The 55049-nt window shown below is 34.7% G+C and overlaps 4 protein-coding genes and 1 pseudogene across 4 annotated transcripts; all 5 read right to left on the reverse strand.

Annotated features, from left to right (window-relative positions):
- Positions 1 to 7508: 7508 nt before the first annotated feature.
- On the reverse strand, positions 7509 to 14533 carry LOC125421411 (ABC transporter C family member 10-like). The gene is made up of 12 exons (XM_048470388.2): positions 14231 to 14533; positions 12015 to 14069; positions 11566 to 11886; positions 11400 to 11486; positions 10321 to 10917; positions 10059 to 10223; positions 9627 to 9921; positions 9300 to 9514; positions 8905 to 9210; positions 8760 to 8823; positions 8432 to 8671; positions 7509 to 7954 (listed from the first exon to the last, which is right to left on the reverse strand). Exons 2-12 carry the CDS (start codon positions 14022 to 14024, stop codon positions 7827 to 7829), a joined length of 4428 nt encoding a protein of 1475 aa, XP_048326345.2. The 5' UTR covers positions 14025 to 14069; positions 14231 to 14533; the 3' UTR covers positions 7509 to 7826.
- Positions 14534 to 15740: 1207 nt separating this feature from the next.
- LOC107414545 (ABC transporter C family member 10-like) lies at positions 15741 to 22329 on the reverse strand. The gene is made up of 12 exons (XM_016022682.4): positions 22145 to 22329; positions 19986 to 22018; positions 19501 to 19821; positions 19326 to 19412; positions 18374 to 18970; positions 17991 to 18155; positions 17458 to 17752; positions 17160 to 17374; positions 16774 to 17079; positions 16607 to 16670; positions 16284 to 16523; positions 15741 to 16140 (listed from the first exon to the last, which is right to left on the reverse strand). The coding sequence occupies exons 2-12, from the start codon at positions 21990 to 21992 to the stop codon at positions 16028 to 16030; spliced, it is 4410 nt and encodes a 1469-aa protein (XP_015878168.4). The 5' UTR covers positions 21993 to 22018; positions 22145 to 22329; the 3' UTR covers positions 15741 to 16027.
- A 5574-nt stretch (positions 22330 to 27903) lies between these two features.
- LOC107414524 (ABC transporter C family member 10) lies at positions 27904 to 40087 on the reverse strand. Its single transcript, XM_060819596.1, is given in 13 exon segments — positions 27904 to 28072; positions 28256 to 28495; positions 28584 to 28647; positions 28744 to 29049; positions 29145 to 29359; positions 29450 to 29744; positions 30188 to 30352; positions 30456 to 31046; positions 31242 to 31328; positions 31433 to 31753; positions 35153 to 35671; positions 38599 to 39262; positions 39264 to 40087. Coding segments are annotated over 13 exon segments (4404 nt in total). The 3' UTR covers positions 27904 to 27959.
- A 1413-nt stretch (positions 40088 to 41500) lies between these two features.
- Positions 41501 to 47617, reverse strand: LOC132799108 (ABC transporter C family member 10-like). Its single transcript, XM_048470482.2, has 11 exons — positions 45605 to 47617; positions 45106 to 45426; positions 44931 to 45017; positions 43836 to 44426; positions 43562 to 43726; positions 42925 to 43219; positions 42614 to 42828; positions 42205 to 42510; positions 42036 to 42099; positions 41708 to 41947; positions 41501 to 41502 (listed from the first exon to the last, which is right to left on the reverse strand). Coding segments are annotated over exons 1-11 (4299 nt in total).
- A 1122-nt stretch (positions 47618 to 48739) lies between these two features.
- LOC125421621 (ABC transporter C family member 10-like) lies at positions 48740 to 54456 on the reverse strand (annotated as a pseudogene).
- Positions 54457 to 55049: the final 593 nt, after the last annotated feature.

Here is a 55049-nt window from a genome sequence, read left to right on the forward strand (position 1 = left end):
TTTTTATTTCAATGAATTTCAGTTTTTAGCCAAAAAAAAAAGGGGAAAAGAGACTTCTCTGATAATGTGTAGTGGTTTACTGCTGTGTTTTTGTATGCATATGTTTGGCCTGAGGTTTTCCGAAGTGACACGGTTCGAATATTCAATTAAAGTTCTTATAACTCCTCCACCTCCACAAATTTTAATTTATTTTGGAACATCCATTTATGAGGTTATATTTGGTTTGGTGGAAAAATTGAACCATGGAATTGGAAAACAAGGAATGACAAAGTGGAGGAAAAGAAAATATTAAAGTTGTTGGATTTAAAAGGAAAATGAAATGATAGAAAGTTGGAAAACTTTCTATTAAAACCAATCCTTCCTACATTCAAATTGAAAGTATTTGAGGGAAAAAAGTTTCTCTTTCCCTGTCTATATATATATGTATATATATATATTTGTTTTCATTCATGTTCTTTATTTTTGACTTTTTTTTGTACAAATGCATTTTTAATTTTTAGTAAGTATTTTTATTCTGATTTTCTTTTCTTATTTTTTTTAACTGTTTTTTTTTTTTTTTCCTTTTCATTCTTTATTATATCTTGTGTGGCTTTTTACTTTCTTTTTGTATATAGAAGAGATCAGTCAAACAAAACTAAAATCCAGGAACGTTCAAATGAGATGGTGACCATGTATTTCTTGTATGGGTATGGAATGCAGGACAGGTTGGATGGGTTTGAGATCGAGGATAAACCAAACAAGATTGGTAAAAACGACCGAGGGACTAGGATTCGGGATCAGCCAAACAAGTCTAGTTATCAAGATTGGCCAAATAGGTAATTAAACAAAATGGAATAAAAAAAATGATTAAAAACAATGAATTAAAAATCTACGAAGACTTGTTTTGTAAAGAAATGAGTGAAAAAGTGTAATTCAAGTATTTAAACTTAGAAAAAGTGTTATATATGCCACCTGAACTTTTGTTTTTATATCATTTTAGAGTGATTTTTTTAATAAATTTGGTAAAATTAAACTATAAATATATTTAAAAACGAAATAAAACATAATTACATTAGCTGTATATATATGATTAATTTAATGAATATTTATCTATGAAAAATACATAATCAAGCTAAATGACATAAAAGTAATAGTCAGATCGTGATATAATACTTTTTGAAATTGAGATAATAAAATGCAAAAAATATAATAATTAAGAGGACTAAGTAGATTTAACCTAAAAATGTATTAAAAAAAAAAAATCACATATTGATAGATATGGGTGACTGCAGTTGTGTTATTATTCTTGTATAATTTAGCTTGAGGCCTTACATCATTTATAATAGACCTTGTATATATATATATATATATATATGTAAAAATATATAGTTTGGGTGGAAAATTGACCATGTATATGTAATATAGTGCTGAACATTAAACAAACATGAAAAAGACAAACAAACTGAGACAGACTTAATTAAACACATATACCATGAGTGGCCTGTCTTTTTTTGTTTTTTATTTTTTGGGTAATTCATGAGAGATATCTCTTGCTAAAGCGACCTTTTACCCACTCATCAATTAGATTAGGGCTTGATTAACTTAATTTTCAATTAATTATACATATAGTTATTATCAACTTTGATTAGGTACTGGAATAACCCAGTGTGCAAGCGGATTGGGTACTTAGCATCAAATGAGGGATTATGTGCCACATATGGACAATTTTGATGCCATCATCGCTTGCGCAATTTGAAGAATACGGAAATTTTTTTTTTTTAATGTTATAATTTTTTTTTTTTTTTTTTTTTGGGTGAATAAGAAAACACAAAGTTTTATTGTCGATGTCAACCACGAATTCTGTCTATCTACTGTCTACCTCTTTTTATCTGCCACATAAAAAAATAAAATAAAATAATAAAAAAAAAATCAAGAATAATTCTTATACCCGCTAATTGGATTCTCTCTCCATTATTGTTTATTTCCCCATTGGCTTTTCTATTTGTCCGCTTGTCCTAAATTTATGACGACGTCCCAGAATCCCACTTCATTCATTCTTGGAGTTTACCGAGACAATGCCAAGACTTTGTTCCGCTATGATATTCCATCCACCTGTCAAATAACAACAGTTTTCAAATATAAAGTTTATTTATTGAAGATGCATTTATATTTTAGAGCACTGAAAAAAAAAAAATGGAAAAAGACGTAACATTTTCAGCCAAATAAAAAGAAGAAGAAGAAGAAGAAGAAGAAGAAGATATAGTATACACGACAATTTAATTTTATCTACTTTTAGCTGTATAAGTAGTCTAACATCGCAAAATTCTACTAGTTCAACATCGCAAAATTCTACACGTACAGTGATCTCTTTTCGCTTTCAACTGTGGAAAACAAAGCGAACTTCCCTTTGTCCTCCTCGATTTATTTTTCATTATTGTCTGTTTGATTTTCCTTATTTATTTTTCTTAATTTAATTTGGTGACGAATATGTGAATAATGACTTTTTTATTTTTTCCATGATGGTAGGGTAGTGCATGCAAAAAACGAAAGGAAAATTAGCATAAACAACACGACGCGCGGCCATTACAGTTTCCCCTTCCATTATCAACTTCTAGCCGCTCAGAAAATGGCACGTGAAGCGAGAAAAAAGGTAATTTTGTTTGGTAGAAAATAAAATTAACACCAATGTGGTACAATTATCAAATGTCTCATCGAGAGCAAAATTAGGGATGGTAATTTGCCCCGCACGGCCATACCTGCAGTGCAATATTTCTAATAGGATGGTTTTTTTTCGAAAATTCAGGAATACGGGACAAATTTGGAGCAAATGCCTAAAAACTAAATCAGGAATGGGCCGAGGACAGGGAATAATAACCCCGTCCCGAATCCGTCCTGATATATATATATATTTATTTTTTATTATTTTTTTTTACAAAATTTTATTTATATAAAATTATTTTTTATTTATTTATTTTTTTAAATATATATTTTATTATAATTGTAAATTTATTTTTTGATATATTTTATTATATTTTTATTGCATTGTAGTCATTTTTTTTATATTTTAATCATAAAATAATTTTTTTATATAAATTTCTAAAAAAAATATCAATTAAAAAATAAAATAGGAAAAATCATCCCACCTAATAAAATCTTCGATCCCGCCCCGCACTTAAAAAAACAGAAAAAATCACGGAGATAGAATGTAAAATTTTCTACGACGATGGAGATAGAATTTTAAAAATCGGTCCCTTCCGCTCCGCCGCGTTGACATTCCTAAGCAAAATGTTAGAAGTCACTCTGATTTCAACTTTTTTTAAGTACTCTTGTTCTAAATAGGCTAGTCTTTACTACCTTGAAGCTGTCAATATCGCAAACCCCAAAAGCATGAAAAAAAGTTGAAATGCTAAATTTTGTTGTGCTCAATTTAATGATTAATATATAAACAAGAAGATAATTATCAACATAGGTCCGCGCAAGGTAAAAATAGGATCATCAATTTCCAGCGATACAAACAAAAAGGTCACGTTTTCATCAACAAAAAAGTAAAAGGAAACAAAAAACAAAAAGGATGGGTCAAGTTTGGCCAGAAAAGACAAAATGACGAATATCCCCAAGCCATCAAAATTGTACAAAATTTCAACACCCGTATGAGAATTTATCCCATGATTATCATGTGTTGTGCCATTCATTATTATTTTAACTTTTGACTAACTCTTTTTTTGGTAAATTAATTTTGACTAACTCATAGCACTGGTTCTTGGAACTTGGTATTGGGATTTCGCAGCATATGCAATAACCTCGGTGCAAATTAGTAAACAAAATCATGTAATGATTACGTGACCTGAGAGTTAAAAAATAATGTATTTGGTGTATTTTCAAATTAAAAAATAATTATTTAAAAAATTAGCCAAACTAATTGTCTTTACAATTTAAAAGTCATGAATTTAAAATATAAAATAAAATTATTGTGAATGATAAAAAAAAAAAATTTCTTTTGAAAAAAACAACTATTCCTTTAATTTTAATATAAATATGTTTTAGATATATTCTTATAATATTTATAATTGAGATAGTTACCATATGATAAAAATACATAAATAGATATAAAATTTGACTTTTCATTAATTTTAATCAAATTTGAAAATTTTTGAAAACAAAAATATTTATAAAGATTAAATTTTGAATCTAATTCTTATTACAAAATATATAAATAAAAATAATAATAATAATTTTTTTTTTATAAATAGTTATTTCCATTATGATAGAAAGTGATCCTAATTTACTTTAAAATAATTAGATGCAATATGCTTGTAATCAACACGACACTCATTTTTATTTGAGGTTGAGGTCAGAATCGGACAGACGATCTCACGGTATTATTACGAGCACATTTTCTAAGTGCTACTTAATAATAATCATAGGTTCAGAAAGCACTAGTGTTTTAGAACTGAAATTTGTTAAGAAAGTTGATTGTATTCTTTTTTCCAATTTATTTAATTAATGATTTTCAGCCTTTTTCACATTTCAGGTGATAATTTATGAAATGTTCTTACATCATCGTCATCTTCATCATCATCATCTTTTTTCTTTTTCTTTTTCTTGTTCTTTTTATTTTTATTTTTCAATCAATGTTCTTGCATCTTTGAATCTTGGAAAAATACCACCTTACGTCCTCTAAAAATTGATTATATTTCAATCGGAGCTCTCATTAGTTTAAGAAACATTTACTAGCATCATTAATTTAAGAAACATTCATTAACATCCTTGCAAGGAATATGTGAATGATGGTAACATTAAATGGTTTTAAGGTGATAAAGAAAAGATAAATAATAATTAATCATTTGAATTAAGCCATGATAGAGATGGATGACGGTAATTTTTAAAATCAGTAGGATTCATTGAATATAGAAAAAGGAAAGGTAAATGATAATTTCCCTCAAATTTTTTTTTTTTTTAAATATCCTTTCATCCCAGGATATTTTTCTCTTTAATCAAACATGAAAAAACAAAATATTTTTTTTCCACTTTCTTTTCTTTCCATCTTTTTTCCTCAAATTTTTCACAGATCCAAACATATCCTGACTTGGATCACCACTAGCTTGTCACTGTTGGGACCCCAATCTTATTTTTTGGTAAATGTCGGGACGTCAATCTTGAATCCCATATATGTAACTTCAATCAATTCTCCAACAATTCAATAGTGCTGGCAGAAAGGTAAAGTTGAAAATGAACTATGGTCCTTAAATTCGGTGGTTTTGATCCATTATTCTCAAGAGTTTAATTTTTCTGAAAAAGAGCCTAGACAGAGATGTCAGAGATTTGAGAAAAATGTATAATATATATATTGAAGAAGAAGCAAAAGCCTAGTTGATATTGCCCCTACAACATGCAAATTGATATTAGACAATTTTTTTTTTTTAATGCTTTACAGCCTTTACTTTGCAATTCCATCGTTCACCAAAAAAGGGCCAAAAAAAAAAAAAAAAAGAAAAAAAAAGAGCACGACATGAGGATTAAATAAAGGTTGGCCCATCTTTATTGTTATTATTATTATTGTTATTTATTATTGCAATTATTATTATTGTCTTTTTTGAAACATGCTAATGGATGTTTTGCGACTCCGCTTCTATTAATTGACAACGTACAGTTTGCTTTCGCTTTTCATTGGCTTTGTACCTGGCGACCCACTTAGTACTGCAATCTCTTTCTCCAATTTTATCAATGCCCAGCAAAACAGCGCATATTTTCACCAAAAAACGAAAAAGCAAAATAGTACATATAATTAAATAATTGAAGAAAGGCCCCTTGGGGACCGATTGGATCAAAATAAAGCCACAAAGATGATGAAAAGGAAAATCTAGGAGAATAAAAAGTTGCTCAATTTGACTAAAATATTATGATGGCTCGCTCAACCACAAAAAGTCACTAAGCTTCTCCAAAAAAAGGAGAAAAAAAAAGAAGTCACTAATAAGCATTCTTAATTAAGCCTTTTTTAGTTTGTTTTGAAGTTGTATCAAATTTCTCTTCAGTCAATATTACTTGTAATGAAAATTCTGATTCCTGGAAAATTTGAAAACCGCAGGAATTGCTAAATTACCACCAAAAAAAAAAAAAAAATTGATAAATGTCATTTGCCTCTTGGATTTGTTTTCTTCAACAAATGGTTTGCGTACAATTAATACTCACCTTAAAAAAAAAAAAAATGTGGTTTTGCTGACAAAGATGGATTTGTAATCAATATTCTGGCTTCAAAGTGGATATTTGGTCATAAAATGCAATCTCGATGCTATATATCTTCATAATGATTTTATTTATAGTAGAAAGTGTAAAGCATTGGGTATTTTTTTAATAATTTCCGCTACGTCGAATTGATTTCAATTAACAAAATAATTAAATGATTAACTTCACTTTATGTGTTTTAGAGAGGAAGGAAATGAATTTTTTAATAAATTGAGATTGGGAGTAGAACTGGCCAAGCATGTAGTGAGTAGATCAAAAAGAAAAAGAAACCTGTGATAGAGGTTGTTGATGGAGAAGATGAACACCACGCCAGAGCAAAGAGGAAAAGAAAAGCAATGGAAGGGAAGGCGTTAAAAGACCAAAGCGTTAATTGTAGGAAAAGATTTAGGTTTTTTAATCCAACATGTAATTAATGGTACACATGGGCCATGACTCTTCTGCAGCGACAGTTTGTAGCACATCAGAAATTCAGAATCCACCTTACCATACACTGTGCACTGAAAATTTCCCCATGTTCAATTCTATATGTATTGTTGTTTTTGGTGTCCAGATGCACGTAGAATCTCACACTATTTTAAGTCAACCTCATGTAAAAAAATATTGCAATTAATATGAAAGCTTTTCCATTAATAGCTTTCTTCTGATCTTTTTTGTTTTTTGTAAAACAAGGCCAATGAGTCATATAACATGTTAGGAAATTTAATAAATATCAATTTCTTTTACAGCTCCCAAAAAAAAAAAGAAAAAAGAAAAAAGAAAAAAGAGGTCATTCTTTTTTTGCTTTCCCTTTACTTAAGGATTTTAGATTATTAATTTTAAGTTTGAAAAATCTGAATCAGATACTCATCTTCTTCGTCCTTTTTCTTGTTTTTGATAAAAGGTAACGTTCATTCCAAGAAAAACACAAAAAAACTTGGAGGAAAGCTTTTACAAGCCTAAACTGCAACTGAGAAAGTCAGAAGCTAAAACATCATGGACATCCTATGTACGCTGTAATTTGGGCTTGTATACCTCAAATACGAGGGTAGAGTGGTGTAATTTAGTGGCCCCATAATCTCAATGCAGGCCCTTCAACTCTGCTTGATATTTTCTATTTCATTTTTTTTTTTTTTTTTTGGCTACGAAAATGGGGGTTATATTAACCAAAAAAAGAGGCAACATACAGCAAACAAGCACGAACAGTTGGAGGGAAATTAACCCCTCTCCTTGTTCAACTCCTCAACAAAATCTCTGGGAAGCAGAGAAAGGGGCACTTCCCCAGCCCAACTATTGGCCAGACCCCATCGAGACACAATATGAGCTAGCTTATTATTATTTCTTGGAACCCAAGCAAAAGACAGACTGAAAAAATGAACAAAAGCCTAGAGTTTCCTTAATATAACCTTCAGACGACCAGTGACCAGCTAAGGAACCTGGATTATTGAGAAAGAGTTGCAACATTAGGAATATAGATTGGAAATGGAAACGTTATCTTTTGCTCAATTTGAAAGGAAATAACTTCATTAGTTGATCCTCTAATTTATATCAACTATCATTAGTTGGTTCTCTAATTGCTACATAACAGGGAAAATATTACTTTGGTCTTCCTCGTTGCTTCACAATCATCAGATCGATGAATTTATATTGATTTCTGCGGACTGGAAATGGGACCAATATTCCTTCACCAGCTTCCCAAAAAGTGAGCCTTCTCTCTTCATCAACATCGCTGGTTCATCATACTCCACAAGTTTTCCTGGAAACAAAATTCAAATATTTTCTTCTAAATTCTTGACCAAAAACATTTCAAAATACTACCTCCTATTGACTATCTGTTCTGCATATGCTTAAGCAACGGCCTCATAAAAAATAACTACCACTCTTCCGTTTCAGACAACATCCTATATAAAGCTATCTTCTAAGACAAAAGATTATTTTAGTACTTCATTTCCATTACTTCTATCGTTTTCTTGTCTTAAATATTGTGAAAAATTATATCTAAAAGTTTCATTTGATTTTTCCATTCGGTTTTAAAATTTTAAAAAAAAAAAAAAAATTGTTTTGGAGTGTCTTTTAACCATTCACCCTCTAAAAATAAGGAGTTCTAAGAAGAATTAAACTCTTTATCATTAGAAACTTTAACCTCAACATACGGTAAAGGCATAAACTGTTAGATAAAGGTGCAAACGTTGGATTTTTTTCTTGAGGTTATAACTAAAGCAAGCATACCCACCATCGTTGATGCCAAGAACCATAGCGCAATCCATTACGGTTGGTATTCTGTGAGCTACTGTGATCACAGTGCAATCTGCGAATTCATTTCGAATGGTTGTCTGAAGAATCATATCGGTTGCATTGTCAATGGAAGCAGTTGCTTCATCAAGCACCAGTATTCGACTTCTCCTCAAAAGGGCACGTCCCAAACAGAATAGTTGCTTTTGTCCCAAACTCCAATTTGATCCATCATCCACAACTTATCACAAACAAAGTCATGATGATGGGTTAGCAATATCAAGTGGACAAAACATCACAAGCATAAAATTTTCAATAACATTGATTACCTAAGGAGTCTAGTCCATCTTTTTTTTCCTGAACAGCCTCTTGAAGCTGACACTTTCCAAGAACCTTTAACATCACAAACAAATTGTTACCCATTAGTCCACTTGAACAAAAAAATGAAGAAATAACTTGTGTTTAAAGAATTACCTCCCATATTTCCTCGTCGGAATGTTGAGACAAGGGATCCAAATTGTATCTCACAGTCCCATTGAAAAGAGTAGGATCTTGAGGTATTATTCCGAAACGTGACCTCAGGTCATGAAGTCCAATTGTACAGATGTCTATGCCATCTACTATGATCTTCCCTCCAGCAGGCTCTACCAGACGAAACAGGGCTCCAATTAGAGTAGTCTTCCCGCTGCCGGTCCGACCAACTATACCAATCTTGTTTCCTCCTACAAATGTGCAACTGATACCGTGAAGAACAAGTGGAGCATTTGGCCTATATCTGATCTGTTTTGCGACATCAATTCAATTTTTCTCAGTTCTGAGTAGAATTCAACTTCTTCATTTTTATTGAAAAGTGTTGTAACAAAGTTTACCTGCAAATCATGTAACTCTACTTTGCCCACAGCGGGCCAATTTGCTGGAGGACGATTTTGTTCAATGACATGAGGTGCTTCACTTGGTATGTACATGTATTGGTTTAGCCTTTCTACTGAAATTATATAATTTGCAAGAATGCACTGATTCTGAATTGAAAAGACAAGGGACCCATTTAATGAAATACCATATGAAATTGCCATTCCGATAAATCCTGCAGTAAATTCAAATAATTGTCATTAAAAACCCCAAAAGTAGCAGGATGGCACTAAAAATAAATATGTTAAAGACCAAAAAAAAAAAAAAAAAAAAAAAAAAACACTAACCGGAGCTATAAGTTTCAGGTGGAAGCAGGGCAATGCAGAGTGCTGAAGATGCCAGAACTATTGCACAGAGTATTTCTAGCCTCTGAATCAACCACTCATTTGCTGCAAAATTGTGAAAAAATGGGCTGGTATTTATGTCAATGAGGTCTAGATTCTTTCTGAAGAACCGTTCTTCCTCTTCAAAGGCTCTAATCGTGACAACTCCAGCCAAAGACTCAGCAAGATGGTTTGCTACCAAGGACTTAGTTGTGCCATTGATCCGCATCAACTCTTTTGCAGCAGAAAAATAATACCCCTGTAGATTTTAAGGATGTTATCTATGAAATAATATGTTAAAATAACGCTATCTATTATTATATTGCAAAGAAATTTCAATATATATTTAAACAAGTTACATAATATTAATGTCCAACAGGTAGGAAATTTTTTCACCTGTAATCGTAGTGCCAGAAAAATTGTTGGTACTGATACAAACAAAACTTGCCAGGTGACAACACCTACCACTCCGAGATTGCCAACAGCAACCATGAAGGCCCCAACAGCAAAGGTTAAGCTAAATGGGATATCAATATCAACAATACTTAAATCTAAAGAAACCTACACAAGATCAAACAAATACACTAAAATGTTAAGTTTAATTGTGCTAATCAATATTCTATCTGTAATGTAACAAACGTGAGTTTTTGATACATACCCTGCTAAGTATCCTTCCCAAAGGCGTAGAGTCGTAAAAGGACATCGGTGCATTGAAAAGGGAATTTTGTAGCTGTGAAAATAAGGACTTGGATGATTGAACACCCAACACAACCACGTAAAGAGATCTAAGAACTACAAAAATTATTGAAGCGAATCCAATCACCAAATAAACCATGATCAACATTAATGAGCTAACATGAGGATTATCAACATTAGCAGCCATCCAGGAGCTCTGAGCTATCTGACAGGCCACAAAGATAAGGTGGCTAAGCATGGAGACAGAGAAGTACAGGAACCCTTTGTTCTGTTTTAGATATTGTTTGTAAGGCTTTAATCCAATATCTCCTACTTCTCTTTCTTCATGCTTTATCAATTGATCACCTTTTAATGGTTTAAATTGGTTCTCTGCAAAACTTTTCTGGATCTCAGTAGCTGAAAGTGTTCCATGATTTTTGGCAAGACTAGGAGTGATGTCTTCGAGCCTTTCAGAACCAGCTGTGTTTTTGTGTGCATTGACAAGGTCTTGAAATTCCAGGCTTAACGACAATAACTGATGGTAAGGAGCTGCTCTTAGGATTTCCCCATCAGACATTAACTGCCAACAAAACCAAACACTCAGTAGTAACCATCTATAAATAATGAACCTCACAAAGTGAGTTCAACCTCAATCAACATATCTAGCTTTCTAATTGGCTAACTAGTATTGTTTTGAACTTTTCTTAGTGCAAGTAGCATAATGTGGGAATTCCAGCACCATTGGCAACAAATGACATTAACATAAATGTCTTTCTGTTTTAAGACGTGAGACACTGCAACATTTCAGAAGCTTTCAAAAATTCATAGTAATCCTTATTGTTTTATACGAAGTTTTCACGCAGGTATTTATATTATCAAAGTAAGTAGACCAAACCTAAAGTTTCATATAAGAAACCAACTCGAAAAACGTAGGCAGACATGATAGAGTGTCATCCTTTATTTCATGTCTAGGTTGATCAAAATTTGAAGTTCTTTAAATTTGATAGATTATGCGAAAGCGGATAATAAAGAGCATCTGCCTCGAATCGAAATTAGACTAACCAAAACGGAATCAAATGCAGGAAGGAAATCAACTTGATGGGTCACAAGTACGACTGTCTTCCCCGAAAGTGCCTCCATAACGTATTCCTGCAAAGGTTTAAGAAAAAGCTTCAGCTGAAAGGTACAAAAATGGCTATTACTCCTAATGTTAGGAAATTTTGGTTACATTAAATAAGCTTTTTGCAGTATGTGCATCAACAGCACTGAAGGGATCATCCAAGAGATATAGATCAGCATTCTGATAAAGTGCACGGGCTAATTGGATTCGTTGCTTTTGACCACCACTAAAATTGACTCCTCTCTCCCCTATTTCAGTAAGGTCACCATAGGGAAGCAAGTCAAGGTCCTTTACCAGTGAACATCTTTCAAGTGTTTCATGGTATCTTTGACCATCCATGGCGGAGCCAAATAAAATATTGTCTTGTACTGTTCCTGTTTGGATCCACGCTGTTTGTGAAACATAGGCAATCTTCCCATAAACTTGAATCTGAAAAGTCAATATTTAAAACTAAATTAGCTTATGCTGATAAATCCAAATTCTTTAAAATTGAAGGTGCAAAATAGAATATACTGGATTTTGCAATTATAAGAAATCAAATATATGTAACAATTTACATGTCCTCGAACATTTGGAACTTCTCCAAGAATTGATGCTAGAAGGGTTGATTTTCCTGAGCCAACTTCTCCACATACAGCCACCTTATCACCACATGCAATCTGTAAATCAATGTTTCTGAGAGAGGGCTTTGCTAAATTCTCTTCCCATGAAAAATCTGCCGAGTTGATAATGACGTTGTGATTCACATTCTCCAAGTTGCACTTGATCCGGACACTTTGGGATTGTAGCTCTGGTTCCTCAAGGAAATTCACAATACGTGCAAGCGAAACTTTTGCTTGAATGATCGCTGCAAGAACATCAGGGATAGCTGAAATGGGGTCCTGAACAAGGCGCAAAGTTGCCACAAAAGTGAAAACATTATTTGCATGCAAGGGAACGTTGAGGAAGTAACATGTGCTAAAAGTTACAGCTGAGACTAAAACAGGGGATAACCAAAAGAGAATGATATTATATGCTCTTCTTAACTGAAACGATGATAACCACTTGTATTCCTCATTCCTTAATTTTTCAATCACACCCTTGATATGGGTTTCCCAAGCATATAATTTCAAGACCTTCATGTTCACAAGAGCCTCGGAACTAGCCTTCAGTCTATCATCTTGTGCCACCATAAGCTTAGTCTGAAACTTATGCTGTAGCTTAGCAAGAGGTGCATTGCAAATTACAGTAAGAATTATGCACACCAGGGCTGCAATTGTAGCGAGCCCAACTGCTTGATAAAGAATTACTAATGAGATACAGAGCTGAAGGCTAGTCGTCCAAATCTGATGGAACCAGAATGGGAATTCTCCAATCCTATAGGCATCCACAGTTACATAATTCATGATCTCACCACTGGAGTGCATCAACCTGGCAGCATTAGATAATCTCATTTGCTTCTTAAAAATGGCCGCTGTGAGCAAAGACTTCACCTTCATACCAATAAGTCTGGTTCTGAAGTACCACTGCCTTTGTGATAAAGATTCAATGCATTTAGTAAGGAAAAGTGATATGGCCAATACATAACCTTCATACTTGAAACTCTCTTTTCCTTCAGCAACCAAAATGAAGGCATTAAGTAGCAGAGGACCAGCTGAGGTAGCGATTGTCTTTACCAAGGCAAAGAATCCAGAAACAAAAATCTCTTTCAGGTGGCACAAAATTATAGTCTTCAAAACAGATGGCTGAGAAGAAGGATCAGCTCGTTTTTGTTTGTCCAACTGCTCCAAGAACAACAAGTAACAACTCTCTGCTGTATCTGCTTCACTCAACTTGGGAATATGTTCGTCCTCGAGAGTCTTTTCCCTTCCCCTTTTCATCAGTGAATTCAACCACCAGAATGAAAATCTACTCAGAGTTCCAGCTTTGGCAAATGGAGTAACTGGATCAATTTCAATGACACCATTAGCTTCACCATTCAAAGACGTAAAAAGACCATTCTGAATGCCACGTTGTTCATTCTCTTCATTTTTACAACCCCTATAAGCACATAACAACAACAGTATTGCTCCTGGAAAAGATAAAACATCTAAAGCTATCTTTAACGATACATCTTTGCTTAAAATGGCGGTAAACACTGATAGAACACAGACAAATCCAGAAAACAAGAAGGCGAGAATAGACAAGAGCCGTACTGGTAACTTTGGAAGGTGTTTGATCCGGATACTCACTGTTAAACCAACCAACAACCATGTGAAGCCTTGAAATATAGTTTGAAACCACAAGCTAATTAAAAACAAAGCAGTCTGGGTTTTCCTCAACTTCTCTTCCAAAATCCAGATGCCAAGGAACAAGTAAACCAGTCCAATACAGGTGTTTAAAGTGGCAGAGACAATCTGCAGATTGGAAAGGCCTCGAAACCTGGCTGGAATGCGAACTTTTTTGGATGATGATGAATTTTGAATAAGTAGTGTGAAGATGAGCACGACCAAAAGCAAAGCATCGAAGCAAATGATCAATGCATGGTTGATGCATGCATTGGTTTCTGAGCAACCAGATTCTGCACAAATGGCAGTCCATTCCACCATCTTTTTTTAGTTATCTTTGTTCTTCAAGCTCGGGACTTGCAAACTCTACATTCAAAACAATGAAGAAGATGATGACATTAATAAATAAATAAATGAGACCCACCTGGAATTTCCTAATCATATGACCGAGATACTTGTCAGTTTCCAAGCTTGAGTATGTACTTAAAAAATAAAAAATTAAAAAAGTAATAAAAAATAAAAACAACCTTAAACGGCCTAAGAACAGAACGTCCTACACTTAGGCCTTAGCCAACGCAGAGCACCAAAACAAATGTTTGTTTGCAGAATCCATTTAATCTGTCACTTGGCTCATTAACACAACTTGGGATGGCAAGGGATAAATTAGAGTTGGACTAGAATATTTCATCAAGATACCACATTTACATTAGAAAAAGACAACAAAAGAAAAAAACCAAAAATCTCAAATGGATTCAAGCACTTAAAAATAATTATAGATGAGTACGTGGTACCGTTTCTGGTAACAGCAATAATGTGTTTCATTGGAGATAGTCCAAATGTTCATTATCATTTGTGTTGAAATATCATACATTGAGTTCAAATTTAATACGTCTGTGCAAAATATTTTCAAAATTATCTGAAAAGAAAAAAACTCTCCACATAAAATAATAATAATAATAATAATAACAACAACAACAATAATAATAATAATAATAATAATAAAATCAAAAAAACCCACCCTCACAGTCATATTGGGTGTGCTAAATCGTTTTCTGTTGACCAAGTGTATAATTATACGTGCACTTAGCTATCAAGATTTGCCTCAACATCATTTTCTTGTGAATACAATTAATTAAAACTCCAATTGACATTTGCACAATTTCACCTACTCAATTTTTATATGGAAATTTTAAAAGATTATATACAAAAGAGGTGATATTGCAACATAAAATAAAATATATGAGGGATGCTTTTATGATTTTTAAAATAGAAAGCATTTCTGTAAAATGGACAAAACAATGGGTGTAATTGGTTTGTAATTAACTACTCTGATTAATATAGGTTCCAAGTTCGAGTTTGACGTTGGAAGCGATAGAGAAATCACGCACGGTCGTAGTTGAGAACTATATAATATATGGAATTGGAAATTGTTAAATGATTAAAAAAAAAAAAAATTTTGAAAACTTACCACTCTTGAGTGTTTTTTTGGTTCCATTTTCTACTTTGAGATCCTTGTTTTATATATTGTGTTTATAAAGTCTAGTGGTGGATAACGAGGGTATTTTATTTTTCAATATATCTATAGTTTACAAAAGAAAAATTACATCCATATCATGCATAGGATGATAGATATGTGAGGTTTATTAAATAGAAACACTATATCAACTTATTATTATTATTATTATTATTATTATTGTTTAAAGAGAAACACTATATTAAATAAATTGGTTTTTATTTTATTTTATTTTATTTATGTTTTGTTTTGTTTTGTTTTTGATTTTTTCTTTTCTTATTTTTATTTATTTATTTTTATCAGTGCAACAATTGGTTTATCATTGAAAACTTGGCAGCTTTACTTGACAATTAAATTGGTTTAATACCATGGATTGTGCGACAAATATATTCTAACAATACTTACTTGAGTTTGACTTGTATATTGCTTTACGTGTTCTTTTTTGGTCCTCATAATACTTGCATCTCATCGACCCCCCCCCCCCCCCCCCCCCAAAAAAAAAAAAAAAAAAAAAAAAAGCAAGATTAGCCCATCTAAAAAGCAACTCTGTTTTTTTCTTCTTTTTCTACATATAATTGGAAAACTTTTTGAACATTATCATCTTAGTGTCTGTCTTTTTATAATCTGAGTGTCTGTCTTTTTCCTTTTTGAACTCATTTATATATAGTCATTATCGTAGTAAGCGACATAACATGGCCAATCTGCATAATCTGGTCCTTCTCAGTTGAGCCTAATCAAATTTGTTGGAACTGATTTCAACCAATGAAGGAAAAAAAAAAAAAAAAAAAAATTGCTTCTACAGTTTTCAGTATCAATGTGATTCAGCAGACTGGCAATGAGACCAGTATTCCTTCACCAGCTTTCCAAAAAGCGAGCCTTCTGTCTTCATTAACTTCATTGGCCCATCATACTCCACTAATTTTCCTTCAAAACAAAATTAACATATTTGCTTCAAAATTCTTCACCAAAAACATTTCAAAATACTATAATAAAGTCTGCATTAAAGGAGCTTTTAATATTAGCATGATAGGAAAGGCATAAAATGATATTAAAGCAAGCATACCCACCATCGCTGATGCCAAGAACCATAGTGCAATCCATCACAGTTGGTATTCTGTGAGCTACTGTGATTACAGTACAATCTTTGAATTCCGTTCGAATGGTTTTCTGAAGAATCATATCGGTAGCATTGTCAATGGAAGCAGTTGCTTCATCAAGCACCAGTATCCGACTTCTCCTCAAAAGGGCACGTCCCAAACAGAATAATTGCTTTTGTCCCATACTCCAATTTGATCCATCATCCACAACTTATTACAAACAAAGTCATGATTAAACTAAGTTAGTATCAATTTGGCATCACAGGCATAAGAGTGTCACTAACATTCATTACCTAAGGAGTCTAGCCCATCTTTTTTTTCCTGAACAGCCTCTTGAAGCTGACACTTCCCAAGAACCTTGAGCATCCCAAACAAATTATTATCGATCAGTCCACTCGGACAAAAAAAAAAGAAGAAGAAGAAATAACCCAAGAAGGCCACCTTGTATTTAAAGTATTACCTCCCATATTTCCTTGTCAGAATGTTGAGACAAGGGATCCAAATTGTATCTCACAGTCCCATTGAAAAGAGTAGGATCTTGAGGTATTATTCCGAAACGTGACCTCAGGTCATGAAGTCCAATTGTACAGATGTCAATGCCATCTACTATAATCTTCCCTCCAGCAGGCTCTACCAGACGAAACAGGGCTCCAACGAGAGTAGTCTTCCCACTGCCAGTCCGACCAACTATGCCAATCTTGTCGCCTCCTACGAATGTGCAGGTGATACCGCAAAGAACAAGTGGTGCATTGGGTCTATACCTGATCTGTTTTGTGACATCACTTTTTTTTTTTCAGTTTGGAGTAGAGTTCAACTTCTGTAAAGTTTTTAAATTTATTAGTTTACCTGCAAATCATGCAACTCTACTTTGCCCAATGCTGGCCAATTTGCTGGAGGGCAATTTTGTTCAATGACTAGAGGTGCTTCGCTTGGTATGTGCATGTACTGATTTAGCCTTTCTACTGAAATTACATAATTTGCAAGAGTGCACTGATTCTGAATTGAAGCGACAAGGGACCCGTTTAATGAAATACCATATGAAATTGCCATTCCGATAAATCCTACAGTAATTCAAATAATTGTCATTAGAAACCCAAAAAAAGTAGAAGTATGGCGCTAAAAATAAATATGTTAAGAGACTAACCGGGGCTGTAAGTTTGAGGAGGAAGCAGGGCAATGCAGAGTGCCGCAGATGCCAGAACTATTGCACAGAGTATTTCTAGCCTCTGAATCAACCACTCATTTGCTGCGAAATTGTGGAAAAATGGGCTTGCATTTATGTCAATGAGGTGTAGATTCTTTCTGAAGAACCGTTCTTCCTCTTCAAAGGCTCTAATCGTTACAACTCCTGCCATAGACTCAGCAAGATGGTTTGCTACCAAAGACTTGGTTGTGCCGTTGATCCGCATTAACTCTTTTGCAGAGGATAAATAATATCTCTGTAGATTTTAAGGATGTTATCCATCGAAAATTTCCATGTTCCAAGTCATTTTATCCAAACACTCAGCAGGGAGTCAAAAGTATTAAATCTTGCACGAAGTTTCTATATTTTTCCCTCAACGACATCCCTTATGTTCTTCCTCAAAATAAATTGTGGCATGGCTTTGCAGATTTCTTATTTTATTTCAATATATATTCAAACAATTTACATAATATTTATGTTCAATGTATAATTACCTGTAATCGCAGAGCGAGAAAAATTGTTGGTGCTGAGACAAACAAGACTTGCCAGGTGATAACAGCTACTACCCCGAGATTGGCAGCAGCAACCATGGAGGTCCCAAAAGCAAAGCTTAAGCTAAATGGGATATCAATGTCAACAATACTTAAATCTAATGAAACCTACACAGGATAAAAAATACACAAGTGTTAAGTCTGGTTGTACTAATCAATATTCTGTCTGTAATGTAACCAATAATGAACTTTTGAGTTTCTGATACTTAAATCTAATGAAACCTATACAGGATCAAAAAATACACGAGCGTTAAGTCTGGTTGTACTAATCAATATTCTGTCTGTAATGTAACCAATAATCAAACTTTTGAGTTTCTGATACATACCCTACTAAGTATCCTTCCCAAAGGTGTGGAGTCGTAGAAGGACATGGGTGCACTGAAAAGGGAGTTTTGCAGTTGCGAAAATAAAGACTTGGATGATTGAATACCCAACACAACCACGTAAAGAGATCTAAAAACTAAAAAAATTGTTGAAGCAAATCCAATCAGCAAATAAACCATGATCAACATTAATGAGCTAACATGAGGATTATCAACATTAGCAGCCATCCAAGAGCTCTGAGCTATCTGACCAATCACAAAGATAAGGTGGCAAAGCATGGAGGCAGAGAAATACAAGAACCCTTTGTTCTGATTTAGATATTGTTTGTAAGGCTTTAAACCCATGTCTCCTTCTTCTCTTTCTTCTTGTTTTATCAGTTGATCGCTTTTTGATGGTTTAAATTGATTCTTTGCATAACTTTTCTGAATCTCCGTCGCTGAAAATGTTCCATGATTTTGGACAAGACTAGAAGTGATGTCTTCAAGCCTTTTAGAACCAGCAGTCTTTTTGTGAGCATTGACAAGGTCTTGAAATTCTTGGCTTAATGACAATAACTGATGGTAAGGAGCTGCCCTTAGGATTTCTCCACCTGACATCAACTGCCAATTACAAAACCAAATAGACCTCATCAGGTGAGTTCAGCCTCAGTCACCTGCTTTCTAATTTACTAACTAGTTTCATTCTGGACATTCTTACTAGTGTCATTCTACCAACCGAGCTTAAGTTTCATATAAGATAGTTTCATTCTGGACATTCTTACTAGTGTCATTCTACCAACCGAGCTTAAGTTTCATATAAGAAACCAACTTCATAAACATAGGCAGACATGGTAGAGTGTTATCCTTTCTTTCAACTTAGTTGATCAAATTTGAAGTTATTTGAATTTTATAGGAAATGCAAAAGAAGATAATAAATAATGCAAGAGCATTTGCCAGGAATTGAAAGTAGACTAACCAAAACAGAATTAAATGCAGGCAGGAAATCAACTTGATGGGTCACAAGTATGACAGTCTTCCCCGAAAGTGCTTCCATAACATATTCCTGAAAAGGTGTAAAAGTAAGCTTCAGCTGAAAGGTATAAAGCAAACAAAAAAGGCTATTACTTCTAATGTGAGGAAATTTTAACTACATTGAACAGGCTTTTTGCAGTATGTGCATCAACAGCACTGAAGGGATCATCCAAGAGATATAGATCCGCATTCTGATAAAGAGCACGGGCTAGTTGGATTCGTTGCTTTTGACCACCACTCAAATTGACTCCTCTCTCCCCTATTTCAGTTAGATCACCATAGGGAAGCAAGTCAAGGTCCTTTAGTAGTGAACATCTTTCAAGTGTGTCATGATATCTTTGACCATCCATGACAGAACCAAATAAAATATTGTCTCGTACTGTTCCTGTTTGGATCCACGCTGTTTGTGAAACATAGGCAATCTTCCCATAAACTTGAATCTGAAAAGTCAATATTTAAAACTAAATTAGCTTATGCTGATAAATCCAACTTCTTTGAAAAAACCAAGATGAGAATAGAGTAAGCTGGCAGAAACTGAAGGCGCAACTTAGAATATATTGGATTTTGCAATTATAAGAAACCAAGGTATATGATAACAACTTACACTTCCTTGAACTTTTGGAACATCTCCTAGAATTGCGGCTAGAAGGGTTGATTTGCCTGAGCCAACTTCTCCGCAGACAGCCACCTTTTCGCCACATCCAACCTGTAAATCAATATTTCTGAGAGAGGGCTTTGCTAAATTCTCTTCCCATGAAAAATCTGCCGTGTTGATAATGACGTTGTGATTCACACTCTCCAAGTTGCATTTGATCCGGACACTTTGTGATTGTAGCTCTGGCTCTTCAAGGAAATTCAAAATTCGTGCAAACGAAACCTTTGATTGAATGACCGCAGCAAAAACATCAGGAATGGAGGAAATAGGGTCCTGAACAAGGCGTAAAGTTGCCAGAAAAGTGAAAACATTATTTGCATGCAAGGGAACATTGAGGAAGTAACATGTGACAAAAGTTACAGCTGAGACTAAAACAGGGGATGTCCAAAAGAGAATGAGATGATATGCTCTTCTTAATTGCACCGATGATAAACATTTGTACTCCACATTCCTTAATTTTTCTATCACACCCTTGAAATGGGTTTCCCAAGCATATAATTTCAACACCTTCATGTTCACAAGAGCCTCGGAACTAGCCTTCAGTCTATCATCTTGTGCCACCATAAGTTTAGTCTGAAACTTATGTTGTAGCTTTGCAAGAGGTGCATTGCAAATCACAGTGAGAATTATCACCACCAGGGCTGCAATTGTAGCGAGCCCAACTGCTTGAGAAAGAATCACTAATGAGATACAGAGCTGAAGGCTTGTTGTCCAAATCTGATGGAACCAGAATGGGAATTCTCCAATCCTATAGGTATCCACGGTTACATAATTCATAATCTCACCGTTGGAGTGCATCAACCTGGCAGCATTAGTTAATCTCATTTGCTTCTTATATGTGGCTGCTGTGAGCAAAGACTTCACCTTCATACCAATAAGTCTGGTTCTGAAGTACCACTGCCTTTGCGATAAAGATTCAGTGCATTTAGCAAGGAAAAGTGATATGGCCAATACATAACCTTCATACTTGAAACTCTCTTTTCCCTCAGCAACCAAAATGAAGGCATTAAGTAGCAGAGGACCCGCTGAGGTAGCGATTATCTTGAGCAAGGCAAAGAATCCGGACAGGCAAATCTCTTTCAAGTGGCACAAGATTATAGTCTTCAAAATTGATGGCTGGAAAAATGGATCAGTTTGCTTTTGTTTGTCCAACTGCTCCAAGAACGACAAGTAACAACTCTCTGCTGTATCTGCTTCACTCAACTTGGGTATATCGTCATCCTCAAGAGTCTTTTCCCTTCCCCTTTTCATCAATGAATTCAACCACCAGAATGAAAATCTACTGAGGGATCTAGCTTTGGCAAATGGAGTAACTGGATCACCTTCACTGACTCCATTAGACTCATCCTTCAAAGGTGTATAAAGATCATTCTGTATGCCACTTTCATCACTCCCTTCACATTTATAATCCCTACAAGAACACAACAGCAATAATATTGCTCCTGGAAAAGCCAAAACATCCAGAGCTATTTTTAAAGTTATTTGTTTGCTTAAGAAGGCAGCATACAGAGATAGTAAACACACAAACCCAGAAGACAAGAATGCCAGTACAGATAAAAGTTGCATCGGTGCCTTTGAAAGGTGCTTGACCCGGATACTCACTGTTAAACCAACCAACAAACATGTGAAACCTTGAAATAAAGCTTGAAACCACAAACTCAAAGGCAAAGCTGTCTGTGTTTCCTTCAACTTCTCTTCCAGAATCCAGATGCCCAGGAACAAGTACACCATTCCAACACAGCTGTTGAAAATGGCAGAAGTAATCTGCAGACTGGAAAAGCCTTGAATCCTTGCTGGAATGTGAACATTTTTGGATGAGGATGAGTTTGTGAAGATGACCATGACCAAAAGCAAAGCATTTAAGCAAATGATCAATCCGAGGTTGATGCATGCATATGGCTCTCCACTAGTGTCTGAGTAACCGGGTTTTTCACAAAACGCAGTCCATTCCACCATCTTTATTCTTCAAGCCCTGCACTGCACTGCAATTCAAAAGATAGAGGAAGAAGATGATATTAAGTACTAGTTCAAATCAGACTGACATGGAACTTTATAATAATAATGAGAAATCGAGGAGGAGTATGATTTAAAAATAAAAAGATTGTGACCTTAAATGCGCCTCAGAACAGAACGTGCTCCACTTAGGAAAAAGCCGACTTAGAGCACCAAAACTAATCTTTAAAATAATTATCGATTTTTAGGTGCTACTGTTTCTGGTAATATAAAATTAAACAATAATGTGTTTCATAGGAGACAGTCCTAATGTCAATTATCATTTGTGCTGTATATCATACTATGAGTTCAAATTTAATACGTCTTTCTTACTTGGGCATTGAGCATTTATCTTTAAGAATTGAATTCCCTACAATGAATGGCTGTCAAAACTCTGAAAAAGAAAATTGGGTAATTTTTTCTTACTCTTCCATAGAATCATTCATATGGGATCATTATCCCCATGAGTACAATCAATCTAAGTGATAAATTCATTTGGCCTAATCATTGCATAGAAATGTCAGGATTGAGTTGATCGAAGTTCATATAATTTATTATTTGTTAATTTTTTTGGTCGATCGGTGAATTGAATGAACAAAACAATATTAATAGAAAGGGAGTATTCATTGGAGGGTGTACAAATTGACCAAACAGGAATCTGAGGAAAATGATGCTTATAGTTTGGTATCATATTTTGTCGTTTTATTTTCAACTCTTTCCAAGTTGTCTGTATCATATTTTGTTGTTTTATATTCAACTGCTTCCAATTTGTCACAGACAAATTAAGGACAAAGCCAAGAAAAAAAAGAATAAAAATAAAATAAAAAATAAACCTCTTTTCATATTTGTGTGTACAAAATCGTTTTCTACTGACCCATGACTTAAAAGTTGCCTCAACATTATTTTCTTGTCGATACAATTAATTAAACTGTAATTGACATTTGCACGTCTTCACCTACCCAATTTTAAAAGACTACAATACAAAGGAGGAGATATTGCAATATAAAAATAAAATATGAGGGATGTTTTCATGATTTCTAGGGCTAATTACACTTTGGAACATTTTAAATAGTTTTAAGGAAAATGATCTAAAAGATTAGAGGCTTATAGTTTGGTATCATATTTGTTGTTTTATTTTCAACTCTTTCCAATTTGTCCCAGACAACGTAAGGACAAAGCCAAGAAAAAAAAATTAAAAAAAAAAAAACCCTCTTTCATAGTCATATTTGGGTGTACAAAATCATTTTCTATTGACCCGCGACTTAAGTTGCCTCAACATTATTTTCTTGTGAATACAATTAATTCAACTGTAATTGACATTTGCACGTCTTCACCTACTCAATTTTAAAAGACTATAATACAAAAGAGGTGGTATCCCAACATAAAAATAAAATATGAGGGATGTTTTCATGATTTTTAGGGTTAATTACACTTTGATACATTTAACTTGTAGGGTTTTGTGATTTACACATTTGACTTTTAAACATAGTAATTTAATCCTCAATTTTTAAATTTATTGTAGAATAATTCAATTTCCAATTTTGACAAAACAAATTGATAATAATTCTGCTCAAAAACTTGCAAGAGGAAAAATCTATCATTGTAGGAAATTTCTAGAGTTTGTAAGGAAAGAGATTATGGTGTTGATCGATGGAGAGAAAGGAACAGTGTTACCAACTTATTTGATCAAAATTGGGGATTAAATCAATTATAATAAATTTAAAAATTGAAGGTCTATATTGCGACGATCCAAAGCTAAATGTCTAACTTGCAAAACTCTACATGTTAAAGATAATAAAATGCAATTAACCATAATTTTTAAAACAAAAACTATTTCTATAAAATGGACCAAAAAATGGGTGTAATTGTAATTTCTCTAATTAATATTGGTTCCAAGTTCGAGTTTCACCTTCTCTTTTTTTTTTCATCTACACCTGACGTTTGATGAAAATTCTTTTAACATGGTTGAGGTTTGAAAAATCATCACTTCCACCTCCGAAGTTTGGAAAAATCATCTTTTACTACTATTGGAGTTGATTTTTGAGTAAATTGATTAATTAAACTCTATTTTACCCCTTAATAATTATATATCAAAACTTTGTTTTATAATATTTTTATAATAATACATATTAAAAATTGAAATTTATTTATCATATCTTAGTTATGTTATTTATCCTTATATAAATGAAATTCATAGTAAATGTAATATACGGTATATTATATACATATAATATTTTTGTTTTTTTTTTTAAGTTTTATAATTTTTTTATTAAAAAAAAGAAAAGAGAAAAGTGCTTTTATCCTAATAGGTTTGGTTATAAGTATATTTCAATTTTATTAGGAAATTGAAAAAAAAAAAAAAGAAGAAGAGGATATTTGCTCTATTTTTTGTTTTATAAAAAGGAAGGAAAAATACGTTTATTTTATTTTTATGTTGTTTTCAACTTTGCGACGCTAGGGTACTGGGTAAGTCATCTTCTTCTTCTTTTTATTTTCTTCTAACCCTAAAAGCTATTAGGGTTAATATTAAGGGCTTCCGATCTTAATTTAGAATTTTGGTATCCATTTAAAATTATTAGGGATAAAGTATCTTTAGAAATTTCGATTTCTGATCAAGTTTCAGAGTATAGAAAAGAAGATCCTGAATCTTTGAAGTGGTTCAAGGTTGATTTTTCTGATCTTTTTATGTTATAAGATATTATGTGAGATATTTTGGAGTTATAGAAGTATTGATTAAGGTTGAATTGAAGAGTTATTGTTGAAACCCTAATCTGGAATTTATTTGGGATCTGCACAGAGTGACTATTCGAATTTATTTAAAATATTTAAAGGTTGCTTTTGGCACTAAAATTTTTATGGATGAAAATAGACGTGTTTATAAATCAATAGAAATTTATTTGGGGTGATTTGTATTTGTTTTCAATTTATTATGAAATTTTGAATTTATGCTTTCTGTTTGGTTTTTCTATGCGACTGCAATATGGATTGTATGTAAAAATTCAAAACAGATCCAAACAAAATTATTTTTATCTGAAAATTTGTATACTATACCCTCTATATGTCTATGTCTAATATTAGTATTAAAAAAATTTAGCTTCAAATTCTTTATATTTTGGCCGTGGTGATTTTCTAAATTACCTATATCTAGCTGTCTGAATTTATTTCTGGTCCATTTAGTAAAGAATAAAATTTGATTTAAAATAGATTTGATCTCTATTTGACCTAATAATTTTTATATAGCATTATTACTATATATAGTTAAAAGTTTTAAAATATTACTGCTTTTGGAAATGTATTTTATTTTTAATGAATTTTTGTATAGCCTGTGAAATGATAATTTCCAGTTTTTGTCAATTAGTTATTAAATTTAATTTGACCATATTTTCGACCTTTGTTTGGCTTTTAAAATTTTATAGTAGTATACATAGTGTCTAGTTTTAATTTCAAATAAATACAAACTTTCATGAAAGAGAAACAATTTGAGCATTAAATGAAGGTTTCTGAAAATCTAATAGTTTCAGTATTTTCTTTATTAATTTTTCAATGAGTTTTGAATGGTGTTTCATTATTATTTTATGAAATTGTTTTAATCACAGTTACTTATGTATGTGTACAATATCCTCATAATTTTTTAGATTTAGATGATATCGTTTGAATAAGGAATTAATTTCTTGTTTAGAAATTGTTTATAGATTAATAAGTTTTTATTTGGCTTTTGGTGATTTGATCTTGTTTTAAGCTTATGATTTTAAGATTTGGGGATTAGGCTATGATGATCTTATGGTATTAACTCTTATTCATTTAGTTTGAATTTAAGAGCTTGATTATGAAATTTATACATAAGATGATTATGGTATAAGATGATTATGCTTTTTACTTATGAGAGATTGTTGGTTTTATCCATAGGTTGTTTAACTTTTGTGGATTGTGCTGATCAAGGTAAGTTATTGGACTTTTAAAAAACTAAAACCATAGCAAATATGTACTTATGTTATTGATTTTTTTTATGTTTTATGAAATATATATGTATTGTACAAATCAAATGTTGGATAATTGATATATATATTTTTTGCTCTAGTTGTTGGTATTTAGTAGGCATTTATGGATATGTTATGATATGTTTTCGGGTGTTGAGATTAATCATGTAAGGGTATTTCTTAGTGATTTATGGTTCTTTACCTTCGTGTTTAGATGTATTGTTTCATGTGGGAGGACCTACTGATGATCATAGTAGGGGTATGGCTCATACCTTCGAATGTGAGTGTTTGTTTTTAAAATTTATGTTTACTAACTTGTTACATGCCTCACACACGAGTTGATTCAGATTTTAGATTACCGACGGGTAATATTATGTTATGTAAAATCTTAATAAGTATTTAACAATTAGAATTTATATTAAAATTATGTTTATATTGTTAAAGATTATTTTCGGATATTTATTTGTTATAATTTTAAGTATTTTCTTATTTTATATTTATGAAAAATCCAGTAGCTTGCTGAGTTTTATACTCATTAAATATTGTTATGGTTTCAAGTTCACCATAGTTACGAGGTAGCTGGATTTGGCATATGTTGATGGTGTTTTAGTTGTTTTAATTTTTTCATTGTAGTTGGTTGGGAGGACCTTTTGAGTGTAGAAGTTTGTATTTTGTTCTTTTTTTTTGGGAGAAGTTTTAAGATATTATTTATTAATGATGTTTGGAGACTTTTTATGTTCTGCATTATAAATTTTATTAAGTGTTATAAGTATGACTTTTATTACATTTCGAGTATATAGACTTGGGGTGTGATAATAAATGATATCTTTTATTATATATTATTATAAAGTAATTAAGTGTTATAAGTATGACTTTTATTACATTTCAAGTATATAGACTTGGGGTGTGATAGTAAATGATATCTTTTATTATATATTATTATAAAGTAATGATAGAATAATATTAATGTAAATTTGGCACGTAGGGGTAAAATAGGACTATTTTACCTGCATAAATCATTTTTATCAAAAATCAACTTGAAAGTTAGTAAATGATAATTATCCAAATTTTAAAGGGTTAAATGATGATTTTTTACTCCTCAAACTATAAGAAAGTTTCTGTCAAACTTCAAAGGTGTATATAAAATTTTTCTAATAAAAAATTGAAAACCTGGAACTCTGAGTGTTCAAAATACTTGTTATTGTTCCATTTTCCAATTTGAGATCTTTATTTATTTATTTATTTATTTTTTTGTATATTGTGATTAGGAAGGCTAGTGATGCATAACTGGGATGTTTTATTTTTTAATTTATCTATAGTTTACATAACAAAAAAATACATCCAATTCATATATAGGATGATAGATATGTGAAGGTCATTAAATTGAAACACTATATTATTATTATTATTATTATTTTGAAAGAGAAACATTATATTAATTAAATTGGTTTAATGCCATGCATTCTAAGATAAACAGATTCCAAACATATTTGCCTTGAGTTTGACTTGTATATTGGTCGTCATAATACTAGCATCTCATTGAACCCAAAAAAATAAAAAATAAAAAAAATTACTTGCATCTCATTAATTAATCGTAAGTAATTTGTTCATGAAATAAAATAATCATAAATAATAATGTAGAATTTATCCTGGCGGGAGCTAATTCATGGTAGCCCTTCTCATAAGTAACTGTATATGTATATTTTTTTTTAAATACTTCTTTTTCAACATATAATTAAAAAACTATTTGAACTATATAGTCTTTTTATTTTTATTTTTTTAACTCCATTTTATATACATATAGTCACTGTAGTTAAGTAATAAGGAACATAAACATGGCCAATTTGCTTAATTTGGTCCTTCTCATTTTGGTCTAATCAAATTTGTTGGACTAATTTCAACCCAAAAAAAAAACCAAAAAAAAAAAAAATATGTGCTTCTACAGTTTTCAGTATCAATGCGATCCAGCAGACTGGAAATGAGACCAGTGTTCCTTCACCAGCTTCCCAAAAAGCGAGCCTTCTGTCTTCATTAACTTCATCGGCTCATCATACTCCACAAGTTGTCCTTTAAACAAAATGGGCATATTTGCTTCAGAATTCTTGACCAAACACATTTCAAAATATTATGATAAAGTCTGCACTAGAGAAGCTTTTAACATTAACATTATAGTAAAGGCATAAGATGTTAGATAATGGTGCCAAGATAGGAATTTTCTTTAGATACAATTATTAAAGCAAGCATACCCACCATCATTGATTCCAAGAACCATAGTGCAATCCATCACAGTTGGTATTCTGTGAGCTACTGTGATTACAGTGCAATCTTTGAATTCAGTTCGAATGGTTTTCTGCAGAATCATATCGGTTGCATTGTCAATGGAAGCAGTTGCTTCATCAAGCACCAGTATCCTACTTCTCCTCAAAAGGGCACGTCCCAAACAGAATAATTGCTTTTGTCCCATACTCCAATTTGATCCATCATCCACAACTGATCACAAACAAACTCATGATGATGGGTTGGTAATATCAATTGGACATCACATCACAAGCATAAAAGTGTTAATAACATTGATTACCTAAGGAGTCTAGCCCATTTTCTTTATCCTGAACAGCCTCCCGAAGCTGACACTTTCTAAGAACCTTAAGCCCACAGACAAATTATTAACAATCAGTAAACTTGTACAACAAAAGAAAAGAAATAAACCAAGAAAGGCCATCGTGTATTTAAAGAATTACCTCCCATATCTCCTGGTCAGAATGTTGAGATAAGGGATCCAAATTGTACCTCACAGTGCCATTGAAAAGAGTTGGATCTTGAGGTATTATTCCAAAATGAGACCTCAGATCGTGAAGGTCAATAGTAGAAATGTCAATCCCATCTACTACAATCTTCCCTCCAGCAGGCTCAACCAGACGAAACAGAGCACCTATTAGGGTACTCTTCCCACTGCCTGTTCGACCAACTATACCAATCTTGTGCCCTCCTACAAATGTGCAACTGATACCTCGGAGAACAAGAGGAGTATTTGGCCTATATCTGATCTGTTTTGAGACATCAATTCAATTTTTCTCAGTTATGAGTAGAATTCAACTGCTTTATTTTTATTAAATAAACAGTTTTTTTTAACATTGTTTACCTGCAAATCACGTAACTCTACTTTGCCCACAGCTGGCCAATTTGCTGGAGGACGATTTTGTTCAATGACTTGAGGTTCTTCACTTGGTATGTGCATGTATTGATTTAGCCTCTCTACTGAAATTATATAATTTGCAAGAGTGCACAGATTTTGAATTGAAAAAACAAGGTAACCGTTTATTGAAAGACCATACGAAATTGCCATTCCTATTAATCCTGCAGTTTAACACAAATGCTAGTCATTGATAACCTCACGCAGGTGGAAAGTACCAGATGGTACCAAAAATAAATATGTCATAAACTAACCAGAGCTGTAAGTTTCAGTAGGAAGCAGGACAATGAAGAGTGCCGCAGATACTAGAACTATTGCACAGAGTATTTCTAGCCTCTGAATCAACCACTCATTTGCTGCAAAATTGTGAAAAAATGGGCTTGCATTTATGTCAATGAGGTCTAGATTCTTTTTGAAGAACCGTTCTTCTTCTTCAAAGGCTCTAATTGTTACAACTCCAGCCACAGACTCAGCAAGATGGTTTGCTACCAAGGACTTAGTTGTGCCATTGATCCGCATCAACTCTTTTGCGGTAGATAAATAACATCTCTGTAGATTTTAAGGATGTTATCTACCAAATTTACAGGTTTAGACTAAAGGTAGATCAATTAAAAAACAAATAAAAATAATTATTTCCCTCAGGGATAAACCCAGTAGAAAAGCTTTTTTTTTTTCTTTTTTTCTTTTTTTTTTTGTTTTGTTTTGTTTTGTTTTGTTTTCATCTAGTATATCTTCAAGAGCATTTAATCCAAATAGGTAGCAGAGAATCAAACCATATTGAATCTTGCACAAGGTTTCTATATTTTCCTTTAACAACATCATATATATCTGTTCTTCCTCAAATTACTCGGTGGGTTGCTTTGCCTTGCCAGATTTCATATTTCGTTCATTTTTTATATCTATTATATATTGCAAAGAAATTTAAACATTCAAAACAGTTTGCATAATAATTCTTCCAATAAGTAGCAAATCATGTAAGTACTGTTTGTTACCTGTAAACGTAGCGCCAGATAAATTGTTGGTACTGAGACAAGCAAGACTTGCCAGGTGATAACAGCTACTACTCCAAGATAAGCGACAGTACTTATGAAGGCCCCAGCAGCATAGATTAAGCTAAATGGGATATCAATATCAACAATGCTTATATCTATTGAAACCTACACAGGACCAAACAGCATATTATAGTGTTAATTTTAGTTGTAATTATTATTCTATCTGTATTATAACCAACAGTCATACTTTCAGTTTTCTGATACATACCCGACTAAGTATTCTTCCCAAAGGCGTGGAGTCATAAAAGGACATGGGTGCATTGAAAAGGGAGTTGAGTAGTTGCGAAAATATAGACTTTGATGATTGAACACCCATAACAACCACACAAAGAGATCTAAAAAGCACAAGCATCGTTGAGGCTAATCCAATCACCAAATAAACCATGATCAACATTAATGAGCTAACAAGAGGATTATCGACATTTGCAGCCATCTAAGAGTTCTGAGCTATCTGACTCATCGTGAAGGTAAATTGACTAAGCATGGCGATGGAAAAGTACAAGTACCCTCTGTCCTGACTTAGATACTGTTTGTAAGCCTTTAATCTCATGTGCCGTGTTTCTCTTTCTTCTTGTTTTATCAGCTGATCACCTTTTGATGGTTTAAATTCATTCTCTGCATTACTGTTTCGGATCTTCCTAGCTGAAGATGTCCCATGATTTTGGGCAGGAGTCATGTTTACAAGCCTTTTAGGACCAGCAGTGTTGTTGTGTGCATTGACAAGGTCTTGAAATTCTTGGCTCAAGGACAATAGCTGATGGTAAGGAGCTGCTCTTAGGATTTCCCCATCTGACATTAACTGCCAACAAAGCCAAGAATAACTAAAATTATTGCTATAACTGTGAAAAAAGAAAAAAATCATCAATGAGAATTTCTTGCTTTCTAATTGACTAACTAGTATTGTTCTAAACTTTCTTAGTGCAAGTAGCTAAATATAGGAGTTCCACCAATGGCAACAGATGAGCAGATTGACAAATCGAAAAACAGTAGTAACCAAAACAGAATCAAATGCATGAAGGAAATCAACTTGATGGGTCGCAAGTAGGACTGTCTTCCCTGAAAGTCCTTCCATGACATATTCCTGCCAGGGCCTAAGAGTAAGATTCTGCTCAAAGAAACAAAGAAGATAAAAATAAAAAAATAAAAAAAATACTAGTACTCTGAATCTCAGGACATTGTGATTACATTAAATAAGTTTGTAGCAGTATGTGCATCAACAGCACTGATTGGATCATCCAAGAGATATATATCAGCATTCTGATAAAGTGCACGCGCCAGTTGGATTCTCTGCTTTTGGCCACCACTCAAATTGACTCCTCTTTCCCCTATTTCAGTTAGATCCCCATGGGGAAGCAAGTCAAGCTCCTTTACTAGTGAGCATCTTTCAAGTGTTTCTTGGTATCTTTGACCGTCCATGGCAGAGCCAAATAATATATTGTCTTGTACTGTTCCTATTTGGATCCATGCTGTCTGGGAAACATAAGCAATTTTCCCATAAACTTGAATCTGTAAAATCATTGGTTAAAAGTGATGTTAGCTTATTGTCACGGGCCTAACTTTTCCAATGCTCTCGTGCGGCACTTAGCACACCTCCCTTGCTGAGTAAGCCTTGCTCAGAAGCTATCACAATGCGGAAGCTAAGAGTAAGAGAGTAGGAAGTAGGAGAGTTTGAGAGAATGTGGAGAGTACTTGTATTGCTAGAATACTTGGATATGTTACAAATGAGAGTCCAACTCTTTATATAAAGGGTTTGGCACGTATCACAAAAATACAAGGTTCTAGATATGTACACATGTCACCTATTTAGTTAGGGTTCTAGATTATTCTAGGGTTATGTACAAGATATTTACATGGAGTATTATAGAGAGATTTCAATCTACATTAGTCTAGGTTTCTCTTGAATCTTCTAGAATCTTCTGGGCTTTCTTGAATCTTCATGGAGAGTGTAGAACCTTCTGGTTAAACATCAAGGATTCCACTCCTTTTGCACGGAATGTGACACTCTCCCCCACCTAAACTCGCTACGCCCTCGTTGCGCCTTCTTCCTTGCCCGCCGAATGTGATCTTTGAGTTGCCGTTGTATATCTTCATGCTCCCCACTTACTTCACCATCTGGCAGGTTCTTCCCCTTCACCAAGTATTTGGTGTAGTTAGGCATGCCTCTACGTTGAATGACTCGATCCGCAAGTGTAGCTTCCACATTCTTGTCGGGTGAAGTCACTATCACCATGGGTGCCCTTCTTGACTTACCTTTCTTTGGGGCTTCCTTGCCCCCTTTCCCTACAATGGGAAGTGCCCTCTCATAAGGTCCTATCATCCCCTTATGCTCCTTGTGTAATGTTTTGGATTGTTGGGGTAGCGGCTTGACTAAGTCCCCTTCCTTAACCTCTACATGCCTCGTCTTGTTGTCTCCGCAACTTGAGGCCAATGCATGCAAACTCACTTGTTTCAACTCCTTTGGTGCATCTTGCACCTTAGGAGATGTCTTAGCATGGATTGGAGCATCCTTGCTAGGTTCTTGGGCAGCAACTAGGTTGATTTGCTCCTCTTTCTCAACCTGCAGTGCTGATAAAACTTTAGCCCCTCGCTTGCTAGCTTGTTCCATAGGCACCATGCACGTCACTCCCCCATCCATGATGCATAACATGTTTGCAAATGGGAGTGGGAAAGCCTTTACTTGGTTGAAGAATTTCATGCCAAGGACAACCTTGTAGTCATCCATGGACACAACAGATAGGTTCAATTGGCCATCCCAGTCTCCGATGGTGGTTTTCACGCCTCTAGCAACTCCTTGGAGTGGCTTTGCGTCCGAATTTACCGCCTTTACGGAGCCCCTTTCTTTTGTTGCCTTAATCCCAAGCCTTTGTGTCTCCTCCACCGATAGGAAATTATGTGAGGCACTCTTGTCCACCAATGCCTTGGTGGGCAATCCATTGAATTTTGTCTCTACGAACATTAGGCCACCCTTCTTTGTCTCCTTAGAAGCAGCCTTGATAGCATTCAACAATTGTAAGGAACCTATACTAGTTCCTTTCTCTTGCTTCTCCTCGTATTTGGTAGTTATGGCATTCAAAGCCTTCCTCTTCGAACATTCCCTAACCCAATGCAGTCCATCATATAAGAAACAAGAGTTTTTGGGTTTAGAAGCATCCTTACCTTCTTTAGATGTCTTCCACCTTGAACCTTTTGGCTTATGTGCACTTTCTTCCCTTTCATCCTCTTTGGACCTACTAGGTTCTCCCCCACCTTTTCCATGGTTATCTTTCCATTCCTTTGGCTTTGGAGAGTCTCTTTGGTTGGAGTAGTCAATGAAGCCTTTGGCATACACAATGGCACTAGCCAAATCTTGTACTCCATGCCTTTTTAACTCTGTCTTTGCCCAAGGTTGTAGTCCATCCATGAAGTAGAAAAGGGAGTCTTTATCCGATAGGTCCGGGATCTCCAACACCAAGTTTGTGAACTCCTTGATGTATTCCCCGATATGGCCTACTTGCTTGAGTCATCGAAGGCGAATCCTTGCCTCATCTTCGGCATTCTCCGGATAAAATTGCCATTTTAGATCCCTTTTAAAGTCATCAAAAGTATGGAAAGTGCACGTACCTCGTTCTATGTCACTATGCCTCCTCTTCCACTATAACATGGCCGTGTCGTTAAGGTAGAGAGTGGCAATCCTAATCTTTGAAGCATCGTCCACAATGCCCATCGCTTCAAAGTATTGTTCCAAGCCCCAAAGGAAATTGTCGAGCTCCCTCGCATTCCTTACCCCAGAGTAGGACTTGGGCTTTGGCACATCGATTCGCAGCCTCTCCCGTATGGTGGTTGTCCCCGATGCTACCGTCCTCTTGCAAAGAGCCCAATCACCCCGCATTTCCTCCATTTGTGTGTGGATAGCATCCAATTCTTTCTCCAACATTGCACGAAGGTCTGCTACCTCCCCCATGCATTGGTCGCTTGTCAAGCGGAGCTCCCTCCTTAAGGCATCGTCTAGCCCATTGAGTAACCCTCTCACGGCTTGATTAATGGCAACGTCCTCCGACTCTAGCCCATCTAGGCAACTCTCCAGCGCCTCAAACCGTTCATGTACTCGAGTCACATGCTCCTCCAAGCGTAACTCTATGCCAGTCATCACATCCTTGGACTTGGACTTATGCCTCTGCCTCCCCGCATTGGGATTGCGTTGCTCTTCACGACCTCGTACATCGGTAGCTCCCTCCACATTGATGGTAACCTCCGAACTAGCTATCTTGCCTACTTCTACGTTATGTCAACGGTATGCTTGAATAGCAATTGGCTCTGATACCAACTGTCATGGGCCTAACTTTTCCAATGCTCCCGTACGGCACTTAGCACCTCCCTTGCTAAGTAAGCTTTGCTCACAAGCTATCACAATGCGGAAGTTAAGAGTAAGAGAGTAGGTAGTAGGAGAGTTTGAGAGAATGAGGAGAGTACTTGTATTGCTAGAATACTTGGATATGTTACAAATGAGAGTCCAACCCTTTATATAGAGGGTTGGCACGTATCACAAAAATACAAGGTTCTAGATATAAACACATGTCACCTATCTAATTAGGGTTCTAGATTATTCTAGGGTTATGTACAAGATATTTACATGGAGTATTCTAGAGAGATTCAAATCTACATTAGTCTAGGTTTCTCTTGAATCTTCTAGAATCTTCTGGGCTTTCTTGAATCTTCATGGAGAGTATAGAACCTTCCGGTTAAACCTCAAGGATTCCACTCATTTTGCACGGAACGTGACATTATGGTGATAAATCCTACTTCTTGAAGGATGAAAGATGGGAATAAGGTAAGATGGCAAAGAAGTCTGAGAAAATGAAGGTGCAGCATAAACTATATTTTGCAAATAAAAGAAACAAGGAAATAGGCTAACAAATAACCACTTACATTTCCACGAACTTTTGGAATTTCTCCAAGAATTGCTGCTAGAAGAGTTGATTTGCCTGAGCCGACTTCTCCACATACAGCCACCTTTTTACTACGTCCAACCTGTAAATCAATGTTTCTTAACGAGGGCTTTGCTAAATTCTCTTCCCATGAAAAATCGGCTGAGTTGATAATAATGTTGCAATCCACACTCTCCAAGTCGTCCTTGAAGTGGAATTTTTTAGTTTGTAGCTCAGGTGCCTCAAGCAAATTCAGAATTCATGCAAACGAAACCTTTGATTGAATGATCACCCCAATAACATCAGGTATGGATGTAATAAGGTCCTGAATAAGGTTCAAAGTTGCCAAGAAAGTGAAAACGTTACTTGCATGCAGAGGAACATTGAGGAAGCAACATGCACCAAATGTTGCACCAGAGACTAGAATAGGAAATGACCAAAAAGCAAGGATATTATATTCTCTTGTTGACTGCACCGATGATAACCATTTGTACTCCACATTCCTTAAATTTTTCTACCACTCTGTAACACCCCGTCCCAAACCACATCGGAATTCGTGCACGTTGACCGAGGTTGATCGTTGACGAGTGGGTTAAAAGTTGACTTTTTGTTCCAGTTGAAATTTCTAGTTGACCAGGATACCGTGGCGAAGTGCATGATGCCCCGATTTCATAGACTAGTAGCACGTCGAAAACGGAGCTACAGTTTGAAAGTTATGGGCAAAACAAGTCGTGGTGCAAACTGTCCAAAAGGTGCCGGTAGTTGACTTTTTATCGTTGTATAATTTTGCTTTGACTTTTGTATGGTTGTAAAGTACTCGTCGATATGAGTTCATAGACTAGCGGCACGCTTAAATCGGACATCTGGTTAAAAAGTTATAGATGTGTGAAGTTTGCCGGATACCGTAATATTTTATTTTATTTGGCTTAAATGCACAGTAACGCCACCTGTCGTCACCTGATTGGTCCACGTGGATGAACAGTGTCAACCACGGTGGCTTTTATTTGGCAAAAACGACGGGGAGGAGAGAGAAACGACCGGCCGTCGGAAATCGTCAAATTTTCCGGCCGATCCTTGCTACACACGCTGGCCAGACGGGAGCGCCTCCCCATTTCCGGCCAGCCCACCAAATTTCACGGCCACAGGACCTCCGACGCGCCGGGATCGGAGCATTTTCCGGCGAGGCGCCAAAAACCTTTAAACCCCGATTTCTTTGCCGTCCGGCCTCCATTTGCCTCAACGCCGGTCCCGTTGGAACCCTCTCCCCTTGATCTACAAAACCCCCAAAAATCTCAGCCATCGGCCACCGCACGCGCCGCTGCCGGCGACGGTTGCCCGTGACCGCAACGACTCGCCGGTAATCACTGTTCTGGCGAGTACCCAGTTGCACCGCCGGTCCCTCTCAACTGATTCCGACCCCCTAAATCCAAATCTGGGGTCCTTTTCCGCCAATTTGCGATGGATTGAGAGGATTGAAAAGTTGAATCCCGAAAGATTTCCGGCGAAATTCCGGCCACCACCGGTCCGATCTCCAGGAAGTAAGACCGAATTTGTAATCTTTGTCGCTCAAGCTTTGATTTGGTATATTACTCGTCAACTTTGGTTGTCGTTTGTGTTCGCTCCCCGGGTACCCATTTGGGAGTTACCGATTAAAATATTAATATATTTGGTTTGGTGTATTGTGGATGTTTTAGGTGCACGTGCGAGTAGTGGTGTCGATCCTGCGGAGGATCTTGATTGATATACGTGCTAAAGGTGAGTGACCCACCTTCAAATTAATTTCGGGAATTAAATTTGTGAATATTTTGTGTGAATTGAATATGTGAAACTTATATTCTATGTGTCAAATATTTAATTGATTTATTGTGGAAATTATTTTGATTAAAGAAAATATGCATTATATAAATTTATGCCATGTGAAAATTATTTTATGGTATTGAGAATTGTAGAATTCAATTATATATGAAATTCTTGTGGTTTTAACATTATTTTGGGCATGATTTGATTTTCAAATATTTCAAGGAAAATATTTGTTTATGTTGGTGACTTCAATTTTTATAAGTATGCCCATGGAATGTTATGTGATTTAAATTATTATATTTCAAAAATATTTATGCCATTGGAAAAATTTGAATATTTAAATTGGTGGATTTGAGAGCTGGTGGATTTGAAAATTATGGAATTTATATGATGAATTTATGACGATGATTATAAAGGAATTGTGGAAAAATTACGGGTTTAATTGGATGGGATAAACCCGGTATGTTTATGGAAAATTTGAGATGTATTGATTTATGATTTTTAGATGCACCATACACGTACTGGTGTTCTGTTTATATGTGATATGGTTAGTGTGCACACGGATGTGATTAGCGCACAGGTGGGTGTGAGTAGCGCACAGGTGATTTTATGGGTTTGTCCTGTGTTTGCCATCGGATGAGGGTAGGCTGCCCCTCCATGGCCGGGACACCTGTTTGCAGCGGCACGGTGGGACGCCACACGACCGTATGCCGGTTTCTCTCTATAACCTCTTGTCTTGCGGTACCTTGAGACGCTGGGTACTGTTGGCGCCACTGGTATACAGTGGGTGCATCAAGTGATTTTCAGAACTGGGATTTTAAAATAAATATTTTGAAATTGTATTGGAATTAAGAATATAATTAATACTGTTTTTGGTATTTATTTGAATGGGGATTTTAAATTGGTTTAATTTTCCCTTTACTTAATTATTCAATAAATTAATTTCTTTTAATTATAAATTTTGGATGCTTGACTTATTATATTTTATTTGATATTTAGTTGAATAAATTGATGTCTTGGTTTTCGGGGAATACGAATAAAGGATTTTGTGAAAATGTTTTAAAAGGGAAACTTTTCCAACCGAGAGAATTGTAAGGGTTTTGAGAGAAATTATTATTTCCAATTAATTATTATTTATCTACCTAATTATCATGGTATTATAATTATACAGTAGATAGGGTCACTCACTGAGATGATTAGCATCTCATATTTTTAAATTCCATTCCTCTAGGTACCAGGTTTGTCGGTATTCATCCGGAGCGGACTTGATCTTCATCGCTGTCTTAGTTCGAGAAGTACCCTATTCTTCATTCATTGAAATTGTAATATTTCTTTCATCCATGTTGTATTCTATACTTAGTAATACTTCATGAAGCTCTGTATACTGTCTCGGACATTTATGTATTATTTATGCACTGAGTTACTGTTATTCTTTTGGAGTGCTGTAAATTTGTGGAATCAACTTGTAGTATTGTGGGAGGAATAAGGAGATGAATATAGAAGTGTGTTTTCAGTGTAGGAAATTGTGGTAAGTCCAACCCTTAGAGGAGGTTCTGCCGGATTTTCCATTGGAGGTCCGGTAGGGTTTCCCTGGGATCAGGGCTTGTCTAGGGTTCCGGTGAGGAATTTTGGACGGGTCCTGACAACTCTCTTGAAATGGCTTTCCCAAGCATATAATTTCAACACCTTCATGTTCACTAGAGCCTCTAAACTAGCCTTCACTCTTTCATCTTGCGCCACCATTAGCTTAGTCTAAAGCCTATGTTGTAGCTTAGCGAGAGGTGCATTGCAAATCACTATGAGAATTATCACCACCAGGGCTACAATTGTAGCTAGACCAACTGCTCAATAAAGAATTACTAATGAGATACAAAGCTGAAGACAAGTCATCCAAGTTTGGTGGAACCAAAATGGGAATTCTCCAACCCTATAGGCAGCCACAGTTACGTAATTCATAATCTCACCACCAGAGTGCATTAACCTGACAGCATTAGATAATCTCAATTGCTTCTTATATATGGCTGCAGTGAGCAAAGATCTCACTTTCATACCAATAAGTCTGGTTCTGAAGTACCACTGCCCTTGTGATAAAGATTCAACACTTTTGGTAAGAAAAAGTGTTATGGCCAATACATAACCTTCATACTTGAAACTCTCCTTTCCCTCAGCAACCAAAATGAAGGCATTTAGTAGCAAAGGACCAGCCGAGGTAGTGATTATCTTCAGCAATGCAAGGAATACAGACACAAAAATCTCTTTCAAGTGGCACAAAATTATAGTCTTCAAAATTGATGGCTGAGAAGAAGGATCAGTGTTTTTGTTTGTCCAATTTCTCCAAAAACAGCAAATAACAACTTTCTGCTCTATCTGCTCCACGCAACTTTGGTATATCTTCATCTCTGAGAGTTTTCTCCCTTCCCTTTTTCATCAATGAATCCAACCACCAAAATGTAAATTTACTGAGAGACCCAGCTTTGGCAAATGGAGTAACTAGATCACCTTCTACGACGCCATTAGACTCATCCGTCAAAAGTGTATAAAGACCATTCTGAATCCCACTTTCATCAATCCCTTCATATTTATAATTCCTACAAGAACATAACAGAAATAATATTGCTCCTGGAAAAGACAAAATATCCAGAGCTATCTTTAACGTTATTTGTTTGTTTAAGATGGTTGCATACAGAGACAGAAAACAAACAAACCCAGAAAACAAGAATGCAAGAATAGATAAAAGCTGTAGTGGTGCCTTTGGAAGTTGTTTGACCCGGATACTCACTGTTAAACCAGCAAACAACCATGTGAATCCGTGAAATAAAGTTTGAAACCACAAACTTAAAGGCAAATTAACAGTCTGGTTTTTTCTCAACTTGTCTTCCAAAATCGAGATGCCAAGGAACAAGTATATGAATCCAAGACAGGTGTTTGAAATGGCAGAGACAATCTGCAGAGTGGTAAAGCCTTGAAACCGGGCTGGAATGTGAACATTTTTGGATGAGAATGCGTTTGTGAAGATAAGCATGACCAAAAGCAAAGCATCGAAGCAAATGAACAATGCAAGCTTGATGCATGCATATGGCTCTCCACTAGTGTCCGAGTAACCGGATTTTGCACAAAACGCAGTCCATTCAACCATCTTTTTTGGTTGTTTCTAATCTTCAAGCTCTGCACTTTGCACTGAAAAAATCAGAAACAGAAATAGTTGTCGGTATCCAAGCTGAAGTATATGCTAAAACTTTAAAATAATAATAATAATAATAAATAAATAAAAATAAAATTATGACCTTAAACGGGCTAAGAACATAACTTCTTCCTCCAATATAGGCCTTAACCACGATAGATGCTTCCCTTCAGAACTCACTTTGTCATTTAGCTCAAATAATACATGCCGGGAATAAAGATAAACCGGAATTGCATTCATCAACTCAATTTTATACATAAGGGATAGGGACAAACATAAAATAAAATTGGATTAGAATATTTCATCAAGATCCACATGGACATTAAAAAATAGAAAAGTGAAAGAAGAAAATCTAAAATGAATGAGAACGCAATAAAGTAATTACAGACTATTACTTGCAATATTCTTTTGGTAATATTAAATTAAACAATGTACGTGTTTTGTTAAGAGATAGTCCAAATGGAATATAATATACTTTGTGTTTAAAAAATAAAATAAAATCTTAGAGGCTCCATGTGTAGGTTTGGCATCATAATATGTAATGTGGTTTTTTTTGCAATTCTCTAGGATTGTGATTTTTTGGGACATAATTGGATTTCTGTTGACTTGAGAATATAATATTACGAACATATATTTAAAAAAGAAAAAAAGAAAAAGATGAACAAAACTAGAAAATTAACGGGCGAAATTGTAAAATTTTATCTTATAAATATTGGTTCAAGTTTCACGTTGAAATTTTATAACAGCTCTGGCATAAAACACGCGCAGTTGACAAAGTATAAAAATAATAATTCTTGAAGGAAGAAAATAAAATAATTGAAACCTTGCAGCTGAATTGCTGGATCGTGTGTGGAGGGGCAATTAATGGCTGCAGAATCGAATGAGCTTCATGCCATTCTCGAAGGACTTTTCTTTTTCATCTTTCTCAACGTATTATATTATTTAATTTAAATAAAGAACTATATGAACATTATATTCTTTTACATTGTCATTTTTTAACTTTTATTTATATATATATATATATAGTCATTTCTTTATTACGAAAAAATAATAATAATAAGATAAGATTTGACAACTGCAGTCACCGAAAAAAAAAAAAGAAAAAAAAAGGATTTTAAAATATACAAATAAAAAACCATTATTTCCCAAGAAAATTGAGTCCTCTAAGAACATGGCCAAATTGCTGGACCTAATTAATTTCAACGGAGAAAGAAAAAGGGAGCTTCTACAGTTCTACTTGTAGCACCGTTTTCAGTATCAATGTGATTCTGCAGAGTGGAAATGAGACCAGTATTCTTTCACCAGCTTCCCAAAAAGCGAGCCTTCTCTCTTCATTAGCTTCATTGGCTCATCGTACTCCACAAGTTTTCCTTAAAACACAAGTAACAAATTTTCTTCAAAATTCTTTGACCAAAAACATTTCAAAATACCATATAAAAAAAGTCTGCATTAGAGAAGCATTTTGGCAAGCGGATAAAATGTTAGATAAAGGTGTGCAAAGATGGGATTTTTCTTTAGACTAATTAGCATTAAAGAAAACATGTATATAGTTAATGAATTAAGTTGTATGCTCACAATCGCTGATGCCAAGAACCATAGTGCAATCCATCACAGTTGGTATTCTGTGAGCTACTGTGATTACAGTGCAATCTTTGAATTCAGTTTGAATGGTTTTCTGAAGAATCATATCAGTTGCATTGTCAATGGAAGCAGTTGCTTCATCAAGAACCAGTATCCTACTTCTCCTCAAAAGGGCACGTCCCAAACAGAATAATTGCTTTTGTCCCATACTCCAATTTGATCTATCATCCACAACTTATCACAAACAAAGTCATGTAGATGGGTTAGTAATATCAATCGGACATTACATCACAAGCATAAAATTGTCAATAACATTGATTACCTAAGGAGTCTAGTCCATCTTTCTTTTCCTGAACAGCCTCTCCAAGCTGACACTTTCCAAGAACCTTTAGAAGATGACAAACAAATTATTACCAATCAGTTCATTTCTACATAAGTTTAAAATTAATAATAATAATAATAAGTGAAGAAAAATGGCATTAAAGAATTACCTCCCATATTTCTTGGTCAGAATGTTGAGATAGGGGATCTAAATTGAATCTCACAGTCCCATTGAAGAGAGTAGGATCTTGAGGTATAATTCCAAAACGAGACCTCAGATCATGAAGTCCAATAGTAGAGATGTCAATCCCATCTACCACAATCTTCCCTCCAGCAGGCTCTACCAGACGAAACAGAGCACCTATTAGAGTACTCTTCCCGCTGCCTGTTCGACCAACTATACCAATCTTGTGCCCTCCTACAAATGTGCAACTGATACCGTGGAGAACAAGAGGCGTAGTTGGCCTATATCTGATCTGTTATGTGACATCAATTTTCTCATTTCTTAGTAGTGTTCAACTTTTTTCCTTCTATAAATTTCAACTTGTTTCCTTCTATAAATTTTTTAACATAGCTTACCTGCAAATCATGTATCTCTACTTTGCCCACAGCTGGCCAATTTGATGGGGGACGATTTTGTTCAATGACATGAGGTGCTTCACTCGGTATGTGCATGTATTGATTTAGCCTTTCTACTGAAACTATATAATTTGCAAGAGTGCACTGGTTCTGAATTGACAGGACAAGGGACATGTTTAGTGAAAGACCATATGAAATTGCCATTCCAATCAATCCTGCAGTAAATCAAGTAATTGTCATTTCTTAAATTACACAGCAAAAAAACCAGCCCTAACGAACAGAAACCAAGATGGGACTAAAAAGAGACTCACCGGAGCTGAAAGTTTCAGGAGGAAGCAGGACAATGCAGAGCGCTGCAGATGTTAGGACTGTTGCACTGAGGGTTTCTAGTCTCTGAATCAACCACTCATTTGCTACAAAACTGTGAAAGAAGGGGCTCGCATTTACGTCAATGAGGTTGAGGTTCTTTCTGAAGAATCGTTCTTCCTCCTCAAAGGCTCTAATTGTCACAACTCCTGCCAAAGACTCAGCAAGATGGCTTGCTACCAAGGACTTAGTTGTGCCATTGATCCTCATCAACTCTTTTGCAGCGGAAAAATAATATTTCTGTAGATTTTCAAGATGTTATCTTATCAAATTTACATGTCTGAGACTAATGGTAAATCAATTAATCCACATATTTTTCTTAATAAAACTAAGTTAATACTTTATCTATTCCTGAGGCCCATTTAATCCAAATAGTCAAAGCATTGTCAGATCACTTGGTGGCATGCTTTCTCAGATCACATAACTTATTTCTCATCTCTATGATTGTATTGCAAAGCAATTTCAACATTCAAGTTTTTTGAACATTTCTTGGACTACAGGCAATATTTACTCAAGAAGTTACATACTATTTATGTCCAATAAGCAGCAAATCGTGTCAGAACTGTGCATGTTATTACTAACCTGTAATTGCAGCGCCAGATAAATTGTTGGTACCGAGACAAACAAGACTTGCCAGGTGATAGCAGCCAGTACTCCAAGATTGGCAACAACAAGTGCGCAGGCCCCAGCAGCAAAGGTTAAGGTCCACGGAACATCAATATCAACAATACTCATATCTAATGAAACCTAGATATACAGGAACCAAAAAAAAAATAGACATATAATTAGTTGCGTAAAATAATTATTCTATCTTTTCTGTAATCAATAAACATACATTTGACTTTCTGGTACATACCCTGCTAAGTATCCTTCCCAAAGGCGTGGAGTCGTAAAAGGAAATGGGCGCACTGAATAGGGAGTTTTGTAGTTGTAAAAACAAAGACTTTGAAGATTGAACACCCATAACAACCATACAAAAGCATCTAAAAAGGAAAAATACTGCTGTGGCAAATCCAATCACCAAATAAACCATGATCAACTTTAATAAGCTAACATAAGGGTTTTCAACATTAGCAGCCATCCAACAGTTCTGAGCTATCTGACCAATCAGAAATGTAATGTGACAAAGCACTGCGATAGAAAAGTACAAGAACCCTTTGTTCTGACTTAGATATTGTTTGTAAGGCTTTAATCCCATGTCCCCTTCTTCTCTTTCTTCTTGCTTTACAAATTGATCAACTTTAGATGGTTTAAATTGATTCTCTATATAACTCTTCCGGATTTTTCTAGCTGAAGATGCCCCATGATTTTTGGTAGGGGTGATATCTACAATCCTTTCAGAACCAGCAGTCTTTTTGTGTGCATTGACAAGGTCTTGAAATTCTTGGCTCGTGGACAATAACTGATGGTAAGGAGCTTCTCTTAGGATTTCCCCATTGAACATTAACTGCCAAAAAACCAAACATACATAAAGTTATTTACTGCTATTAACTGCCAACAAAATCAATGGTAACATCTATAAACAACAAAACCCAATAATGTGAGTTCAACTTCAATAAGCACTTCTTGCTTACTAATTCAATAGCTAGTCTCATGCTGAGCTTTATTAGTACAAGTAGTAAAATACGGAACTTCCACCTATAGCAACAGATAAGCATATTGATCGATAAACCAGAAAATTAGAAAATGATAGAGATTGTTTTCCTGCTTTTGTACTTCCGATTTTTTATTGATTTTATCTTTTAAGAGTTTTGGATATTGGACCTACATATTAGAGATGAAGATATATTTGATGAGCATGTGTCTATCTGTTTTAAAGATGTGAGACATAAAGAAAAGCAAATAACTAGGCCATAGGCCAAAGCACTTAATAAAATTTAAGTGCTGTGAATTTTATAGATAAACAATAACTAATGCAGGACCATTGAAGTGGAAGTGCAAGTAAACTAACCAAAACAGAATCAACTGCAGGCAGGAAATCAACTTGATGGGTTACAAGTAGGACTGTCTTCCCTGAAAGTCCTTCCACAACATACTCCTGCCAAGGTGTAAGAGTAAGCTTCAAGTGAAAGCAACAAAGCGAGATAAAAAGACTAGTATTCCGACTCTCAGGAAATTGTGATTACATCAAATAGGCTTGAAGCAGTATGTGCATCAACAGCACTAAATGGATCATCCAAGAGATATATATCAGCATTTTGATAAAGTGCACGAGCTAGTTGGATTCGCTGCTTTTGACCGCCACTCAAATTGACTCCTCTCTCCCCTATTTCAGTTAGATCACCATAGGGAAGCAAGTCAAGGTCCTTTAGTAGTGAACATCTTTCAAGTGTTTCATGGTATCGTTGATCATCCATGGGGGAGCCAAATAATATATTGTCCTGTATTGTTCCTGTTTGGATCCATGCTGTCTGAGAAACATAGGCAATCTTCCCATAAACGTGAATCTGTAAAGTCAAAAATTAGAACTATTTTAGCTTATGGTGATTAATACTGCTTGTTTAAAGATGCAAGATGGAAATAGAGTAAGCCGGCAGGATAGATGTCTGAGGAAATGAAGGTGCTGCACAAACTTTATTGGATTTTGCAATTATAAGAAACCAGGAAAATGTGGTAACAACTTACATTTCCTCGAATATTTGGAACTTCTCCAAGAATTGCTGCTAGAAGAGTCGATTTTCCTGATCCAACTTCTCCACAAACAGCCACTTTTTTGCCACTTCCAACCTGTACATCAATATTTCTCAGTGAAGGCTTTGCTAAATTCTCTTCCCATGAAAAATCCGCCGAGTTGATAATAATGTTGTGATTCGCACTCTCCAAATTGCACTTGAGCTGGACTCTGGCAGTTTGTAGCTCTGGTGCCTCAAGAAAATTTCTAATACGTGCAAATGAAACCTTTGATTGAATGATCACGGCAAGAACATCAGGGATAGATGAAATAGGCTGCTGAACTAGGGACAAAGTTGCTACAAAAGTGAAAACATTATTTGCATGAAGGGGAACTTTGAGGAAATAACATGCGCCAAAAGTTGCAGTGGAGACCAAAACAGGGGATGTCCAAAAGAGGATAGCATTTTTTGCTTTGCTTAACTGAACAGATAATAACCATTTGTACTCCACATTCCTTAATTTTTCTATCATACTCTTGAAATGGGTTTCCCAAGCATACAATTTCAGCACCTTCATGTTCAGAAGAGCCTCGGAACTAGCCTTAAGTCTATCATCTTGTGCCACCATAAGCTTAGTCTGAAACTTCTGTTGCTGCTTTGCAAACGGTGCATTGCCAATCACAGTTAGAATTATCACCACCAGGGCTGCAATTGTTGCTTGCCCAACTGCTTGATAAAGAATTACTAATGCAATGCAGAGCTGAAGACTCGTTGTCCAAGTTTGATGGAACCAAAATGGGAGTTCTCCAATCCTATAGGCATCCACAGAAACATAATTCATAATCTCACCATTGGAGTGCATCAACTTGGCAGCATTAGATAATCTCAATTGCTTCTTATATATGGCTGCAATTAGCAAAGACCTAACTTTCATACCTATAAGTCTGGTTCTGAAGTACCACTGCCTTTGTGATAAAGATTCAGTGATTTTTGCTAGTAAAAGTGATATGGCCAATACATAGCCTTCATACTTGTAACTATCTTTTCCCTCAGCAACCAAAATGAAGGCGTTAAGTAGCAGAGGACCTGCTGAGACTGTGATTATCTTTAGCAAGGCAAAGAATCCAGACACAAAAATCTCTTTCAAGTGGCACAAAATTATAGCCCTCAAAATTGATGGCTGAGAAGAAGGATCGGTTTGTTTTTGTTTGTCCAATTTCTCCGAAAACAACAAATAACAACTTTCTGCTCTATCTGCTTCACGCAACTTTGGTATATCTTCATCTCTGAGAGTTTTCTCCCTTCCCTTTCTCATCAATGAATCCAACCACCAAAATGTAAATTTACTGAGAGACCCAGCTTTGGCAAATGGAGTAACTGGATCACCTTCTACAACACCATTAGACTCATCCCTCAAAGGTGTATAAAGACCATTCTGAATGCCACTTTCATCAATCCCTTCACATTTATAATTCCTACAAGAACATAGCAACAAGAATATTGCTCCTGGAAAAGACAAAACATCCAGAGCTATCTTTAGCGTTATTTGTTTGCTTAAGACGGCGGCATACAGAGATAGAAAACAAACAAACCCAGAAAACAAGAATGCAAGAATAGATAAAAGCAGCACCGGTGCTTTTGGAAGTTGTTTGACCCGGATACTCACTGTTAAACCAACCAACAACCATGTGAACCCTTGAAATAATATTTGAAAGCACAAACTAATCAAAGGAAAATTAGCAGTCTGTGTTTTCCTCAACTTCTCTTCCAAAATGAAAATGCCCAGGAACAAGTACACCACTCCAACACAGGTGTTTAAAATGGCAGAGACAATCTGCAGTGTGGAAAAGCCTTGAAACCGGCTTGGAATGTGAACATTTTTGGATGAGGATGAGTTGGTGAAGATGAGTGTGATCAAAAGCAAAGCATCCAAGCAAATGATCAATGTATGGTTGATGCATGCATATGGCGCTCCACTAGAGTTTGAGTAACCGGATTCCTCACAGAAGGTTGTCCATTCCACCATCTTTTTTTCGTTGGCTCTATTTTTCAAGCTCTGTACTGCACTAAAAAATCAAAAGAAATATTATGTATTCTAAGAATAAAACTACTAAAAGTATAACTAAAACTACCAAACTACTAAAAGTATGACCTTAATCTGGCTAAGAACAGAACTTGCTCCTCCTACAGGCCTTAACCAAGATAAATGTTTCCCTGCAGAACCCACTTTGTCATTTAGCTCAAGCGTATGCAGGGAAAAGAGATAAACCGGAATTGCGTTTATCAACTCAACTTTATATATTAAGAGGGATAGGAAAAAAAAATATTGCATTAGAATATTTAATCAAGATCCACATGTACATTAGCAAAACAGAAAGTAAAAGAAGAAAATCCCAAATGAATGAGAAAACAATAAAATAATTATAGATTACCACGTGCAATATTCTTGTGGTAATATTAAATTAAACAGTATACTTGTTTCATATGAGATAGTCCAAATGGAAATATCATTTATGTTTAAAAAATAAAATAAAATCTTAGAGGCTTTACACATATCAGTTTGGTATCATATTATGTAATATGGCTTTTTTTTTTTCTTTTTTTTTTTCATATCATGTATGATATATATAGGTTTGATATCACATTTCCTTTGGAGACAAAGTCTTGGTACTACGTGGTTATTATATCGGAAGATCACATGCTATTTTGCTGCGTAGTGCAGGGATTAGCCTTTTACTACTACCAAAAAAACATGATTTCTTTCGCTCCCTAAGATTTGATCTTTTTTTTTTTCTTTTTTTTTGTATAAGTGGATTTTTATTGAATTAAGAATACAATATGAGAAACATATAAAAAAAACTGAGAAACAAAGGTTTGAAGTTGTAATTTTATCTTATTAATATAGGTTCCAAATTACGAAGTTGACAAAGCATAGAAATAGGAAATCTTGCAGCTGGATTGCTGGATCTTGTGTCGAAGGGGAATATTAATGGCTGCAGAAATCGAATCCTTTGAGTCAACTGGGCCACTAAGCTTATATGATATTCTGGAAGGAGTTTTTCTTTTTTATGTTTCTCAACATATATATTATTTAATTCAAATAAAGAAGTATATGAACATTGTATTCTTTTACATGGTCATTTTTTTAAAAAAATTTGACTTCAACTTTTCGAAGATCATTAATTCTCAAGAAAAGTGGACTTCAGGAACATGGCCAATTTCAACCAAGAAAGAAAGAAAGAAAGTGCTTGTACATGCATCATTGTTTTCAGTATTCCATGAATGTGATTCTGTAGACTGGAAATGAGACCAATATTCTTTCACCAGCTTCCCAAAAAGTGAGCCTTCTATCTTCATTAGCTTCATTGGCTCATCATACTCCACAAGTTTTCCTTAAAACACAATTAACAAATTTTCTTCAAAATTCTTCACAAAGATTTCAAAATAGTATATAAAAAAGTCTGTATTAGAGGAGCATTTTGGTAAAGGCATAAAATGCTAGATAAAGGTGCAGAGATAGTATTTTTCTTTAGATTAGCATCAAAGGAAACATAAATAGTTATATAGTTATATACTCACCATCGCTGATACCAAGAACCATAGTGCAATCCATCACTACTGTGATTGCAGTACCCTGCGAAAACAATTCGAACGCGTTACAAACGGGAATTGCATTCATCAATTCAATTTTATACATAAGGGATAGGAAAAACAAAAAAAACAAAAAAAAAACAAAAAAAGGATTAGAATATTTCATCAAGATCCACATGGACATTAAAAAATAAAAAGTAAAAGAGGAAAATCTAAAATTAATGAGAACGCAATAAAATAATTATAGATTATTACTTGCAGTTTTCTTTTGGCAATATTAAATTAAACAATGTACGTGTTTTGATAAGAGATAGACCAAATGGAATTGATATAATTTTTGTTTAAAAAATAAAATAAAATCTTGGAGGCTGAAAAGATTATTACGGATAAAAATAGTTCCAGGAAGAATATCATTACCCCAGCATAGGAATAGGAACTCTATGTATCCAAAAGCATACAGAATATTTCTTATTCTGTCTTCTTGTATATTCTTATCACTGTATATAACATCATTGAGACTGTGGGAAACCTATCCCATTCCAGCCGACAACCTCTTTGCATTATTTTATCATTTGGTCTTTTGGTTGTTTGAGCCTTGCTGGTCCATAACCATTTCTATTGCTGTTTTATAATCTTTTCCGAGGCTTTATATAAAGGTTTAGGATTTGGATTTTCTTTTTCTTTTTTTGCTTTTTTTTTAACTATTATTATTATTTTTGGGATATAACTGGATTTCTGTTGACTTGAGTAGGAACATATATTTAAAAATTAAAATTTAAAAAAAAAAAAAAAAAAAAAAACTTAGAAAATAAAGGGGTGAAATTGTAATTTTCTCTTATATATATGTTCAAGTTTCACGTTGAAATTTTGACAGCCGTAGCATAAACCAGGCGCAGTTGACAAAGTATAAAAATAATAATTCTTGAAGGAAGAAACAAAAATAATTGAAAACTTGCAGCTGGACTGCTGGATCGTGTGTGCAAGGCCAATTAATGTCTGCAGAATTGAATCAGCTTCATGCTCTTCTCGAACGACTTTTCTTGTTCATCTTTCTCGGCATATTATATGATTTAATTCGAATAAAGAACTATATGAACATTGTATTCTTTTGCATTGTCATTTTTTTTCATTTTTATTAATATATACATATATATATATATATAGAGCCATTTCATATGAAAAAAACAATAAGATAAGATTTGACAACTGCAGTCACTGAAAAAAATATTAAAAATAAAGAAAAAGAGAGCTTCTACAGTTCTACTTGCAGCACCGTTTTCAGTATCAATGTGATTCTGCAGAGTGGAAATGAAACCAGTATTCTTTCACCAGCTTCCCAAAAAGCGAGCCTTCTCTCTTCATTAGCTTCATTGGCTCATCGTACTCCACAAGTTTTCCTTAAAACACAATTAACAAATTGTACTGAGTGATTCTAGCCTCTGGATCAACCACTCATTTGCTGCAAAACTGTGAAAATATGGGCTGGCATTTACGTCAATGAGGTCTAGATTCTTTCTGAAGAACCGTTCTTCCTCTTCAAAGGCTCCAATCGTTACAACTCCAGCCAAAGACTCAGCAAGATGGTTTGCTATCAACGATTTAGTTGTGCCAATGATCCGCATCAACTCTTCTGCAGTGGCAAAATGATATCTCTGTAGATTTTTAGGATGTTATCTATCAAATTTACATGTTCATACAAAGGCTAATAAATTCTTACCCTGTGCCATGCTTTGGCAGATATTATATATATTTTACTTATCATATCTATGTTTACATTGCAAAGAAATTTTCAACATTCAACCATACATAATATTTGAGTCCAATAAGGAGTAAATCATGTAAGAACTGTGCACATCATTACCTGTAAATGCAGCGCCAGATAAATTGTTGGTACTGAGACAAACAAGACTTGCCAGGTGATAACAGCAACTACTCCAAGATAGGCAACAGTATTTATGGAACCCACAACAACAAAGGCTAAGCTAAATTGAAAATCAATATCAACAATAGTTATATCTACTGAAACCTACAAAGGATCAAACAATACATTAAACTATTAATTTTAGTTGTGTTTATCATTATTCTATCTGTACTGTAACAATAAGCATTCTTTGAGTTTCTGAGACATACCCTGCTGAGTATCCTTCCCAAAGGCGTGAAGTTGTAAAAGGACATGGGTGCACTGAAAAGGGAGTTTTGTAGTTGTGAAAACAAAGACTTGGATGATCAAACACCAAAACAACCACGGAAAGAGTTCTAGAAAGCAAAAATATTGTTGAGGCTAATCCAAACAGCAAATAAACTATGATCAACATTAATGAGCTAGCATGAGGATTTTCAACATTAGCAGCCATCCAAGCGCTCTAAGCTATCTGACCAATCACAAAGATAAGGTGGCTAAGCATGGAGGCAGAGAAGTACAAGAACCCTTTATTCTGATTTAGATATTGTTTGTAAGGCTTTAGTCCCTAGTCTCCTTCTTCTCTTTCTTCTTGCTTTATCAATTGATCAGCTTTCAATGGTTTAAATTGATTATCTGCATAACTTTTCCTGATCTCCGTAGCTGAGGATGTTCCTGATTTGGGCAGGAGTGATGTCTTCAAACACCAGCAGTGTTTTGGTGTGCATTGACAAGGTCTTGAAATTCTTGGCTCAGTGACAATAACTGATGGTAAGGAGCTGCTCTTGTGATTTCCCCCTCTGACATCAACTGCCAACAAAACCAAAGCGCCACCTAAACAAAACCAAAGCGCCACCTAAAGTTATTATATATTTATTCACTGATAAATACAAGCAATGTGAACCATCTATAAATAACAAACCTCATAAAGTGAGTGCTGCTGAAGCAGCACTTCTAGTTTTCTAATTTACTAACTAATATCATTTTGAACTTTCTTGGTGCAATTAGCAAAATATAGGAGTCCCACATGCAATATTATTTAGTACTCATTATGGTTTTAGATGAAGTTTTTGGCTAGGTATTTAGATTATCAAAATCAGTGGACCAACCCTCAAGTTTCCAACTTTACAAATCAGGGTGCTGACAGGGGAGAGTCTCATCTTCTGTTTCATGTCTTGAGAAACTATAAAATGCAAATATATAAGGCAGATACATGACATCCAAAAAGGCACCAAGATAAGCAAACAAGTAGACCAAGGTAGTACATCAAATTCTAAGAGAATAACTAATGCAGGAGCTTTTGCATGGAGGTGAAAGTAAACTAACCAAAACAGAATCAAATGCAGGCAGGAAATCAACTTGATGGGTCACAAGTAGAATTGTCTTCCCTGAAAGAGCTTCCATAACATATTCTTGCCAAGGAGTAAGACTAAGCTCCAACAGAAAGCTACAAAGCGTATAAAAATCGCTATTAACTATAATGTCAGGAAAATGTTATTACATTAAATAGGCTTGTAGCAGTATGTTCATCAACAGCACTAAACGGATCATCCAAGAGATATATAGCAGCATTCTGATAAAGTGCACGGGCTAGTTGGATTCGTTGCTTTTGACCACCACTCAAATTGATTCCTCTATTTCCTATCTCAGTTAGATCACCATAGGGAAGCAAGTCAAGGTTGTTTACCAGTGGACACCTTTCAAGTGTTTCATGGTATCTTTGACCATCCATGGCAAAGCCAAATAGCATATTTTCCTGTATTGTTCCTGTCTGGATACGGATGCTGTCTGAGAAACATATGCAATCTTCTCATAAACTTGAATCTGTAAAGTCAATAGTTAGAATTTGAATTCTTCTTCTTTTAAGACGCAAGATGGGAATAGAATAAGCTAGCAGGATAGAAGTCTGAGAAATTGAAGGTGCAACATAAAATATGTTATATATTGCACTTATAAGAAACTGAGATATATGTTAACAACTTACGTTTCCTCAAACATTTGGAACTTCTCCAAGAATTGCTGCTAGAAGGGTTGATTTGCCTGAGCCAACTTCTCCACATATAGCCACCCTTTCACCACATCCTACCTGTAAATGAATGTTTCTGAGTGAGGGCTTTGCTAAATTCTCTTCCCATGAAAAATCTGCCGAAACAATAATAATGTTGCGATTCACACTCTCCAAGTTGCACTTGATCTGGACACTTTCAGTTTGTAGCCCTGGTGTCTCTAGGAAATTTATAATAGGGGCAAACGAAAACTTTGATTGAATGAATACCCCAACAACATCAGGTATGGATGTGATGGGCTCTTGAACAAGGCGAAAAGTTGCAATGAAAGTGAAAACATTATTTTCATGCAGGGAAACATTGATGCACCAAAAGTTGCACAAGAGACTAAAACAGGGGATGACCAAAAGATAAGGATATTATATGCTTTTCTTAACTGTACTGACCATAGCCATTTGTACTCCACATTCCTTAATTTTTCTATCACACTCTTGAAATGGGTTTCCAAAGCTTTTAATTTCAACACTTTCGTGTTCACAAGTGCCTCAGAACTAGCCTTCAGTCTATCATCTTGTGCCACCATAAGCTGAGTCTGAAACTTATGTTGTAGCTTAGTGAGAGGTGCATTGCAAATCACCGTGAGAATTACCACCACCAGAGCTGCAATTGTAGCCAGACCAACTGCTTGATAAAGAATTACTAATGAGATACAGAGCTGAAGGCTGGTTGTCCAAATTGATGGAACCAAAATGCGAACTCTCCAATCCTATATGCATCAACAGTCGCATAATTCATAATCTCACCATTGGAGTGCATCAACGTGGCAGCATTAGATAGTCTCAATTGCTTCTTATATATGGCTGCTGTAAGCAAAGACCTCACTTTCATACCAGTAAGTCTGGTTCTGAGGTACCACTGCCTTTGTGATAAAGATGCAGTGAATTTAGTTAGGAAAAGTGATATGGCCAATATATAACCTTCGTATTTGAAACTTTCTTTTCCCTCCGGAACCAAAATGAAGGCGTTAAGTAGCAAAGGACCAGCCGATACAGTGACTATCTTTAGCAAGGCAAAGAATCCAGATGCAAAAATCTCTTTCAAGTGGCTCAAAATTATAGCCTTCAGAATTGATCGCTGAGAAGAAGGATCAGTCTGTTTTTGTTTGTCCACTTGCTCCATGAATAACAAATAACGACTTTCTGCTCTATCCGCTTCACTCAATCTGGGTATATCTTGGTCCTCAAGAGTTTTCTCCCTTCCAGTTTTCATCAATGAATTCAACCACCAAAATGAAAATCTACTGAGAGTTACAGCTTTGGAAAACGGAGTAACTGGATCACCTTTAGGACTATCTCCTATGAAACACATTATTTAATTTAATATTACCAGTTTGTATGAGTCAAGCGAATGTACCCAGAAAGCTTTCTAATCTGGACCTTTTTTGTTTAGTTCTTTTTTTTTTTTTTTTTTTTTTTTTTTTGAATTCCTCGTTTCAAGACAAAAATAAAAAATAAAAATAAATTGCATCACAATTAGTTGAAGCTATGGTTTAAAATATCAAATTTTTTATGATTTTTTTTTTCTAAGGTATGAAATATTAAATGGAAATTTATGTTTTATATAGAAATTGATATGATTTTTATAATATTTTTTAAAAAATTTCATCAAAATATCTATATCAAATTTTTAACAATTTGGTTAAAAAAAACATAATTTTTATAAAAATTTGTAAAATTATTATGAAATTTCTTTTAAATATTTATGAAATTTAATATTCATAAGTTTTTAAAAAATTTTATTAAAAATTTATAATTAAATATTTAGTAAAATTTATTATTGTGTTAACTTTATTGATAGGTTTTTTTTAAATCTATTAATTATCTTCCAAATATTTAGTAAAATAAACAAAATAAAATGAATTAAATTAAATAAACTTAATAGATTTTATTCATTAATAAAAC

This window comes from Ziziphus jujuba, chromosome 8 (assembly GCF_031755915.1).
Source record: "Ziziphus jujuba cultivar Dongzao chromosome 8, ASM3175591v1".
Classification (NCBI taxonomy): domain Eukaryota; kingdom Viridiplantae; phylum Streptophyta; class Magnoliopsida; order Rosales; family Rhamnaceae; genus Ziziphus; species Ziziphus jujuba.

What these genes read in the sequence shown, in the direction of transcription:
- LOC125421411 (XM_048470388.2), bottom strand. Translation starts at nt 14,024, where the DNA reads ATGGTGGAATGGACTGCCATTTGTGCAGAATCTGGTTGCTCAGAAACC. An exon ending in TGGGAAGGATACTTAGCAGG is followed by an intron (nt 10,224 to 10,320) that starts GTATGTATCAAA and finishes GATCTTGTGTAG; the next exon opens with GTTTCTTTAGATTTAAGTAT. An exon ending in TTCTGGCACTACGATTACAG is followed by an intron (nt 9,922 to 10,058) that starts GTGAAAAAATTT and finishes TAAAATCTACAG; the next exon opens with GGGTATTATTTTTCTGCTGC.
- LOC107414545 (XM_016022682.4), bottom strand. Translation starts at nt 21,992, where the DNA reads ATGGTGGAATGGACTGCGTTTTGTGAAAAACCCGGTTACTCAGACACT. An exon ending in TTCCAAAAGTTCAAGGAAGT is followed by an intron (nt 19,822 to 19,985) that starts GTAAGTTGTTAT and finishes TTGACTTTTCAG; the next exon opens with ATTCAAGTTTATGGGAAGAT. An exon ending in CTGCATTTAATTCTGTTTTG is followed by an intron (nt 18,971 to 19,325) that starts GTTAGTCTACTT and finishes TGTAATTGGCAG; the next exon opens with TTGATGTCAGGTGGAGAAAT.
- LOC132799108 (XM_048470482.2), bottom strand. Translation starts at nt 47,617, where the DNA reads ATGGTGGAATGGACAACCTTCTGTGAGGAATCCGGTTACTCAAACTCT. An exon ending in CTGCTTCAAGCCTATTTGAT is followed by an intron (nt 45,018 to 45,105) that starts GTAATCACAATT and finishes ACACCTTGGCAG; the next exon opens with GAGTATGTTGTGGAAGGACT. An exon ending in TCCTGAAACTTTCAGCTCCG is followed by an intron (nt 42,829 to 42,924) that starts GTGAGTCTCTTT and finishes GATTTACTGCAG; the next exon opens with GATTGATTGGAATGGCAATT.